Consider the following 72,089-nt stretch of genomic DNA (forward strand, 5'->3'; position numbering starts at 1 on the left):
AAATGTTTCAAAGAGGTCCTCCCAATCGGTTCAAAGGGTGCCTTGCAAAGGCCCTCAAGAACCACTTGTAGATCCCAAGCAGGGAACAAAATTCTAGTCACAGGTCTTAAACGGTCGACACCGTGTATGAACTTGACCACCTCAGGGAATTTAGATAGGCCCATGCCTGACACCCCCAGGTGACAGGCATCAATAGCCACTAAATAACCCCTAAGCGTAGAGAACGCCAGACCAAGGTCCAGGCGGTCCCGCAAGAAAACTAATACCTTTTGGGCTGGAGCCAAGTGAGCCACCACAGGTGGCTCCCGTAGCTCACACCAGTCCAAGAAAGCATTCCACCTTCCATCATATACCACCCTAGTGGAGGGGGCTTTAGCACTCTGAAAAGTAGCTACAACCGCCATTGAGAAGCCTGCGGCTAGCAGGTTCTCCCTCTCACAGGCCAAGACCACAGGTCTCGGGCCTGGGGGTCGGGATGGAAGATATCGTCCCCCGCCTGGCGCAGCAGGTCCCTATGCAAGGGGAGCTGCCAGGGGGACCGGTAGAGCAGTGGGGTGATCAGAGACCTCCACACTCCCCTGGACGGTGCCACGAGAAGAACCTCCAGGTTGGAACTCCTGATCCTCTCCAGTGTGGGAAGGATCAGTTCCAGCGGTTGGAACGCATAGAGACGGCCTTCCGGCCACTCGTGTGCGAACGCATCCACCCCCAGAGGCGAAGGTCCCCTCACTGAGAAGTAGAGGGGGCACTTCGCGTTCTCCTGGGAAGCAAAGAGATCGAACCGAGGTTGACCGAACCTGGAGAAGATCTGTCTCACCACCGCATGGTGGAGAGACCAATCCTCGTAGCGAGGCTCCCCCCTGGACAACAGATCGGCGCCGCCGTTCTGAAGGCCTGGAACATGGGAGGCTCTGAAGGACCTCAGGTGCGGTACGCACCAGAGAGTCATCTCGCGCGCCCGCTGATCCAGCGTGCGCGAGGAGAGGCCGCCTTGTTTGTTGAGAAAGTACAAGGCTGCCATGTCGTCCGTCCTGACCAGGACACGACAACCCCGGAGAAACGGTTCGAAATACTTGTGAGCCAAGTAGATCGCCATTAACTCCAGATAACTGATGTGGTACTCCAACGTGGCCGGGGCCCACAGACCCCTGGCTGAGCGCCCCTCGTGGGTGGCGTCCCAGCCCGAGCGGCTGGCGTCTGTGGTGATCACCTTGCGTGACACACCACGCCTATGGAGACTCCACTCATTAACAACGCCTGGTCCCGCCATGGGACTAGCGCATCCATGCAGGCCTGGCTGACCACCACTTCCCTGCACCCTTGCAGGGGAGGAATCCTGAGCGTCAGTGTCCACCGCCAGAACGGTCTCATATGAGACCTGCCCAGGCGAAGAAGTTGCACCGCTGAAGCCATCAGCCCTGCCAACTTCATACACTCCTTGTAACTGACCACTTGGTCCAATTGAAAGGAGCAAAGACACGTCAGGAACCTGTCCACCCCCTCCAGAGAGAGGCGGGCAGACATCGTGGTCGAATCCAGAGGTATCCCCAAGAAGGAGATCTGCTGGGAGGGCGTCAACATACTTGCCAAAAGACGTTGAAAACCCAAGGCCTTCAGGTGGGCCAACACCAAGTTGGTGTGATATCCCTAATCCAGAAGGGATGCAGCCCCCCCCCCCCCCTTTTTCCGAACCAGGAAAAATTTGAGTCCAGAAACCAAGCTGGTTCAGGTCTCGCAAGAGCTCTACTACAGCACCATTGCATAGTACCGAGCTTATTTCCTCACTCAGAGCCCCTGCTTACCAGCGCGGGCTCGAGTGTAAATACCCCAGCTGGAAGCGGGGGTGGTTCAAGAAATGCAATCTAAGGCCACGTGTTACTGACGTAACACCCATTGCTCGGATTGCACAGTCTCCAATGTTTATCAGAATACCATCAAGGGTATTAAATAAACAAGGGTTCCGTTCGGAACCTAACCGTTTCACACAATGTGCTAACGTGCTGTGAAACGAGGGAGAAACCGTTAGGTTGCACGGGGGAGAAGGAACGTTGGGGATTAGCACTTCCGTATCCGGGAAGCTCCCCTCCTTATCCGGTGACGGCCGCGCCAACGGACGTGACGTCAACATGTTGAACGGTGGTGGAAAGAGAAACAGAAAGAGCATTCTGCGATATACGGTTTGTTACGTAAAAACATTTACCCCAGCACGGGGAAGAACGTGTAAACGTTTAAACCAGATCTGAGGCCTTTAATAGTTCCTTGCAGGGAAAATTAGGCCAACTCATAATCCCACACACCGATAGTGAAACACTTCCTGTCCTGCACTAGAATCGACACCACAGTGCCGTTTAGTGTAGGCAGAGGAAAAATGCACATAGGAGAAACCGCACCACTGTGAACCGCAGTTAACATGGGTGGGAACCTCAGCATGTCTGCAACCCATTCTGATTGTAACCTGTCTGCATGACTGCATGACTGGGAAATCTGTTATCGTGAGTGAGTAGAGAGCCCTGCATGGGCTTCATACACTGAGTGGTTGCAAGCGATAAGAGGTTGTCCGTGCAAGTGTAAGAGTGAGCAGGCCACGCTTGCTCAAAACATTTTTTTTTTTTTTTTTTTTTTTTTTAAGACTTTGGGGACAAGGGAGGCAGTAACCATTTTCATTATCCCTGCATGGAATAAGGAAAATAAATATTAGCGCCTGGGGGAAGGAGGTCCCTGTGTAGTCAGGGACCCCTGTACCCACAGTCCAAGGTCATTTACGCCACCTCATCCCACAGGTTCTGTGGGAGGAGTCCGGCTCGGCGTCCCTGAAGAGTGTTAAGATGCTGTACACAACACTCCATACTCCTGTTCTGAACTGAACTCGGCACGACAGTGCCGCTCAGTGGAGACAGAGGAGAATAGCACAGAAGAGAAGCTTTGTTATTGTGACTAATAGCAAAACAGTGGAGCCCATTGCAAACCAGGGAAAAACCTTTTAATTGTCACCAGTCTGCAGGACTGGGACAATAAGTAATCCTTTGAGTGAATAAAGAACCCTGCATGGGTCTCTATACACTAACTGGCTGTAAGCAGAGAGGAGGGTCCTTGTGCTAGGGACTGAGAGGTAGGTAAACAAAAGTTTTGTTTCGACTACCATACTCTTACTGATGACATGGGAAAAAACTACTGGGCAACAGAGATTTTCATTCTCCCCTGCGTGGGACAGAACTCAAACGTCTGCATTCGGGGGGAGGAGGACCGTGTGCCGTCACGGAACCCAGACCCCGTGGAGGGCTAGGCCCTCAACCCTATGTCATCTAACACACCCACTTCCCACAAGCCTTGTGGGGAGAGCTGTGTTCAGTGCGCTTGGGCGCAAGTAAGTGGTCTCCTTGAGCCCCACCATGTGGAAAAAACCACAGTCCGGGTGCCGCAGACCCAGGCCCCCTTCCACTGGCACAGTGGAGGGGAGAGCGGGATGTACTGGGGCGCCGCCGACCCATTCCCCTCCTTCTGCATGGAGGAGGGGAGAGAGGGGGTAGAGGCGGAGGTGGGCGGAAGGATGCAGGGTCCTCGTGGAACCGAGGACCTGCAAGACTCACTTGTAGGAGGAATACTGGGCCTTCAACTGAGCCTTCAACCAAATTCCATCCCTCCTCATCCTCACTCTCAATTCATCCCCGCCTTTAACAGCGTTGTTCGGAGGCGTGCCACCAGAACATAAGCGTGCCAGGAAGATCCGGGCTCAGCCAGCATGGCCGAGAACGAAAAATCCAAGGGGAAGGAGGAGGAAGTCGCCGTCAGTCACCCCCAGCGTGGGGGCAGCCAGGCGGACCAGTAGGTTCTCTCCCCTGAATAAACGGTGCCAGCCATACCAGGGAGAGAGGGCGGGAACCGGCGTCGCCGCTCGCCGCCCCCGGCGTGGGAGCGGCCAGGCGGGGTCCCTCGAAGTTGCAGACGCCAGCCGTAGGGCACCAGCGGCGCGCTGGAGCCCCCAATAGGCGTCGTGGCTGCAGGCGGGAACCGGAGCCGCCGCTAGCCGCCCCCGGCGTGGAAGCGGCCGGGCGGGGTCCCTCGAAGTCGCAGACGCCAGCCGTAGGGCACCAGCGGCGCGCTGGAGCCCCCAATAGGCGTCGTGGCTGCAGGCGGGAACCGGAGCCGCCGCTAGTCGCCCCCGGCGTGGGAGCGGCCGGGCGGACTAGCAGGCTCTCCTCCCTGGAACGGCAGAGCCGAACCGGCGGGAGAGAGGGCGAGGGCCGGCGTGTGGTCCCGTGAAGCTGCAGAACGCCAGCCGTAGGGCCCCAGCGGTGCGCTGGAGCCCCCGATAGGCGTAGTGGCTGCAGGTTGCGGCCCGGGGCGGGAAGCAGCGCTGTGGCGTACAGCGCCGCGAGCCCCGGAGGCAGAAACAACGTGGCGTCGTGGCTGCAGGCGGGAAAAACCACGCCGCTAGCCGCCCCCGGCGTGGGAGCGGCCGGGCGGGCTAGCAGGTTCTCCTCCCTGGGACGGCGGCCAGCCGAACCGGCGGGAGAGAGGGCGAGAACCAGCAAGTAATCCCGTGACGTTGCAGCCGTCCGCCGTAGGGCACCAGCGGCGCGCTGGAGCCCCCTATAGGCGTAGTGGCTGCAGGCTGCGGCCCGGGGCGAGAAGCAGCGCTGTGGCGTACAGCGTCGCGAGCCCCGGAGGCAGCAAAGTCCGGTGGAGGGAAAAAACCAGGCAGGCCACAAGGCTAGTGGAGGCTAAGTGAAGGAAGCACAAACAGCGGGCACCGCTGCGTGCCCACAAACCTGCCAGGAGAGGCCCGTAGCCCTGGTCGGCGAGACCAGGGCGGCGGGGACAATACGAGAAACACCGGACAAACAGTGGAAAATCCTAGCCAGCTAGAAGTAGAGACAATAGCGACACCCAAGCTAGGGCGCGCTAGCAATCAGTGCCCTGGGTGAGGGCCTTCTAGCATGAGGCTACCAAACAAAGGAACGAGCAAGCAAGGCCACTTGCTAACACTCGAAGGACTCACCACATGAAGCAGCCTGCGGGATCATCGAAGGAAATTCCGAGGGTGGGTGTCCTCACCAGCGATAAGTCTCCAGCATCCAAGCACACTTCCAGGGGAACAAGGATAGCAGCATGCTAGCCGAGGGCCGTGGAACATCGATAGCTTGAAGCTAGGCTAAGCTACAAGAGGCTATCGGACAATAACAAGCTCAGAGAAGAAGCTGGAAACTTACAGCGAGGAAACAGGTGAGAACGCCGAAACTGTTGAAGAACTGAAGAATAATACGTACAGGAGATATTCTATAAAGGCCAGTGGCCGACTTCCTAGCCGTCGCTTTAGGCTAAAAACTTTACAGAATTAAATTATATGGCTGAGTTCGCGACACTCTAGTTGCAGGTTAGCAGAGGTGCGGAAGAGGAAGTCATGATAGCCCAGGGGGCTTATATACACTCGGGGGCGGTGCCCTCGTTTGTGATTGACAGCCCTTCCGACAAATGACATTTTTCGTACGGGAGTAGATGAGTTTTACTCTGTTGCACCGCCAGATGGCGCTGTTATCCCATAGGGGGACCTTGTCTGGAGGTATGACAATAAACTATGGTTTAGTGATGAGTCATCACTTTTCACAGTCAGGGCAGTTTTTCAGAAAGGAATGTTTTTTGTGCAAAACACATAGTTTGACCCCTCACATGCTAATTAAAGCATATTTATTTTTTGTATTATTGTACTGTATAGTAAAGTCTATGAGAGCCCAACTTTGATTGGCCCCCACAAGTTTCCAAAGACAAATCTACAATGCCCCTATAGCCAAAAATGTTCCATATGGCATGTTCTAACTGTGTGCCAAATATCATGCTTCTTTCATAAAGTGCACGATTTTTGCCTGAAATGCTCGGACTAGTAAAACCAACGCTGGTGAATGCTAACCTGGTGAAATGCTAACCTGCCGACGCTGGTGAATGTTAACCTGGTGAATGTTAACCTGCAGTGGGGAACATAGAACCTGGCAAACATAGGGAGGACCCCTTATTGGGAAGATGTTGCCAATTTTCGTAAGCAAGTTTCATCTTGGCCTTTGGCGTTGTCCATTTTTTTAGGGCACAAAGGCCAAATGCCAGGGCAGGAAGGCCATCAAATAAAACAAGATGTATAGTTCATTTAAATAATTAATTGAATTTACATTTACTGTAATCAAAATATTGTCTTAGGAATGTGACAAATACTAAAAAATATTATAGAACTCAAGTCTCCATGTCGTGAGCAATCAATACACAAAATGGCATTTTGGGGGTGAACTACTCCTTTAATAATCTACTGGGAAGTTGTTCCAGAGTCAGGCGGTACATGAACTAAAAGCAGACACTGTAGGTTTTGCTCTTGGAATAACAGGAGAGATGTGCCTGAGGGAAAATAAGTCAATATTAATATATTCATGCTCCTGAAAAGTTAACATATATCTGATATAACGAGGTACACACACCAGAGGTGATGGAGCTTGAGTGGTTCAGGAAGTAATTCAAAGCAAACTGATGCACTGAGCTTATTGTGCATACATATTCATGCAGTCCATGCATGTACAGTATGTTCTCACCACACCCTGTTGCCTGTTTCTCTTCTTCAACACTCCATCACAGGAGGGACAACAACATTACTCGAGGTTTGCGATGAATCCTCTTCCCTGCTTTCTTTTCAGCAGTATTACTAACTAATGTCTTTCTCTCTCTGCTGTACGCAATCATCTTCATCATCATAATCACCATGCGGATGCTGACTGCCTGTCTGTTTCTCTGTGCTGTGATTGGTCTGACTGAAGCCGAACTAGGTGAGTGTGTGTGTGCTGTGTGTGTGCTGTGTGTGTGTGTGTGTGTGTGTGTGTGTGTGTGTGTGTGTGTGTGTGTGTGTGTGTGTGTGTGTGTGTGTGTGTGTGTGTGTGTGTGTGTGTGTTTGTGTGCGTGTGCGCGTGCGCGCGTGTGTGAGAGTGAGTGAGTGAGTGAGTGAGTGAGTGAGTGAGTGTGTGTGTGTGTGTGTGTGTGTGTGTGTGTGTGTGTGTGTGTGTGTGTGTGTGTGTGTGAGTGAGTGAGTGAGTGAGTGAGTCTATGATTGTGTTTCTGAGGTTTGTTTCTGAGGTGTTCACTATAAGCAGGTCATCAAACTGTCCAAACTGTCCATGCACGCACAAGCCAATCGTTACAGCTCAAGTGATGCCAAATTGTATGCTTTAAATGTTCTTATTTGGTGTGTAGCAGCAATAGTAAATCATAATAGAACAATAAAAAGAAAAATATAGAATAGCAGCACTAATCAAAAGTAACAAAGAAATAACACAGTGTCTGCTGTACATTGGTCACAGCACAGGTTTTGTGCACATCGCTTCCTACTTCTCAATGTTATCCATGTGTGGCTGTGCCCACTGCAAAGTATGTATTTATATCTACACATGTGCCTCTACATGTGCCCTACTAATATGTGTAAAGTATGTGTTTTTACATCGCGTGCATATTTTTTGTGTGTGCTTATACTTTTCGGGATGCGGAGAAGATGTCCAAATGGATTGGTCCTATTTCAATCAGCGCTGTTTCCGTTTCGTCAGAGGTGGAGGGGATTGGGCTACCACAGAGGTATTATTGGAATGAACAGTTGTTGAAATACAGAATAGTGTGTGTTTGCAGGTGTGATGCGAAGCCTGCAGAGCTAGTTCAGGCAACTCAAAGGAGCGCCAATTCCTGATCAGCTGATCAGATCACATATGCTCACAGCTCTGTTTCTATGATCCCTTATAGGGTTTGTTGAATCTTGATTGTTGAAATACATGTTGTTTTTGTTTGTCTGTCCATCTATTGATCCATTTATCTGATTATTATTATTATTTTATTTGTTGTATTCCCTTGTCTTCTCTTTACCTTTTGCAGAAATTCTGTTTGTCCAAGGGTGGAAACCTAGCATCAATGCACAGTAAAGATGAGCACACATTCATTCAGGACCTAGTAAGAAAAGCAACTGGCATGGATGCTTCAACGTGGGTTGGAGGCCATGATGCAGCAAAGGTATACTGTATCATATGAACCACCAATACACTCTGACTTTATCTTATACAAACAGTCACGCTACACTGACACTGCACCTGCGTGTCAATATACAGACCATAACAGGGTTACTCACATATTTTTCAGCACAAGAACCCCAAAAACTAAACTTACAAAAGGGCATTTTGAACAATAAAGGCAGTTCCTGTACTGTGTGGGTTTGCTGAAAACAAATACATGAAATAGGCTTAATTGAAATAGAGGGTTTGCATCATATGCCACTCAGGATCAGCACCATGGACTAATGTAGCGGAGTCGAAAATACTTGGCCACAATCACAACTCAAATAGAAAATCATGTTACTTCATGTAATGTGTAAGAAATGTTTAATGCTGAGTCATTGCTGACATGTATCTGTCTGTCAGCAGGCGTACGCCTTTGGGACGACGACAACTGTGAAGAGAGAAAACCATTTGTCTGTGCTAAAACCGTCTAACTTGACAAGAGATTGAGTGACCCTTAGGTCCTTTTAGATAATAGAAGGAACAGGGATGGAATGAGAGGTTGATTTAAGCTTCACTTTAACATAACAAGTTCCAGTGCCTTTGTTTGAACCAATAAAATGCAAAATAAATCATTACTGAAACCCGTCGGTGTCTGTGTGATTCACTGTGTATTGTACCTAAAGTTCTGATGAATAATTGTTGTATACTGAAATTCACCTATGACACAACTGCTCTATGCAGCATATTAGGTATTGATATAATAACAGAGGCCCCAATTTAATTATGCCCATACTGATTTCATTTGAAGTATACATCATTGGCCAAACCTGTAGCCTCTGCGGAGACCAGAGTCATGATGGATGGATAGAAGGAAGAGATATAGATCCAAATAAAAATATTATCAAATATTTAATATAGTATTCAAGTTTTGAATATCTTGGTCCGATTACAATATGTGTACAGCAAGGTTTGTTTAAATGTACATTAAAATGACACGTAAGTGCAACTGAAACTTCACCAAAACTCACTTCCAGTCATGGCTTACATGTTAAACAATGTCAAACATCACCCTGAATGAATCATCATTTAGAATGAGGACAACGATGATGATGACGATTACAATTTACAATTTAGGCATATAGCAGACGCTTTTAATCCAGAGCGACTTAATACAGTAAGCAAGATAATAAGATAATATGTCAAACAACAAGGTATAAAAGGTAGGTAGACCACGCACCTAATCAGTAAAAAAAAACTTTTGTAAAACCTAAAAATGCTATCTAGCCTTCAACTCTACAACTACTGCCCTTCAATTCCACTCTCTCCAATCCTTTCCCGAACCTTTTTGAGTTCAGTCTAATGCAGGAGCATTTCATTTACTTCACATGCATAACAACTTATAGCCTATCTAAGTGCTGGTCATAAAGCATTTTAAGCAGAACAGCACATTTTCACTACCAGGCAACACATTACTTAACAGACCGGTCTATCATTGCATTTGCAATGCATCATAATGCATTTAAAAGGCTTGCACTTTTTAAATGTTTAATGTTGAAAAAAGAACTTATTACAAAGACGCTTTAATTGACGTTGTAGATATTTTAACTTTACTTTTACTGTCCATTGTCCCTCTTTGACACACTCAAACCCTTATCCCTTCTCCAGTTGGTTTGGCCCAATTTGGCCCTAATCAGTGGTTGGCTACAGGTGTGCTTCTATGGAAGCCTATATAACGACCTGAACCCCGTTTGGCCACTTTTAGGATCCATCCAGAGCAGGGCCAAGGTGAGAGCGAGAACAGAGAATTGCTTGTGATTTGTTTGTGATCGCTTTCTTGAATTCATAACTTTGACGATTGTAGATTGCTGTTTCTGTTTATGCCCATACACCACCCAACAAGTGTGCACCCTTGATGGGCATGTGCCATTGTACAGCACAGAACACTAACATTAACAGTGACAGTGACAGTGTGTGGTCAATCATACAGTCACAACTCTTCCAAAATACAAATCCAATGTTCATTTTGACAGCAAATTTGTATTTAATCTTTTGAATAACATTACATTTAGTTTGTCATATTGTGGTCATCTGAAATGTTTTACTTTTAGTCTAGTATTACTTGAGTAAATATTACGATTTTAGTCTACTAAATCGACAGTTTATTCAGTCAACTAAAATGTATTTTTGGCAGGCCTAGATACTAGACTTTGCTGTGTGCTGAAAATGGCGAAAAAGGCGTTTTGAGCTTGTAGATTTTCGGGATGTGACATCCACACGCAACCAAGCTTAAAAATAAAATGACTTCTCCTCTATAGAGGAAGATCCAGCAGAACTGAGACAAGTCCCTTTTGTTGGCAAAATTGTCATAGCTTAATTATGTATTTTTATTTAGTTTGTCTGTCCTGGACTTTGAACATGATGTTTTCTTCTGGTTTCCTCAGATGATGGTGTACATTGTTCTCAGTGCACTCTTTGTTACCCTGGCTGGAGCTGAAGCCAACGCACCGGCTGAGGGTAAGAAAACCTATAGTACAACTATCAGAAGCAAACATTTGACACTATTAAGTCACCCATTTAGGACGGGAACCCCTTTTGGGGTTGTTGTTGCTAGCCTACAGTATGTACAGTGTTCCCAAACTTTTGAGGTCGAAACCCAAGAGAGATTGGTCGTTTGCAACGAGACCCAAACTAGTGAAAACTGTAGCCCTGAATACATGACGGTAATGTATTCAGGGCTATGAAAACTGTAGCCCCTCTCAGGACCTTACCTTTTTTTTTGCATTGGGGAAGACGGTAACCAGGGTCCCTTATTGCCGGTCCGTTCACTCTCCCTGATACGCGCGGGTACCACTGTCTGGTCACGGACAAATATAATCTCTCAAGTGTTGCTGAGATTCTTCAACGCTGCAGTAGGCTTTCGCGGAAATGTGTGAGAATCTGCGCTAATCAACGTTGCCATTAAGTATTTTTCATCTATTTTTGAAAATGTAGCTTCTTTTCCTCACTTCCCATGTCCCGCGTTAGGGAGCGCTCGGATATGTTAACTGGGAGGCGGGAGTGCACATATCTATATAAAATATATATTTTTTAAAGCATGGTGTGGCCCCTTTCAAGCATAGTTTACTTCCATCTACTTCTTCCTGTCCACCTATAGTACCAGACCTGACCTGCTACACCTTCAATGGAAGATACTATCGGGGAACACTATCCACGACGACCCGTGGGAGAACCTGCCAGGCCTGGTCGGCCCAGACACCTCACAGTCACCGCCCCTGGCACCGCAGATGCAAACAACCAGCAGACAAGTAAAAAGAACCAACCAAACATCTATAGCAGGGGTCTTCAACAGGGGGTCTGGGTCCCCTGGGTAGGGGGTCCTCAGAGTCACTACAGGGGGGGTTCCTACAAATCTTCCCATCCTTTTTACAACTTGAACCCTAGGCGTTGTGCTTGAGCGTTGAGCTTGTAGATCGGCTATTTTCGGCAAAGAGGTTTGGTGTAGAGGGGAAAAAGAGCAGACCAAGTACAGAGTGAAAGGCCAAGTTTATTATAAGTATTGACAGTTCAAGTGATTAAATACCTGAAAACACAAATTGACATGAATCCAAAATACACTGATGATTGCGTTGAAACTATATGGAATCTCTGAAAAGGTTGTGGGGGTCCCTGCTTCATCTCTTTCTCAACTAAGAGGTCCTTGGACTGAAAACGTTGAAGACCCCTGATCTAGTATCTATTAGGGTTATCATGATACACGATATTGAGCTCATGATATCGATATGATTGAATATCTATCTACATTTATCAATCAACATTGCCCGTAATGAAAGAATTGTTACAAAATGCTTTACACAAAAACAATAAGTGGAATTATACAAGTTTAATAAAATATAAACATTGCATAAGTATGAATTCCACAAACCTCATAGTCATATTGTTGTCATCTGAACTTAAAGGAGGACTTTGCCACTTTTCAACCCATCTTCATATAGGTCCTCACTAATGTTCATAATAAAATAGCACAAATTTTTTACTACTCGGTCCAAGTCTCTTAGGAGAGCTGTAGGAAGTTCAGAAATCCATCGTCTTGTGACATCATCATTTTCAAAATAAAAATAAAAATTAATATTTTTGAAAAAAAATATTTTAATTTTTATTATCACGAGAACAATGGCTTCCACTTTAACATTGCAACTTTTCAGGAGTAGAAAGCCTGCATTTTCTATTAGCTTGGATTCCCAATCGATGTCACAAGACGATGGGTTTCTGACCTGCTCACAACCCTCCTCTGAGGAAAAAAAAAGAAAAAAAAAAGCTATTTTTTTTTTTAGTGAGGACCGACCAATTATATGAAGATAGGTTGAAAAGTGGTGAAGTACTCCTTTAACCAAGTAAAAAGTGTAGCCTAGTTATTAACAGCTCAAACAAAATATCTATAGGCCTAATACCACAGAGGGTCACGTAAATATATTTGGCTTCAATGCTACTGTATATTAGATTAGATGTACTTTAATTTCTCACCAAAGCCCTTGAATATGATGGAATCAGCAGCGGCTCCAGAGAATTGTGACTGGGGGGGCTATGGGGGAGCTGGCTTTTTTAGAGCAGGGGCTAATGAATTTTGGCAACAGACAATGAACGGTACTAATATGACAAACGAGATTCTCTCACTTAGAGTATTGGATAACTGAACAGACCAAATCATTGGCAGTTTTCAGCTCCAAATCTGAGTACTGTGGGTGATCAAATAGGGTTTTTGTGAGGCCGAAGATGTTTTCCAGCATAAAAAGTAAAATTTTATAGTATGGTTTAAATAGGAGTCAGTCAATTGTCTTTCACATATTCATATATATTTAATGTATGTATTCCATAAATATTTTTCATCACAATTGGGTGGGGGGGCTTAGGGGGTGCTAAGCCTTCACCAGGGGGGGCTAAAGCCCCCTCTAGCCCCCCCTGGAGCCGCCAATCATGGAATATATAAATAACTCCTGTAACTTTTCATCAGCAAAAAAAAAAACATCACGCTATATGACGTCACGGCGACACATATTGCTAGGTTTTAATATCGCAGGGAGATGTATCGTGACACCCCTAGACTCTATCTGCCAGTCTGTTGGTCTGTCTCTAACTACCTACACATTTTTGCCAGTGGCCTGGAGGAAAACTACTGCCGTAATCCAGACGGTGTGAAGGCGATGCCATGGTGCTACACCACTGACCTAAAGAAACGCTGGGAGTACTGCCATGTCAAGCCATGTGCTGTTGCTCCAGGTAGCTTTGACCACACAAGTTCACAACAATTATTGTATTATTACTTTTAGGAATATTCTGCTGAGGATAAACAACAAACACTTAGTCTAGTTTTAGTTGGCTTAAAATATAAGATTTATAAAAGACTGAATCGACAGTTGATTTTGTTGCCAAAAATGTATTTTGGTAGGCCTTTATGGTGTCGTAATGCCTGGTTCTACACTTGGTTGCATACTGAAAATACACCCAAGCGCAACCAAACATAAAATGACTTGTCTTTTAGTTCTACTGGATCTCTTCTCCAAAAACCTTTTGGGACACAAACTATTTCTGGATAATGCTAGAGGACCGAATGTGGAGTGAACGGATGAACAGAGATTTGGGGTATTGGAATTTTGCTAGTGATTTGTTCCTCATGAGTAGAAGTAAAGCATAATGTGTAAGCAGGTCCCATGCTTATAGGGCAAACAAGGCATGACATTAGTAAGATTTGTTTAAGCACCGTTTTAGGCCTACTCTCTATCCATTTACTTCCTCCTGTCCACCTGCCATCGTACCAGAGCTCGACTGCTACACTTTCGACGGCAGACACTACCGGGGAACACTAGACGAGACGACCAGCGGGTACACGTGCCGTGACTGGGGAAGGAAAGGAAGCCGCACCAAAAAATATTACCCATACAGGTAAGAAGAACCAGTCAACCAGCCAAACGCATATCTACAGCATGTACAGTATCCATCTATCCAGCTGTCTGTCTTCCTTGCCCGTCTGTTAGCCTGTGTATACTACTTACCTACTGTAACTCCTTGCATATTGTATTTGTCAGTGGCCTGGAAAGAAACTTCTGTCGTAATCCAGACGGTGAGAAGAGGCCGTGGTGCTACTCCACTGCCCCAGGGAAAAGCTGGGAGTTCTGCGACGTCCCCGAATGTCCTTTATCTTCAGGTAGCTTTGATCACTTTAAAGGGGAATGCCACTCATAAGTAGGGATGTCCCGATCAAGTTTTCTTTTTGCTTCCGATCACATATTTTTGCTCCCGATCCGGTCCCGATCTTTCCCGATCTGATCTTTCGGCAATGCATTAAGAAAAAAGAAAAGAAAAAACACATTCACGATGTCCCTTAAGGTTGTTTTTTTATTTAAATTATTATTATTATTACCCTTATTATTATTATTAATTTTTTTAATAAAAGAAAATCCCAATCTTCTCCCAATTCCGATCCTTTTCACCCCGATTCGATCTGATTCCTGATAGGGACATCCCTACTCATAAGAATTGCTGTGTGTTGTGTAATTATAATCAAAATCTACAAAGGACAAAAGATTTTAGTGGAGTAAAAGTAAAAAAGTTGCCTCTGAGATGTAGTGGACTAGAAGTAAAAGTACTGAAAATTGGAAATACTCCAGTAAGGTAATAAAAAATCACACTTGTGTGAAGTGAGCGGTACTGCTGCTGATGATGGTCACGTATTGGAGTGGCTAGCAACGCTCAAGAAATACCTTAAGTTACTTTACAACACTGCCCTTTGGTCTATTATAGTAGTATAAGATTTGTTTAAGCGCTGTTTACTCTCTCCATCTACTTCTTCCTATCCTGTCCCCACCTGCCATCGTACCAGAGATGAACTGCTACACTTCCGATGGCCGATACTATCGGGGGGATGTTGCCCGTACGTTCGCTGGGGAAACCTGTCAGCGTTGGTCGAAACAGAAAAGAGAAAATTACCCAGACAAGTAAGAACCAGCCATTAGCCAATAGATGTTTGGCCTCAACATCCATGTTTGGCCCAAACATCTATGTAGAGTATCTATCATCGATCTAGCTTAGGGGTGGGCGATACGGGGAAAAAACATTATCACGATTCTCTTCATGCAGTATCACGATACACGGTCGATATTATCACAATACTGTTTTATGCGAGTTTTTAGGTTTATTACGATTATTAGACCCACACAGATATTCTATTGATAATCTATTCATTTTTATGCTGCAGATGGAAAGATAGATAGCCAAATCTATGATTTTTTTTTTTTAATGATAACATATTTTGATTTTTGATTAAACAATTAATTTTCTTTTCTCAAAATATTTACTAGTTGGTGTGATGATGGTTCAGGTCATTCAAATGGGTCCCAGAAATGTTTTATGGTTTCCCTTAACATTTTCTTGAGTGTTGTGAGCTTGTAGATCGGCTATTTTCAAAACCACTTGGCTAATGTTTGCTGCCCGGGGGAGGGGCTGTGGAAGCAAGGGGACAGATCTTCAAGCTATTGACACGTTGAGCCGCGACACATTGTTAGCTTGTAGATCTGTTCTTTTTGGCGAATTACACCACCGTACCACCGAAGTATAAATTAAGCAATATATAGAGCTGCGACTCATAGAACGTGCACTCGCTGTATCCAGAGCCTTGACTGTTTGTATCACGAGCCATACGATATTCTGAAAAGGCATATCGTGGCAAAGCTGTATCGTCGATCCGATGATTATCGCCATATCGCCCACCCCTAATCTAGCTGTCTGTCTGTTGCTCTGTCTACCTACTTATTTTTGTCAGAGGCCTGGACGAAAATTACTGCCGAAATCCAGATGGCGCGGCGAGGCCATGGTGCTACACCACCGACGGGCGGAAACGCTGGGAGTACTGTGACGTCGACACATGTGATGCTGCTCCAGGTACAGTAGCGTTGGCCACTTAAGTTCGACGTCAATTAGTTTAGTGATTACTGAAGGACATCTATCCAGAAATTAACCTAAATGTAATATAGTGAAAATGTTATGACCTTTCTCATTAAATAGTTCAGATTATGCTCCACACATACTATAGTTGGTGTGCTTGGCTGCTGCTAAGGGCGACACACTATTCTCGGTCTGAGGCTTTTTGTTAACCTTTGAACAAAAGAAAAGTGGTGCTTCACACACTGTTGTCACTGTTGCTTCACATGACATCACAATATATAACAAAATGACACACTTAGAGTCCTCATGTATTGATTTTCACTGCTTATCAGTGCATATTGGAATTCTGTGCTGCAGTTAACTCTGTCGAGTCTTTACCTCACTCTCCAACATCAGTGGCGTCAGTTCAGAAAAAGCTAAGGTATGGCAACATGACGGGTGCAAGACACCAGTCATGTTGCCATACCTTAGCAACAGGCATGATACATTTATTTTAAGAAGTGCATTTTACGGGTTCTTGGGCTGGATATGGCAGCCTGGACGGTTGTTAAAGTGCAGCTAAACTTGGCATGTTGGTAAACGTGCCTCAATTAACAATAATGCATTGCACCTGTGCAGCCGACCTACGGAACCTGGGAATATACCATCTTGTCAAGATGGGGAGAATAAAAGCGTGGAGAATATAATTATAATACCTTGTTAAAGTAACCATTTTGTTAAATTGGGCATTTGTAGTTATTTTACTGTAATTTAACAACATAATAACCAGCACAGATGCATTCATGGATTTATATTTAAAAGTAACTTTTATTTTCCCCCTGGACCAGGGTATGGCAGCTGCATACCCCTGCCATACCCAATTGACGCCCCTGTCCAACATACTACAGGCTGAGAAAAAAATAGCCATGGCGAAGTAGCCAAACTACATTCTAAGAAACCGCAAATGAACCACAGCAGGAGAGGTGTATAAATATTGCTGCTTAGAGATACTGGTTACCCCGTTGCTTTTGAGTATTTTTATTACTGTAAATTTGTACAAACGGGAAATATGTCCTCTGCATTTACCCATCCTAACTATTTGTAGCAGTGAACGCTATAATTCAGTGCCCAGAGTACAGAGAGAGGACCTCTCTACCAATACACTGCTCTGTTTACTCTCTCCATCCATCTGCTTCTCCCTGTCCTGTCCACCTGCCGTCGTCCCAGATGTGACCTGCTACACTGGCGACGGCAGAGACTTTCGGGGGATGGTTGCCAAGACGATCTCTGGGAAAACCTGCCAGCACTGGTCGGGCCAGACACCTCACAAACACAACCGCACGCCAGAGAACCACCCAGACAAGTAAGACCCAGCCAAACATCTATATCTATATATAGTATCTATCTACGGTATCTATCCATCTATCTTTATTTCCGTTTGCCTGACTGTTTGGTCTGTCTATATACTAACTACTGTGCCTACATATCTTTGTCAGAGGCCTGGAAAGGAACAACTACTGCCGTAATCCAGATGGTGAACCGAGTCCGTGGTGCTTCACCACTGATCCAAAGAAACGGTGGGAGTTCTGCCAGATCCCTGCATGTCATGCTCTAGGTAACTTTGAGGACTTGCGTTCTTGACAATTACTTTCTTAATTGGATATTTCTGCTGAGGATGAATAGCAAACCCTCCTCTATGTAATTCACTGTACTGTTTGCAGAGAAACCGACCACGAGTTTAGCTATAATTCTCTTGATTATAGATTCTAGTTCTGTTACTGGGCATCAGTGGTAGCAGTATCCCTGCCTCTGGGACAGACAACTGTTATTCCACTCATACTGTATAGAACACATACTAGTTTCACTAAAACATTTCCTGACAACCGGTTTCCACTTAAACCAGTAAGACGCCTAAGTGCGACAAGCTACCTCGTGCCATTTTGGCCATGCTGGCCAGCGATGTATATCGGACCAGTTACCCATATATGGATACCCCTGGTACCCATATATGGAGATCCACGTACTGTATATGGAGATATGCTGTGAGATCCCAAACAAGCTTACTCAGTTATTTGTTATGTGAAAGTCCTATGACGTGTATGACATCTGACATCATACATACAATCCCTTTTATGCCCACATATGGTGATCCCTGTATGTAGAACCAGCCACACAGATATGGGCTGTCTTGGCCATCTGTCTTGGCCATATATGGATTCTGTGGTATGTGGCTGATGTGGCCTCCATATATGGGCACTCCCATTAGGGTTTTCCGATTAATCGATTTTTAATCGAAATCGGGATTTTTTCCTTTGGACGATTTAAAAAATAAGAAATCGTAAAATCGATTTTCACTTTAATTAGGGTAATTCTTACTCATTGGAGCCTTGCACGGGGCAAAAAGTGCACAGCCCGGTCCTCCTAAAGCAGGACGACAAGGTCCGACACCAAATTAATACTACTTTATCTCTGATGTGTAATTTCTTTGATGCACGTGCAGCGCACGTCAGACTGGGCAGGGCTCACCACATTAGATTTTGCTATTTGGCTATATAAAAAAAATTAAAAATAAAACAATAATAAAAAAAATCATGTCCTTGCATTTTTTAAATGAAAACAACATAGTTGAAACAATGTATTATTCTTTTACCAAAAAATCGAAATCGGAATCGAAAATCGACTTTTCTGAGAAATAAATCGAGATTTTATTTTATGGGCTTAATATTGATGACATCAGGGATCTCCATACATGGGCATAAAAGGGATTCTGTTAGTGTGGTTCCCATGACATTACAGTGATGTCAGAGCAGCAAACCCATAGACCGTAAAAAAGCGTACAGGGTCGGACGGAGACATGATGTGCCGTTTCTCATACTAAACTGCAACCTTCAGTTGCAAATTTCACACCAGACACAATTTTACATTACATAAACCTACTCCATATACAGTAGCAGATCGATCTACAAGCTTAGTTTTGGGCCTCATGCAGCAACACTCTCTTCAATATCTCTTTATTAGGGGGCTAAGAAGGTGGTGCTTAGGTACCCTATTGTATTTGTAAATGTTATCCTTATGCCACTTTTTGCAGTTTCGGCTTAACCGTGTTTTTAACTTGGCAGATGGTGTGTGTTTGTGTGTGTGGGAAGAGACATTAGTCTTCATGAAAAGCGGGAGTAGACAAAGTAACACACAAACCATTCGACGACTAACCTACACAAATCTATCTATGCAGAGATTTGTTCTGTGTGGCACGTACCGGGCACGTTGGGGCATTAACGAAAAAGTCGACAGGTCGACTTCATTACACAAGTCGAAAGAAAGTCGAAAGTTGAGGAAAAAAAATCCTTTGTATTTCTTTCTATCGTTATTTTTGCTCCATATGTGCGTCTGTACAGCATTCAAACAGTAGGATTGCTTATTGTCAAGGACGGAATGATCCAATATTACAGTGGTACATTACATTTGGTATAACATGGTTCTATTGTGAAAATGGCAGATCTACATGCTCACAACGCCTCGCATCGTGAGGCGTTGTGAGCATGTAGAGCATGAATCATCTGGAGACCCCCCCCCCCCCCCCCAAAATAATTGGGGGTTGTGTCTGATGTGATGACGTCATCAAACGATAAAGTTGACTTCAATTCAACTTTTTAATGAGTCTAGTCGACTTGCAAAAATCACAAGCCGTTAATGCCCTAGGGTGCGCACACGCTGCAGGCAACGTTGGTCCCTAGGTTGAACAGATACCACTGCACACATTCAGATTGGACAATAAACATTATGAAGGAAATGTAGTGAACATTGACAGTAGCAACAGTAGCAATGCTAATTCACATTAGTCATTGGATAGTTCAAATTATGCTTCACACCCACACACACTATTAGCTCATGTATTGTTTATTGATTCTCAGATCAACAGTCCAATATGAAAGTGGTGTTAACCGGGGACCTGTTATAGGGCATTAACGACTTGTGATTTTTGCAAGTCGACTCGACTCAATAAAAAGTTCAGTTGAAGTCGACTTTATTGTTTGATGTCGTCACATCACACGACCCCCCAATTATTTTGGGGGTCCCCAGATGATTAACTTAATGTGCAACATTGTTTTCTCACTCAACTGTAAACAAACCAACATAAAGTTTAAGTATATAAAGGGTATCTTCACATTTCTAAAGTGCCAATTCAAGGACCTTTTAATACCTCCAAAATGACAAATTAAACATTGTCCAAATTGTCAAATATATAGAGGCAGGCGTTGTGAGCATGTAGATCGGCTATTTTCACAATAGAAAGTGTTATTTTTTTTCCAACTTCGACTTTCTCTGATGGGAGTTGACTTGTGTAATGAAGTCGACTTTTTCGTTAATGCCCTAACCTGTTATAGGGCTTCTCTACCAACACACTGCTCTTTGTGTTTACCCTCTCCATCCATCTGCTTCTCCCCGTTCCGTCCACCTGCCATCGTCCCAGAGCTCATCTGCTACACTGGCGACGGCAAAGACTTTCGGGGGAAGGTTTCCAGGACGGTCACTGGGAGAAACTGCCAGAGCTGGTCGGCCAAGACACCTCACAATCACCCCTTCATACTAAAAGACATACTAAAATAGTAAGAAGACCCAGCCAAACATCTATATCTGCAATATCTCTGTCTGTCTGTCTGTCTGTCTGTCTGTCTGTCTGTCTGTCTGTCTGCCTACAGTAACTACCTATGTATTTTTGTCAGCGGCTTGGACGAAAACTATTGCCGTAATCCAGATGGTGAACCGAGTCCGTGGTGCTACACCACCACCACCAAACGGTGGGAGTTCTGCCAGATCCCTGCATGTCATGCTCTAGGTAACTTTGAGGACTTGCGTTCTTGACAATTACTTTCTTAATTGGATATTTCTGCTGAGGATGAATAGCAAACCCTCCTCTATGTAATTCACTGTACTGTTTGCAGAGAAACCGACCACGAGTTTAGCTATAATTCTCTTGATTATAGATTCTAGTTCTGTTACTGGGCATCAGTGGTAGCAGTATCCCTGCCTCTGGGACAGACAACTGTTATTCCACTCATACTGTATAGAACACATACTAGTTTCACTAAAACATTTCCTGACAACCGGTTTCCACCATAAACCAGTAAGACGCCTAAGTGCGACAAGCTACCTCGTGCCATTTTGGCCATGCTGGCCAGCGATGTATATCGGACCAGTTACCCATATATGGATACCCCTGGTACCCATATATGGAGATCCACATACTGTATATGGAGAACCCTCTTTGAGCTCTGCCCAATCCACAATTGTGAAGGTAACTGAGCACTTCAAGTTCATGGCAAATGATTTTCTTGATAACATTTTCTGTTTCTGTTGAGGTTTAATAACAAACCCTTGTCTCTCGGTGATTCACTGTACGGTTAGCAGAGAAACTGACCATGAGTTTTACTAGATGTCTAGCGTTCCCAGTTTACCCCACCTGAAAATGTGACAGAGGGACCCCTCGGGACCCCCCCCCCCCCCAGAAGTATGTATTGCCTTTAGTCCGAAAATATGGAATTGGTGTGTGCCAGTTTCTTCTCACAGGTCAACAATGGAGGTCAAGCCTCTGTTATTGTCTCCTGAGAAACAAAGTTATATTTGTGGTTTAGAAGTGAAGTATAAGGTATAGAAACAGGGACGTGCTGGCCATTGGGAAAAGCGGGACAACTCCCGAACGGCCGGTTCATTCCCGGCCGGTCCAGGCCGGCCATTAGGAAAAAATAAATAAATAATAAAATGTCGGCCTTCGTTCCATTTTGGGGGCTGGGCGGCCAACAAAGTAAATCGTCACTGTCGGGCAGAAACCTCGTATCTCCAAGTTTCAAATGTATAATTATTTTCGCAAAGCAAAGCCCTGCTTCATCATACAAGGCCGTTGCACAAAAGTAGTGAAAACAGCAGATCTACAAGCACACAACGCCTCGCAACGCGAGGCGTTGTGTGCTTGTAGATCGGCTGTTTTCACTAGTTTAAATCATTTTTAAAATGATAAATACGAAACAAATGGTTTTGGACATACAAGGTTTCCACCCGACAACGACGAAATATAACTAATGTAATTGGCCCACTGGCTTGTCACAAATCTAGTAGTAGCAGCGGCGCTATAGAGAGAGATCTCTCTCTATAGCGCGCAATGAGGGCCTCTCCAACTCGTTTTCCCGGGCTTAATCAGGGGCCCAGCACGTCCCTGTATAGAAACATTTAATGCTAAAGTAAAATATAATGACCCCAAACTGTACTTGAAGAGGAAAACCACCCATCTTCAATATTGAACATGTCATGAATATACCTTAGAGGTGTGACGGCACACCGGTGTACTTCTCAATACAAACCCCAAAATCAATCCTCCAGTTCTAGGCAACACAGAAGGGGGGGGAGTCACCCGCCCAAAAGTGCCCCCAGTGCCCCCACTGCCCCCAGTGCTGACCGAAGCGGAGATCATTGTGAACAAACACAACCAGCTGAGAAGAGGTGTGCAGCCTACTGCCAGTAACATGCTGAAGATGGTAAGACACAACAGGGGAATGAGATTTAATTTGACGACATCTTTAATCACAACGCTCGTATCATGTAAAACACCACAAGCCATTTGGGCACCGGCGCGCAAATGAGGACGCATCAGGCATCAAGCATGCAGGCCTTGATTATTTAGGCGGAGCAAATGCATATTAGTTATTATGATGATGATCGGCTAGGGCTAGGCCCTATTTTTTTTTTTTTGCTTTTTTGCTTTTTTTTTGTTGCTTTTTTCTACACTGTGCCCTACGCTGTGCGTGTGCCTATAGCGCCGGGCTTGTGTAAAATGATACAGCTGCATAAATACTGTCAACAGTATGGGAAACGCACCGAACGGATACACATGTTAAGGTGTAGAAGAGACGACAGTCACGACACATATTTTTTTAAGGTATTTACCCAGGGCAGATACCGCCAGATATAGCCTGCACCTTTGACCCAAGCCTTTATTAATGACCAATTAAGGTAATTAACTACCAAACACTCCTACATGCCATGTAATAGCTGAGCTATTAGGTGCACTATAGTTTAAATATTTGGCAGCCAAGGACATACCCACAGACTGGAGGGCTTAAAGGAGTAGTTCACCCCCAAAGCCCCGTTTTCACTGAGCAAAACTTATGGGAGTTTTTTTCAAAAATGACGGCAATTTTGAAATTCACGCCATGTGAAAACGGCCACTTATTTTGTGTCCCGGCATTTTTGGGGGCCGAAATTTGACGGGAAAATACCTAGTAATTTTCGATTAAAGTACCGTGAGAATACAAATTTCCCTTCTGTGAAAACGCATACAGTTATTTTTGACGGTTTTTTGACAAGCAGGTGCGTAAGGAGCCAATGATAACAGTTAAAGCATTGTATTTGGGATTGAAAACGACAGTAGAAATATAATACAGCTTCACCTTGCATTAGGGATATAATTATTTAGGCTATAGAGTCCTTGCATTAGGGATATAATTATTTAGGCTATAGAAGAGTAAGAGTATAGTCGCATTGTGACCATGGCTGGCTGCCTGCAAAAGTGCAATGATTTTTTAACGGCAGCTCCTTTTGGAACCTCTTCCTCCGCTATCTGCGGAGGGACTGGAGAGGTTCCGAAAGAAAGAAGCTGTTCTCAACAAAAGGTGCATCATTAGTTTATCGTCGTTGTCGTGTGATGATTAGCCTAAAAGTCTTTTGAGCAGCGAGCGAGTCCACAGACCACAGCTAATCTAACTAAAGCCCACAGGTGCAACACGCTGCATTAGATGAGATCCTTTCTGAACGGACGTTATGTGTTGTTGTTGCTGCTGAGCATGAAGAATATTTTGTTTTAGTAAATCCATTTGTAGCGTTCAGAGTGAGAGTGAAGAGACAGGACAGCCACCGCAGTGAACGCACCGAACTGGGGAGTGTATTTTTTATTTTATTTTCAGGTCTTTTTTTTTTTAGGTCTTTCAGTCCAAGTGTTGCCATGTCTGCTAATTATAAGCGACTCTGGGCTTCATTTCCGTAAAGTTGCTTGTATATTATGATAGTTGCTGGTTTCGTTTTATTTGTTGTGAGCTTGTAGATCGGTAATTTTCAATTAGCTGATGTGGCGATGCGTGTAGTTTTAAAGTGCTCGTGTGGCCTAGATAATATCACTTTTTGGGAATTATTTTCGTACACCTGGTTGCTTAGTTCTCTCGCAAAGTCTGGCAACACGGACTCATACCGCGACAACGATTTAGTGAAAACGAGGTATTTTATGGCTATGCCAGAATCTTTGCTCATGTGAAAACACCCAAAAAACTAAACTCCCGGCAAGTTGAAAATCATTATGCTAATTATTTTGCAGGAAAAATTCCGGAACTGTAGTGAAAACATGCCTCAAATTACTTTTTTTCTATTGATTACACGCGCCATGGAGAAATGTACCCCCATTGATTACGGATGGGGAGTCCCCATTTGTGTCCTTTGTGTATGCGCTCCTTTATGTAGATTTGAAGAAAGTGTGTGTGTGTGTGATATCCTGTGTCCTGTTCTAAGGAGTGGAGTGTTGAAGCTGCCGCAAACGCTAAGAAATGGGCCGACATGTGTACCTTGAAGCACAGCCCCTCCGCTAAAAGGACCATCAGCAGTAAGAGCCTCTTTAATTGTGGGCTCGCCTATAAGGCGAGCACACTTTAGATATTGTCATTATTTATCTATCAGTCAGTCAGTCAGTCAGACAGTAGACGGGAACTTCGGTTCCTTTCTACTCCTACATACTTAGTGAGAAAATGAAAATAAAAACATCAATGTGTTCAGTTTACAGTGGCGAAGTGCGCTATTATTTTTTATAGCAATCGGCCAAATGGTGGCGCTGTAGGAAGCCTTCGAAAGTGCGAACTTTGAACAGGTATAGCTCATGCTGTGTTTGAGTTACAGTCATGAAACCTGTATACACTTATGCGTCTCCTCATGCCGAACAACTTTTACCCTCTAACTTTTGACCTCTGACCTTTAGATCCCTCACAATTCGGAATTATATGAAAAACAGTAAAAATCTATCTCCTCCTGGGATTTTCGCGTCAAGTGCACAAAACTTTTTTCACATGAACTTTGGACCAATACGGTCAAACTAATCTCGGCGGATTTCTTTTAAAGTGAAATATAATTTTTTAATAATTCAATTAATATTGCGGTTTCATGCAAATTATTCTTCGGCCTCTAAATCATACATGCAAAGTTACACGTTCATGGCATTTGGCAAAGATGTGGAGGGTTAGTCAAAGTATCACTGAAACCAATTTTATTCCAATCGGCCAAAGGGGGGCGCTATACGAAGCGTCTGAAAATTCAAACTTCAAACTGGCATAAGTCATGACTCGTTTTGTTTGAAGACATGCAACTTGTTACACGTGTGCTTTGACTCAAGCGGAAGACATCTGTGTCGTTGTTAATTAAGCTCCGCCCTTCAATTTTCCGCCATTTTGAGCAGTTTGTAAAACGCGTAAACCCGCTTTTATTCTGGAATTTTCGCGTCACGTGCACAAAACTTTTTTTACGTGAACTTTGGACCGATATCTAAAGATCTGTCAGATCGGATTTCTTTAACATTGAAACATGCTTTTTTAAATAATTCAAACAATATTGCATTTTTATGCAAATTATTCTTCTGCCTCTAAAACATACATGCAAAGTCACATTTTCATGACAAAATAGTGCAGAGGGTTAGTTCAAATATCACTGAAACCAATCTTACCCCAAATGGCCAAAGGGGGGCGCTATATAATTTTGAGCAGTTTGTAAAACGCTTAAACCCATTTTTATTCTAGGATTTTTTTTGCAATTTGCATGAAACATTCTACACGCAATCTAAGGACCTTTATCTAACATGCCTATGAAGTGCACACAAAAAAAATATAAAATAATAATAATAAATATAGCTGCAAGCAGCGATAAAGTGTCCAAAGCCAAAAACACCTCAAATCATGAACACAGCCTGGGATGTGCGTGAAATCTTGCAAGCACATTCCCAATAGGTCAAGGAACAGATACCAACCTTCTCACATTGGCCTGTTATAGCGCCACCAGCGGGTCAACTTTTGCACAACACATTTTTGGAACAAAATGGACCAATCTTTGACGTCAGTAACGTCAAAGAGAGCACTGCCTGCGATCTTGACATTTTGTGCTTTTATAGCCATTGTTTTCCGGCTTGAAGCGAGCCCACAATTGTTTCGAAGGAACAATATTTTTCTAGTTTAATTTATTATCCATCGTGCAAGTTGTAATGGTGTTGCCAAACAAAATATTAGGGTTTCCATATTATGTGTGTGTGGGTGTGGGTGTGGGTGGGTGGGTGTGGTTTGGAAACTAAAAGACGCGTTCCTTGTTGAACTGATGATGAGGGACAAATACCTTGTTCCTTATGTTTGGGGAATCAATCAATGACACACTCTTACAAGTTCAAACAACTATAGGCCTACATACTATAAGGCAGTGGTTCCCAAACCTTTCAGCTCAATACCCAAAGAGAAATTAGACCTTTGCCCACAGGTCTCAAAAAGGTGAAAATGGCAGATCTACAACCTCACAACGTGTCACTTTGTCTTGCAGATCGCCTTTTTTTCAAAATCATTGTTTATTATTTTTAATATTAAATTTATTCATGGATTTTTTTAATGCTTTGACTTGTGACCCATTAAAATGAGCCCATGACCCACAAATGGGTCCTGACCCACTGTTTGGGAAACAGTGCTATATACTAGGGATGCGAAGATATACCGGTACGGATCGTAATCGCGATACAGACGTCCGCGATACGAGTGAATCGGTTCATTCAGTGTGTACCGGTACAATAGACGGCTGAAATCGTGATGGATCGTACCGTGAGTGTCTGGATCGGTAAATTCCGCGATTGTATCGGTTCTTCCATATAGTATTTCATTCTATCCTGTGTTTCCGAGGCGCCATCGCCATGAATGCACCATCATCAGCGTTCAGCCCCCTCCCCAAAAGCCAGTCTTTAACGCGAGCTGCGACTCGGACAACATCTGCGCTCTGCATGCAGGGCTTGCAGGCAACCAGGGAGACAGACAGTGCAGCGAAATGCGAGTGAATCAACACGGACGAACTAGCAGCCCCGCGGGTTAAAAAGATGCAAGATTAGTAGTACAGTAGCCTACTTAGCTTTATAACATCCAAGTCCGCTGCGCTGATTGTTGTCACAGAGTAGCACAGGCTGAGTGACATGTAATCAACAGCCGCTTCTTAGCGAAACTCCGACGGACAATTGATTGAGATCATCTTCTGCGCTATTTAACTGCACACACACCACAACAATGTTGCTGGGTGTTGTAGGACTACTGCTTGCGTTTAAAACAAAGTATTTGTCACTGTTCTACAACTTTCCTGTTGATGCAAGCAACTCTCTCACTTTCTCTGCTGCTAGTTCTGCTCTGGGAAAGAAGCCTAATTTACACATCGCAGTACAAGGGTGTCGCACCTAAAATAGCAGACCCTCAAGCTCACAATGCGTTGTGGATGCGACGCGCTGTGAGCTTGTTGGTCTGTTTTAAAACATTTTGGCTATAAAAAATGCATAATCCTGGATTAAATATAATATAATATATATTATATTATATTATATTATATTATATTATATAATGTAATATAATATAATAATACAAACCAGGGAGGGACTTTATTGTTTTTCAGGTCAAGGACCCCTTAGCTCAGACAGAGATCAAGCAGGGACTCTCGCTGTAGGCTAGGCATTATAGCCTACTGTATCACACAAATATTTGGCAGGCCCCCTGTAATAACCCTGGATTGGGGACCCTGACCCCCAGTTGAAGACATATAGTATACTAATAATGACATAGGCCTTCTATATGATTAGTTATCAAACAATTCTACAATAGCCAGCAGCTTTGTGTTCTTCCAGAATACTATATGTTGGGTTGTTAGACAGAGCCTAGTACTACAGTGAAACAATAAATTGCCTTGAATTTAATTTCATACATTTTTAGTCGCTATGTTTTGTACATTTTGGGATGTGGGCTTGAATCGTGGTGAATCGTGAATCGTATCGCATCGTATCGGGAACAGGGGTGTATCGTGATGTATCGTATCGGCAGGATTTCAATGTATCGCAATTATATCGTATCGCTGGCAGTGTATCGAGGTGCGTATCGTATCGCCTCAGTGGTCGAGATTCGCATCCCTACTATATACGGTAATGCAGGTTGGGAACAATGTTTTAAAAAATGTAATTGGGGTTGTCAAAGGTGCCTTCAAATACGGAGTCGTCCTATATTTAAAAAAAATCACACGTGCGTGTGTGCGTGTGTGCGTGTGTGCGTGTGTGTGTGTACCGATTTTTGTGACATTTGAAGAAAATATGTAGGAAAAGGAGCAAAAAGTGTGTTTTGGAGAAAATTCAAGATGGCGGAAAATCTATCATGGCGCAAATGGGCGTGGCCTATATGGGGAGATGCGTCATGACCCAAGGAATCCAGGGAAAAAATATTTTTAATTTTCCGACCTACGGTTCAAGAGTTACAGGCCAAAACGTAAAGTGGGGTGTTATGGCGCCACCATGCGGCCAAATGACACAATAATTTTTTATTTAATCCTTGAAATCATTATGAACCTCCTCTCCAAGTCTTGAAACTCTAGCCCCTATGGTTTGCGAGAGACAAATAATTGAATGTGAGTTTTTGCGATTCCCATTATAAGTCAATGGGGAAAATTAATTCACTAATAAATTAATATCAATTAAACTATAGAACCTTTCTCTTAGAAAAGTAATAGCCCACGATTCCCGAGTAAGCCGGTCGATTTGACATATGGCGCGAGTGTGTGGTGGCAAAACTGTGGGACTAGTGGCGTGCCGAAGTTTAGGAAGTTCAGGCTACATACACACAGACACACACACACACACAGACACACGGCCACGTATAGGGAGCCTGTGCTTCACACAGCTCCAAAAACTAAAAGACGTGTCCCTTGTCTAGGGCGTGTGAATCTGACATCAAAATGATTTGATTTCTAATTAGACTCTCTCTCTCTAGCCAGTGGTTGTGGGGAGAACCTGTTCTTTTCCAGTGCTGAAAGCACTTGGGACACGGCTATCCAGAACTGGTATGATGAGGTGAATGACTGGGAGTATGGCAAGGGAGCTGTCGGAAGAGCAGCGACTGGACACTTCACACAGGTGTGTATACTGTATATACTAGATCTTACCCGTTCGAAGATATGTGCTCCGAAATATGTGCAGAGTGTGGGTTATGGGGAAAGTAACTAACTGGTGCGTGCGTGAGAATATGTGGGAGCACCTTAATGTTAGGAGCAGAGCAGCCCATGGAGGAGTGTATATTTATGATGAATTGAAGTAGGGGGATGTATGCGCTTGCTCCACATAGTTTTTCCATACCCGTTGGAAGATGGGACACACATCAAACGCACCCGGTGCATGTGTGACCCGTGCATGCATGCAACCCACGGGAGAGAGGGCGAGAGACTAGGGTTGCCACCCGTTCCGTATAATACGGAATCGTTCCGTATTGGACAATTAAAAGATGCGTTCCGTATTGAACCAATACAGAACGCGGTTTGTTCCGTATTTAACCAAATGCCCCATAAAGGTCTGTCACACAAACCTCAACACAGAATTTAACAATAATGAATGAAATAAAACACAGGAAAAGACAGCAAAAGGAGGGAGAGGGTGAGGCGGCTCGCCTCGCAGTCGCTCTCTCCTCTCCTCTCCTCTCCTCTCCTCTCGCTAGCCCGGCCGGCCCCTGTCTGCATTATGCACTGCATGTCGCTGTCAATCACCGTTGCCTAGTTACAGTCAGCGCACACCGCGCGCTTTAAAAAAGGACAGACGCCTACAAAGGTACAGACGCGAGTGGGAAGAAACAAACCCGTGGCTTGACAGCGTCAGTGAAGGTTGCTTGCCAAGCAACCTAGCCTACAGTAGCCTTGCGTAGCCAGGCTTACTCATCTCCGAAGAGAAAAGAGCCTACAGTGTGTGGAGAAAAATAACATGCAGTTGCCAGGTCTGATAATATAAGCCATGTTGGGCTAGGTTGGAAGAAATTCCATGCAGTGTTGCCAAATCTGACTATTATAAGTATTTTGGGCTCTTATTTCTGTAAAGTTGCTCGGGTGAAGCCTATAGTGAAGCCTATTCAGCCTAAAGTAAAACATTTGTAATCTTCGTTGCTAATAAAGCACTTTAAACTTTAAGTATATGACTTAATGGTTTCTTGACTACCTTCTCTTTACTGACCACCAAGTGACCCAATACAAGAGCCAGGTTCAAATCATTCATTGCTTTATTTCATACAAAATTAACTTATTCATATTTTAGAAACAATTGGCCACTTCAAACTGCAAAACAATATAGGTTATACCATGTTGTGTGTTATAGTTATAACTATTATATGCATTTCATGGGTTTGGGACTGCATTTTTTCGCCGGCCGGCGGCTGTGCCACGCGCACGGAACGCACGCACCGCGTGCCCGGAAGAGGTGTTCCTTATTTCAATTTCTGAAAGGTGGCAACCCTACGAGAGACACCATTCATGCATATTCATATAGGTTTTGGTTTGTGTGTGTGCGCCTCGTCACTGCAACATTCCTAACTCTGAGAGAGAGGTGTGTGTGTGTGTTGGGCTACAGATCCCATGGCCTGGAGGAACGGACCGTAACCCTGACAACAGGCTGTAGAGTTGAACAGAAGTGGTGAAGAAACGCTAATAAATAGCTTGAATTTGGGAAAAATGAAATTCGGGCTCCATTACCGTCTGTATAAGGCTAATGGCAAATGCCATGTGAAAGTTGGGATCAGTTGCTGAAGCGAGTGAATAGATAAAGGTGGAAATGCATTGTGTGACTGACGACTGACTGACCTCTCTAACTATATGTTAGATATTTTTTTTTTTTGCGTGATTATTTGAATACTTTATTAACACGTTTATTAGTGTGATTGCCTTTTGGGGAAACTGTTTGAGAAGCACTGGTTTAAACAGTGATGTTGTGTTGTGTTGCACAGATTGTGTGGTACCGCTCCAACCAGATAGGATGTGCCATGGCCCACTGCCCTGGCAAAAAGTGGGAATACTACTACGTTTGTCATTACTGTCCACCGTAAGTGCTACTGTCCCAACATCCTGCTCTGTCTGGGGTGTCACAAGGGGGGGAGGGGGGGGAGACGACTGAGTAACCACACTCTAAAAACTGCTGGGTCAAAAACAACTCAACTTGGGTCATTTTTGATCCAACTCACGGGTCAAATAGGGACCAATGCCAGGTTTGGTTATTTTAACTCAAGAAATTTGGTTATGAATATTGACCCATAAATTGGGTCAAATAAATAACCAAATTATTTGTTTAAAATGACCCAAGATTGTAGTCAATATGACCCAAGTTTTGGGGTTGAGTGGGCTAAATGAATACAACCTACATATGCATGGTCTTTAGAATGACAATGTCAATATTATCTGTCATTAACATAACATCAGAAATGTTTCAGGGTTTCTTCTCAGATGATTTGTTCGAAGATTGGTAATATCAACATAAAAGTGCATACAATATATTATGCAACAATGTTGATAATACTATAGTCAGAATAGTTTAGAGAAGATACACAAAAATAATCTCAGAATTACTATGAGTTCTTCTCTTTCAGACAAGCTGTTGGGGAGGGAGCTCAACCCTAAGCTAGCAGCCAAGCACTTACGGTTAGGGTTTAGGCTCAAATATTGACAAATCAAATTCAGACATATGACAGACAGCTTGCCGAGACAGACACATGGATATGACATATTTAGCATTTTTAGCTCCCAACAGCTTAGAAAATGTCTCTGGAAACCTAGAAAAATGCTTTTCCCAGCATGCTTTGCAAACAGGTTTATGGTGCCTGTCCCCTGATTGGCCCAAAGCTAGACAACTGACCCAAGTATAGGGGTTACCACTAACCCCAAAAACGGGTCACCCCCAGATAAATATTACCTAACTCGAACAACCCTGGAATTGGGTCAAAATAATATCCCAATAACTCAAGGAAGGGTTGTGGCTCTGAGAAATGACCCAGAAATGTGACCTAACACAAATGACCCATGATTTGGGTCAAGAAATGACCCATGAGTTTTTAGTGTGCAGGGCCCAAGGTGGAGGGGCCAGGAATTATCTTATACTTTAGCTATTGAAAAATAGCAGATATACAAGCTCACAGCGCTGCACCGCGCTGCGAGCTTGTAGATCTGCTATTTTTGAAAAGTCTGGAAAATGTGTGAAAATCTTTGAATATTTGCATTTTTTAAGCGAACATTTGTTACTCAAATGTTGCTTCTGGGTGGTCCCTGGAACTAAATATTTTGAGATGGGGGGTCCATGGCCAAATACATATCATTTTGGGTGTCCTTCACATGAAAAGGTTTGAGCAACACTGACAGAGAAACATTTGAAATATTCAAAGTCTTACACAAATTTTCAGGATTTTTCAAAAATAGCAGATCTACAAGCTCGCAGCGTGCGCTGTGAGCTTGTATACGGTATCTTATATCTGCTATTTTTCACTAGTTAAAGTACCCAGGGCCCAGAATTTGGTGTGACACCCCTGTTCTGTTAACTACTGTGTGTGTCACTACTGTAGTCTAACATGGCCAGACTAATATTAGCCTATAGCGCAGCTAGACTACAAGTAGAGTATATTTGAATAGTTTTTGTAACCACCCCCAGAATATTTTTTGAATGGCTGAGCACCAGACCATGTCCATGTAGTGTGATATTGTCTGGCTATGCAAGGCTAGATAATATCACTGCGTAGATATTAGTCTCTGTCTGTGTGGAACCTGCATTTCCAAAGAGCAGATTAAAAAAACATTGCCTCTGGTGATAAACCCGCCCCATATTTGCATACTGGGCCCTGATTGGCCCCTCACTACTTCGGAGTGAGTGAAAGCCAATCACAACTGAGCGGTGCCAGACCAAATCTGCTGATGGCAATTCTTATTTATTTTATTTTTTTGCAACGTCTGATTCGTCTGGCCTCCAGGCTATCACTACTGTAACTGTAGGCAACAACACCATGATTCTCAAAACCAGATTGAAACTAAACATGCTCTAATCTGAAAATGTAGCCTGGAAAACACAAATAGCCCTCGGCAGATTTGGTCTGTTCCCACTCGGATTTCCCTGCCCCTGGATTTGTGGAGCACCAATCAGGGCCCAGTATGCAAATATGGGTGGGTTTATCACCAGAGGTAGGTGTTTTTTATCCGCCCCTTGGAAATGCAGGTTCCACACAGATTCCAGACTAATATCTACTCATTGATATTAGTCTGGCCATGCATGCCAGGCTACTGAAAATGCACACTGTCCGCCCATCTGATCACTTAAAGGAGTAGTTCACCACTTTTCAACCTGTCTTCATATAATAGGTCCTCACTAATGTTCATAATAAAATAGCACAATTTTTTTCTATTCAGTCTGGGTCTCATAGGAGAGCTGTCAAATCCTTCCTACCGGTGACGACATCGTTTGACAAAAAAAAAATTAAATGATATTTTTGAAAAAAAAAAAAAAAGATTTTTATTATCACGAGAACAATGGCTTCCACTTTAACGTTGCAACTTTTCAGGAATAGAAAGCCTGCAGTTTCTATTAGCTTGCATTTCCCATTGATGATGTCACCGGTAGGAAGGATTTGACCCACTCACAGCTCTCCTATGAAACCCAAACTGAGTAGAAAAAAATTGTGATATTTTATCATGAACATTAGTGAGGACCTATTATATGAAGATAGGTTCAAAAGTGGTGGAGTTCCCCTTTAAACGTTCATGGCCATTCGGCTGCAGTTCTAAGAGTCCCAAGGAAATGCAAGGAAAATGGATTATTGTCTCATCAGAAATGTGTTGTTCAATATTTGTTTAATATTTGTTCTCCCACGTTGCAGTGGTAACTTCCGGTCCAGCCTGACCCGACCCTACACGTCTGGACCGTCTTGTGATGACTGTCGAAATGCCTGTGAGGACAAGCTATGCAGTAAGTACTCATACTGTATATATAAATATACACAGATGGTGTAAGTCAGGGGTGGGCAACTTTGATGATGGCGAGGGAGGGCCACTATATTGCCACCTTCACTCCAGAGGGCCACATTGCATATTGCAACGTTCTACTTTGTCACTCTAGTATCTCATACAAAAGAAGCAAAAATAGCAGATCTACATGCTCAAAACGCATCGCGCTGCGATGCATTTTGAGCTTGGCTATTTTTTAGCTTCTTTTGAATTGGAATCCTGAATTATTGTTATTTTTTAATTGGAATCCTAATTTTAAACGCATTTAGTTATACTGTATGCTCATGTTAACTTTATGAACCTAAATACAAATAAATTGGACATAGAAAAAATACATTTTAATACTACTATACTAAAGCAATAAGCCACAAGAGGCGAGTGGTTACCGGGGTAGTATACACCGGCTGAGAGGCGTTGGGAAACACAAGGCGCAGCAGAGTGTTTCCGACCGTGAACGTGTTTTTTTTTTTTTAACATGCCCATTTATTGAATACATGTGTGAGGTTCAAGCATGGGTGTATTATTATTATTTTTTTAATTTATGAAAATGTAAAACGGGTCAAAATGACCCGAACTTAAGGGCCAGACTAGCTCTGGTCCATAGCGTTAGAAGGAGTTCTCCTTAATGCTATATGTCAGTAATGATCCGGTGCGCCCGCAAGAAATGCTGCGCACCTCTCCTTAGTTGTAAAAATAAAAAATACAGTTTCTCTCACCAAAACAGACGGATGTTGGGAGTTGAAAGCCTACTTTCCTTAGGGGGAACACTCGGAGCTCCCCACCTGACGTCTAAAATACACTTTTTGGCCGAAAATTAAATATTACACCGCAAGGTGAAAATCGGGTCAATGGACATTTCTATTGACAAGACCGGTCCTGTAGTAGCTAAAACCTCCGTTGAAATATTTTCTTTTCTGTTCAAAAAGTGTATTTTAGACGTGAGGTGGGGGGCTCCGAGTGCTTGCACTAAGGAAAGTTGGCTTTGAACTCCCAGCTGTCTTTGTTTTTGTAGCGAAACTGTATTTTTTATTTTTGCAACAGACGAGAGGTGCAAAGTCTGCAAACGTTTCCTGCGGGTCGGCCGGGCGCACCGGATCATTACTGACATGGCGTTAAGAAGAACTCCTAACGCTATGGACCAGAGCTATGGCAAGACAAGATGCATTAGAATAGAACTACAGACTGACACAATCTTGATGAGTCAAAGAAGATGGCGCCAGAAGTGGGCGGAGTTAACTCCACAAATTTTACCTGTTTCTTCACTATGCTCAGAAACTATAGCTGTTGCCATAACAAGAATGATGTTCCCCCAACCTTAACAGACTACTTTATTTGTATTTTTATAACAATATTCATATTTTAGATTGTAATTGGAGAAAAGAAAAGATGAGTTTTAAAATGTTTTCTTTTACTGCTTTCTATCGCAGTAAATGACCCTAATCCCAACCCTTACCATTCATAATTCTAATTCCATCTCTTTTCTCTTTTCAGCCAACCCATGTCCATATATCGATAAGTACACCAACTGTCGTGATCTGAAAGAGTCCTTTGGCGGCTGCAATGCATTAGGAGCTAGATTCAGAGATACTAGTTGCCCCGCCGCCTGCAAGTGCACCAATGGCGAGATCATCTAAACGTCTGGACACGCCCACTCCACACGCATCACAAGAGACATGATTTAATCCACATTTGAGAACCATATTCTTGTGCTGCATGTCCAATATAAATGTTTCTCCCCTGTGCTTTTAGAAAATAAAGCCGCATATCGATTGGCATTACCTGACTATTATTTATGTATCTGTTTTTGTATGTTTTAAATGTTCACACACTGCCATTACAGATTTGTGGCTTATCCAGTCTGGAATACATTGGTTTGATCAAGAACGGCATAAAAACAAAACAATGGTTTTGTGACAGCCCCGCGTTGAGAGCTTGTAGATCTGCTATATTTTGCGGTTGAAGTTTCACTAGCATCATAGTAACCTACTTAAGTTATTTCATTGAAAAGTTTCACTAGCATCATAGTAATCTACCTAATAAGTTATTTCATTGCGCAATATCCTTATTCATTCTTTCATCATTTGAAATATTAAATGGGGTTGTTCTTGTGGCCACTGATTAGGGATTAATCTATGTGCTTTGATGAATAAGGGTGTAAGGCTATTTCTTGGACAGTTACTGCAGGGAACTGCAGCTAGCTAATTACTACTTTGTTGGTGTGAAAAGTTGATTGCCGGGCTGAGATTGGCCAAGGCCGTAACATAGGCATCTGTGTTTGGCTTCGGCTGCTATGACGTATATGTTTTGCGTCCGTACACATGGATAAGAAAGTGTATTGCCACCTCAGGCCGGGAACACATTTTTGTGTATTACAGTATGTAGTACAGTAATTTTTGAAAAATATATTTTGTTTTGCAGATATGAAAGCCAAAGGTCTAAGCTATCAAATAGTTTTGGAATTTTCAAATCAGACTTAGGTCTTTAAAGACCCAGTGAAATGAAAAATACATTTTTCACACTTTTAGAGCTTATCCGTGGTAATCATATGGGCATTCCTAACACTAGATGCCAAAAAACGTACTTGGCCACATTCACAACTAAAATACTGACGTGAATCGGTCTGTCTGGGATGACCACAACTGTGAAGAGAGGGAAAACCATTTGTCTCTGCTAAAACTGTCTAACTTGACGAGATGGAGTGACCCTTAGGTCCTTTTAGATAATAAAAGGAACAGGGATGGAATGAGAGGTTGATTTAAGCTTCACTTTAACATAACATATTTAAGTGCCCAACCAATACAAGGCAAAATAAATCGTTACTGAAACATGTCAGTGTCTGTGTGATTCACTGTGTATTGTACCTATACAGATCTGATGAACAATTGTTGTACTGAAATTCACCTATGACATAACTGCACTATGCAGCATAGAAAGTATTATATTATGTGACTCATGATGGATGACTAGAAGTAAGAGAAATAGATCCAAATAAAAATATAAACAAATTTAATGTTTTGAATATCTTGGTCCAATTACCAATTACCATGTGTACAGCAAGGTTTGTTTTAAAATGACACGTCAGTGCAACTGAAACTTCACCAAAACTCATGTGACATCATACAGTCAGCTTCCAATATGGATTACATGTTAAACAATGTCACACGTCACCATGAAAATCATTTCGAATGATGACGACAATGATGATGATGATAGTCACCATCCCACATAGGCCCTGGTGCCTGACGGGGAGTCCCTGGTTCAACTCCCCATTGATTGATTGATTGATTGATTGAATGATTGAATATTTCATTACACAGAAATGCAAAATAGCACAAGCAGAGTCAAACACTTGGTCTAAATTCTCTAAAAGGATAACATCAAAAAGGTCCTTGTAGTCTTGTTTCCATTGGGGTCCTATTGGCTCTCTCCCATGTGACTATCAATGAGGACACGGAAAGATCCTTTATCAGCTATAGGGGGTCCCTAGTCCTGAAAAAAACTTTGACAACCCCTGTTCTATATCATGGCTCTGAAAGCGAATGAGAAAGCTGCACCCAGCACCAGTCCCAGGGACAGGAAGAAGACCATAATGGCTCCCGCTGTCTCTGCCTCATGCTGTGCAACCCTCTTTGGTCCAAAGCACTGGCACAGGCAGTCCATGTATCCATTGGAGAAAGCGAAGAGGATCATGAAGAGGATGTACCAGGAGTCATGGCCAAACCACACAGGCAGGTAGTGACGAGGCTGCACGTTACACAGCATGAACAGAGGTACGAAGACCAACCGCAAACCCACCAGGATGGGCAGCCAGATACTGTCTGCACCAGGCCACATACAGACTGCCGTCAAGCTCCTCCCAATGGTGTCCATCATATGGAAGAGCAGGAAACATGAGGTGGGGATGAAGTAGGTGTCCCAGGCTCCTCCATCAGCTATTGTGGACTTTACGGCCACGGTGATGGCTGGGAACATTCCGATGGTAATGGTGACGTTGAAACACAAAGATATGGCAATCACCCAGATATGTTTGAAGATGGCAAAAACAGAAACAACTCTCTTGTCTTCCTTTTCAGTCATTCTGACCACAACAACTGGCTTCGTCTCGTCACTGGGTGTCTTGGGTTTGTTGCTCTCCCTGTAGTATTTGAAAAACCCTATGCTGGGCAGTGCAAGGTATGAGAAGATAGCCAGTAGAATGACAACGCAGGCTGTGATGAAATAGCCGAAGGCGCTGTCCTGCAGAGCTGACGTAGCGGCCAGAGCACAGATCATGGAGACGGCAGCCACAATGCCGGCCAGCCCGTGCCCACTCGCGATGGCCATGGTGTAAGACATAGGCAGCAACCCTGCCAGTCCATACACGCTGCCCTGGAAAATCGCACCAAAGGAATTGATGCAAATGATTTTGACGATGGTGAGACAGAAGAAGGTTAACGGCGCCATCTCCACCTTCACCAGCACGGCGGTCAACAGGAAGAGCACCAGGATGACTGTCAGACTGCCTGAGACACGCAGCTTCTGAGGAATCCTCTGGTGGAGGAAGGAGTTGAGGCAGCTGAAGATGAGCAGCGGTACAACGGCAGACAGCACCATCACGTTGCAGAAGATTGATTGCAGAGCGTTCTGTGCGTACCTGCCCGCCACAGTCCCATTGCCCGCAGCGATGCCATCGATGGGCGGGTCCTTCAACCTACTGATTAAGTACATTGCTGCTGTTGCGAAATAATTACTGGGCAACATACTTCCCAGGCCCAAGATAAAGAAAATGATCCAGACTCCATGATATTTATCCTTTGGTGCGTTGGTGGCTATCATGACATCTCACATCTGACAGAATAAGAATGAGTGGTGTGTGAGCCTCAGTCACTTTAACTAAGAGAGAATACTTGCAAACTGTGTGCTCCAGTTTTTTGTTTACCTTTGCACCTGAGTGCTACTGTGATGTTTAGGGCTCTCGCCCTTCCTTGGAACTATGATCACTTTAACTCTCATTTGTTTAAGCTAATTTACAAACACACACACACACACACACACACACACACACACACACACACACACACACACACACACACACACACACACACACACACACACACACGCGCTCAAGGACAAGTAGGCAAAGCAAACACTCATTAACACATTAAGACCTCAGGCCTCAACGTCATATGTCCAAACGTGTTACTTTTCAGGATTCAAATTCAAACATAGCAAAAGTATGAGATCTACAAGCTTCATCTGGAACTTTTAATGATTTTGTGTGGTGTAAAGTAACTAAGTAAGTACATGTACTCATGTACTGTACTTAAGTACAATGTTGAGGTATTTACTCTCTTCTCTTCACTTCTTCTTCACACACACACATATATATGTATATACTGTTTATTGCGACCGTAGGTCGCATTTACTACCAAAACCTCCACCGGCTGTCTGTCTGTCTGTCTGTCTGTCTCTCCGTCCGTCCGTCACACGTCACACGTCACACTTTTGCCCTGCTCATATCTCCACAACCGTTGCCCCCATCCATGCCAAATTTTGCACACACACTCCTTACCTGCCAAACTACAACCTCCAAGGACCCCCGGAGCTTCAGGGACCCCCAGGTCCCTGGGGGAACCCCAGGTGTAAAAAATGACCAAATGTGCAAAAATGACCAAATGACCACCCCAACGGGGCTGCTCACGGGGAATTCCTGGGGACCACCCACTCCTGGTGCTCCAGAACGGATGCAAAAGTGGTGGCGCCCCCAGTGGAGGACCCCCTCCACTGCAGCTCACATAAAATGCCGTAACTCTGGCTAGGAGCGTCCGGGAGAGCCGGGGCCGGTACCTATTCGTCCGCCAAGGCAACGCGGAGACCCCACCCCTCATTTCTCACATGGCCCTCTTCTAGCGCCACCTTCAGGCTGATTTTTAAAACACATTTTTGGACACTGCTCCTACAGTTTTTGCCCTAAAATCACGCAAATCGCTACACAGTATGTCTACACTCATCCCATCAACATGAATCTGTCCCATATAGCGCCACCTTCAGGCCGATTTTTAAAAACACATTTTTGGACACTGCTCCTACAGATTTTGCCCTAAAATCACGAAAATCACTACACAGCATGTCTACACTCATGTCATCAACATGGATCAGGAAGATTTTGGAAAAACACATTTTTGCCCTATTTGTGGAGATAAGCGACCTACGGTCGCTTATCTCCCGATTAGGGAGTCTTACTGGTACTGTAACTTCCTTCATTGTCATAATGATGTAATGACTTCCTGTCCAGGCTGGACCATTTCCCCTTCTTCTCCAGTATTGGCTTCAAAAGATAACAGGAACAATACATACTGTACGTGCATTTAAGCCTTAAAGACCTACGTTCACCCGACACCAGGCGTGTCCCCCCTAGATGAGACTATTATCATTTGAATGTATTATGTATAAAGATCATATATGTCTGCTATCCATTCCTATCCACTTGTGGTTTTCCTTTGCACAGAACCAGTTGATTTGTTCATATAAAGAGATTATAATAGTGCCTGAGCAGGCAGCATCTCACAGACAGGCTCTGTTCATCTGATTCATTTCTCTAGGGTTCCGTTTTTACAGCATGCAATGAAATTTAGTTTACACGCATATAGAGTAGTCACACGTGCGTGCAAGTAATAGAATACAGTGACTGGCATTTTCGCATATCGTCGGTGTCGGGCGGAAACCTTGTACCGTATGTCCAAAACCCTTACTTTTTAGGAAATGAAAAAGTAAACATTGTAATGGATCTAATATAGTTATTGCGACCGTCAGGTCGCACTTACTACCAAAACCTCCACCGGCTGTCTGTCTCTCCGTCCGTCACACGTCACACTTTTTCCCTGCTCATATCTCCGCAACCGTTGACCCGATCCATGCCACATTTTGCACACACACTCCTTGCCTGCCAAACTACAACCTCCAAGGACCCCCGGATCGGGGCAACGGTGGCGGAGATATGAGTAGGGCAAAAGTGTGACGTGACGTGACGTGACGTGATGTGACAGACAGACAGACTGACTGACAGATAGCCGGTGGAGGTTTTGATGGTAACTGCAACAAACAATCAGATCACAAACAACCTTTAACAGGTACAGACACATGACCCTAGGGGGCAGCGCAGCACAGCACTGTGCTCACTCACTCCAACTCTTCCAAGACAGTAAACCGTCACTCAGTGTTGGAGAAGTTACTTTCAAAGCGTAACTTGTACAGTTACAAGTAACTCACCATGGCAGTAACTTGATAAAGTTAGGGTTATGCCCCTGTAGAAATGTAACTTATAAAGTTTCAAGTTACATAGAAAAAGTGACTTGAGTAACTTGAGTTACTTTTTTTTCAGCGTTAAATTGAGAATGTAGCCTACATTTGGTGTACATAAAACAAAATACAATATCCTACAAAAAAAGTCACATGCCATCAGAAATATGCCTCTCAACTGAGTTTTATGTTTTATTTCAAAAAGGTTGACATTTTCTTTAGTAAACATCTGTGTTCCTAAAATAAAGTTAAAAAAATAAGAAAATGATGATCTGTTGAGGACATTTGATCGTCAATCTTAACAAAACTTAAATGTAAAATTATAACTTCGATTGTAACTCCTTGTAACTTAACTTGAGCCAAAAATGACCCAAAAAAGTATCTCAGTTACTTGATGAGTTACAGAAATAAGAATGTAACTCAGTTACCAGCAAGTTACAGCAAAATGTAACTTAGTTACGTAACTCAGTTACATGTAACTTTAACTTCCCCAACACTGCCGTCTCTGAATCAGTTGTGGATGCAGAGCTCAGGATGCGTTTCAGTGATGCTGTTGGGATGCAGCCTATTAGGAAGGAGCAGTGGAGGACATGTTGTGGTGTTACAGATAGAAAACCCATTCATTTTCCCCACAGAGATTTCTGAAAATATTGATATGAATTATTTTAAGCCTCCAGACTCCTGGTGAATATATGACCCTAAAACATTTGATTCTTTGTTAAAATATATTTGAATATATACTTTTATTATATACTGTATTTAATAAATACACTTTTTTAATTTTCCATTAAAAATGGTATTCTAACATTAGCCTAAACCAGTGTGACAATAAGACTTTTTTTAATAACAATAACACTATTTCTTTATTATACATGTGTTATAAATTGAAGAATTAGAAAAATTCTCCCAACAATAACCAATAATTGAACAGACATAACATAGTAAACCAAAAGGCTAGGAAGAACTAACACAAGCAATAACAGCAACATCCAAAATCTCCTTTGTGTTGGTTTATGTTAAAGATAAGGTTTGAAACTGACAAATCTGACAATTATTGCAGTTTATTTGAATATGCATGAACACTGTGATATATTGTTTTTTTTAAATGTATACAAATTGGCAGCAGAAATATTATGATTTCCATAAGATTTAAGACTCTCTCACTCAGGGTGTTGACATGTAATAAAAGACAGTCAAACGAGCATGGATAAAACTCCTTATAAACCTTTATGTAAAACACTGTTTCCCAAACTGTGGGTTGAGACCCAATTGTCTGTCGTGGACCGATCTGTGTGGGTCACGAGTAAATATCCACCTCTTTCTTTTCTTTTAAATACTATTTTTTGATATCCAAATATATATATATAAAAAAGGAAAGGCTAAATAATTTCATGAATAAAATTAAAACAACTGAAATAAATTCAATAAATTCCACAAAAGTGACTATTAAGGGAAAGTAAGCTGTACCACTTCCACTGAAGTAGAAACATTGGTCTATTGAATATACTCTATTCCACTGGTTCCCAAACACTGAGTCAGGACCCATTTGTGGGTCACATGGACACATGTTTATGGGTCAAAAGTAAATATCCCTTAATTTTGTCTTTCCTACCATTTCCTTTGGAATTATGTATTTATATTTAAAAGGAGGGAAAACAATATTAAATCTCAATGAATAAAAAAACTAACTGGATGATTTTTCCTAAAAATGTAATGAATACATAAAAAAGAATAGCAAAGAAATTCTGTGTATTAGATTTTTTTAATTGTTTCTTTTTTGTAAGAAGTAGATTAGCTACCGTATTTTCACTAGTGTTCCAGGGAAACATCAAATTTTTCTGTTGGGTCTCGAACTAAAAGGTTTGGGAACCCCTGGTCCAATCAATGTGATTGACAGGAGAGATGATCAGAGGAGCAGAGTTTCTACCACCAGCATTAAGACCAGGACAGAAGAATGGAAAGAGTTTCTCAGTGAAGGTGCAGCCAGTGTAAGAGTAGAGATGAACTCTGGCCTCCACATCATAAAAGGAGACCAGACCCTCCTCATAATCCACAAACACTCCCACTTTCTGGAGCTCCTTTCTTACAGGGAGGAGGACAGCAGGGTCATTATAAGCCAGGTACTCATTTCCATTCTCCAACCCTAGAGTCCAGAAACCATTGTTGGGACTCAGTGTGTTTTCACCTTTCCTGTTGATGGACTCTCTGACCACTCCTAACGTCCATTCAGTCTTCCCTGTAACCTGAACCTCATAGTAAAACCTTCCTGAGGAGAAGCTTTGTTTTCCTAAGACATTGACACCATAAGAGAATCTCTCTGTGTTGTCAGGGAGATTCTTCATTACGTTTCCACAAATCACTTGTTTTCCATCCTCAGACAGGATGAGGTAGGGATGTGCCGTATCAGGATCCAGAGTCACATCCACCTCATATCGCTGGATCCTCCTCAGCTCAGCATCACACAGCTTCTTCTCCATCTCTTGACTGAGTGTCTTCTCCAGCTGAGCCGCAGCTGTCCTCATTGTCCCCTCATGTGAAGACTGATGGACATTGACCTTTGTCCAGTCCTTGGTGGGTGGAGGGGTGTTGATGGATGAGATGTGGCGTCTCTTCTCCAACTGAGTGATTTCCTCTTGCAGATCTTTAATGAAGCCTTCAGCCTGTTTCTCTGTTGTTTTTTGCTTGTCTTCAATCACATCAATGAGCTCAGCCTGGCTCCTCTCAATACAGCTGATCAGAGCAGTGAAGACCTGCACACTGACTGCTCTCTCTCTGCCTGCATCTTTCCTGCTGAGCTCTACTGAGTGTTGGATCTGGTGAATCTTCTCTTGTCTCTCCTGGATCATCTGCTGAACCACGTCTGGTTTCTGATATCTTTTCAGCCGCAGTATCTTCCTAAACTGGTCGGCCAACGCAGAAATGAAAGTATTGACAGAGACTTCTGGTCTGCTTTTGAAGGTTTTGTTGCACAGTGGACACTTACACAAACCAGCAATGTTCCAGTAATGTGTGATGCAGGTTTTACAGTAGTTGTGTCCACATGGAGTGGTGACTGGATCAGTGAACACGTCCAGACAGATAGAACACCGGAACTGATCTTCAGACAGCAGACTGCTTGCAGACGCCATTTTCTACACACAGAGAATAAAAGTAAAGTATCAGTTGTAGTTCTTGAATTCTACTTTTTAAATGGTTTCCTGTGGAAATAAGCTTAGTCTTTTCATGGATCTCCTTTTTTCATTTTAGGACATAATAGACATGATGTTAGGGTGGGTTTTGTGGGTTTGTTTTGATATAGGTCAGGGGTTTTCAAAGTGGGTGACGGGAAACCCTGGGGTGCCGTGACGGCAGTCCAGGGGTGCCGCAAGATAATTTGATAATATTTGGAATCATCATTTTAAACTTGAAGTACAAAGTTATTTTCAGTCAGTTCTAACCAAAATGGCTATTATCTCAACGTTTTCCTTGCAACATAATCACTAAAATATCGTCACTGTCGGGCAGAAACCTCGTATCTCCAAGTTTCAAATGTGTATGTCTTTTGGTAAAGCAAAAGCCCTGCTTCATCATACAAGACTGTCGCACAAAACTAGTGAAAACAGCCGATCTACAAGCTTATTTATTCATAGGGGTATTGGAATAGAGCTTATTTATTCATAGGGTTGTATTGGAATAGAGCACAACAATGTTGAACAATGTTTCATACATCACATGTTATCTTTTACCAACTGAAAGATCGGACTGAGAAATTTCAAGGAATATGAAAACATGCAAAAAGCACACATTTGGATACAGTTTCACATACCTTATAATATTGTCTTTTTAGTGAATAATAAATCCGTATCTGCTGTACTCACCTGTCTTTAGTTGTCGGTTTCTGTTAAAGAAGGTTTTGTAGAGAGAGCAGAGAGCGCTAGCCTGTAAGCGAACTTCACCGTTTACTTTCGACTTCCTCCAGTTTTAAACTTTCCTTCTTGTGCAATAGCTGTCATCCCTGGCATTTAGTAATGTAGGACAATGAAGATTTATGTATTTGTTTTCCTCCACAGAACAGTGTGTGACTTAATAACTTCCACAGAAAAGTGACGTCTCAGTAAGGATTGCCTGATTGAGTCATTGAGAAATGCGCACATACCGTCGTCTCTGGTTGACTTTGTCACATTTCACTCAGGTTTTTTCATCTCACTTACTTCACACGGTCTACTGCCTACTGCCACACACTTATGTCTTGCAATGTAGTTTCAAATACAGCCACGGGGTGGCACTTAGGAGTCAGCAAACATCAGCAGGATATATAATGTCTCATACAAGAAATGTATTTATCTATGTCATGTTATGGAAAGTAAATACAAATGTTAATCAGAAACACATTGGTTTGTTCTTTCCCCACCACAGTCATGCAATTTAGCTAAATTATGTTTTAATTAAGATTAAAGAAAATATTGTGTCTAAAAATGTAAAAAATCTTTCTTATTCTTATGTTCAATCACAATCAGAATTGGTTTCTTACCTATATCAGAGTGTCAACTACATTTGAATAATAATAGTTACCTACTACTTGCACAAATGAAATTCAGTATTTTCAGCCCAACCGATTTGCTGCCCACAAGGAGCGCGTCAGCAATTAGGAGTTAAGAGTCTTGCTCAGGGACACACATCAACATTGCTACCATGGTCTGGAATTGAACCAGGGGCTCAGATTCCCCAAGCGGGCTCCCTAACCATTCAGCTATGGCCGCCCCTTTTTAAGCTTCTGATGATAGAGTTGCTAAAGACTTTTAATTGTGGGCTGTTATTGCTGCACACATCAGTCGGAGCTGCCGCTGAGCAATTCATAATGTTGGACTTTGCAGAAGTAAATTATAATATTACAAAACTAACATTAACCACTTTAATCCTATTTTATACCTTGGCTTTTTGAAAATGGACGATCTACGCTTTACATAGATTGTGCATTACATTCACACCAATCTCGCGAGACAAGAGTCAATGATGGCTATGAAAGGGACGAGTGGGCGGTCCCTTTTCTTGACGATGGCTTGCCAGATTGCATTCACACACACAGAGGCAGGAAACCATGCAAGGCACCAACCTGCTCACCGGTAGCAACTAGGAGTTGAGACTTCAGAGTCTTGCACAAGGATTCTTAACTCTATTACTGCCAGATGTTTTATTTATTTATTGGGTCTGGTGCCATCAAAAAGCGGCTTACCTTTGCGACATTATAGTAGATAGATAGACATTTATTTATTTATTATTTTTTATTATTTTTTTGACAGTGCAACATGCACTTTGGCAGACCAGGCAGCAGAGGGCGGCGTCATGCAAGAATTAATGTGAACAACAAGGAGTGGATTGGTCTCCGTTGATGTTAACGCATAATGGATTTTTAAGACCATCACTGCGGGCGATGTGATTACAGTACACGGCGGCGCGACCCCTCATCAGCTTACGGACATCAACAAGGTAAACGAACGGCCGTATTGGCGCGGCGCGACCTCGAGAATTGGGGCGAACGGGAACGTCCGTAGCGGTATAATAGTTAAACACTATCTCTGGGGGAGCCCAGAATCGAACTGAAAACCTTTCGAGAAACTTCCGTGTTCTATGCCAGTTTCTCTACCCCTGAGCCACCATCACACCTAATAAGATCCTACTCTAGCCTACCTATCTATCTAACATTATATTGATCAATTAATCGATAGCTTAATGGCTGTCTTTGCCATGAACACATAATAGGCAAAACTCAAATTGAAAAACGAATTTACATGATGATCTTCTTCCCGGATTCAAACTGCCTTACCCAAGGATCAAGACATTACAACACATTGATTCTACCACCAAGCCATGGTAACTCTATGGTCATTTGTAAAACAAACACATACATACTTCTGAGTACATTTGCAGAGCATCAGTCTGTCTTATCAAAACTCCTATTTAATAAAATGTAGTCAGCCACCCATATAACACTATAAACATTTTAGTAGGGATGTTAATCGACGCATTATTGGCGAATCGACGCGTCGCGGCCGAAAATCGACGCGTCGATCGACTTTTTTCACTTTTTTTTTCGCTAAGCAGCAGCTGAGAGGAGAGCAGCACAACGGCGCATTACTTTAAACAACACAACGTATGCTGCACCCATCAGAACTTGCATCAAAGCCCTAATAATAATGATAATACATAATTGCTCTTCCTTGTTAGCATGGAGTCTGTTCTCTAGAGACTATAGCGGAGTGACAATAAGTCCATGGAACGTGCGGGAGCGCTGACCGCTCGCTCTCATATATCCCCGGTGTGTCGCATTAACGTTAACGACGAGTAGTGTGGTTTGTGATCATCGCACACAACGGCGACGCTGCCATTAACAAGCGAGCTTTCGTGTCAAGCGTGCATGCAGAGGCAGGAGGTAAACAAAAGCATACAGTCAGGCAAGTCAGCGCGCACTGCTATGACGCGCACATCAGCACGGTCCAGCAGTGTTTCTCAACCAGTAGTCCGCGGACCTGACTAGCGCCGCATGCATGCGAATGCACAACACATGCAGGCATGCACTCGTCTCCGACACAGACACAGACACACACACACACACACACACACACGGTCCTCTCACATATGGAAAACATTAACGCTTATAACGTTTTTGAACGATTAAAACCTTTTTTGGGGGAAAAACTTTTGAAAAATAAAAAAATATATATATTTTTCGACTTTTCGACTCGTACTTTTTGAGTCGCGGTGAGCGTGAGTCGATCGACGCGTCGATTTCCGATTTTTTTTCACATCCCTACATTTTAGTTAGTTTTGCTATTTGATTTATTAAATAAATAAAAAACTAAGTTGAAATAAATAGGGTAGCATAGCTGAATGGTTAGGGAGCACGCCTGGGAAACCAGAGCCTCTGGTTGGCCCTGGTTCGATTCCAGGCCAAGGTAGCAATGTCAATGTGTGTCCGTGAGCACGACTCTTAGCCCCTAATTTCTCACACGCTCCTTGTGGGAAGCAAATCAGCTAGGTTGGGAAAATACTTAATTTCCTGAAGAAATAGGAATAGGCCTATCCACAAGTTTCCCTGGGGGTTTACTGGAGACTATCAGGACCAAACTTCCGGGTTTAACAGCAGACATACAAGCTCACGTCATGTCGCAGATGCAACCCGTTGTGAGCTTGTAAATTGGCGGCGGAACCTCGATGCATACGTTTGCGCAATGCACTATGGGGCGTTGGAAACTCGTGGATATAATATATACTGCTCAAAGAAATTAAGGGAACAAAATGTTCACTTAATTCTTTGAGCAGTACTACAGTATATACTATACTCAAATAAATTCAAATAAATTAAGGGAACATTTTGTTCCCTTCATTTCTTTGAGCAGTATATATGTATACAAATTAAGGAAACAAACACATTATTATTATTTTATTTTTTCTCCCTTTTCTCAATTCAAATGAGCTGTCTTGAGAAAACATGCATACACCTAGCATAAACATTAACAGAAAGTATGTAGTCTAGTACTTACCACTGTCCATTTGAAATACAAACAGTAACAAGACAGCAGATCACCACTGCCCCTTAGTGGCGGACAGTTGAAAATCACATGACATGCATGACATCCCTGACATGCCTGATCTGGGCAAATTGCCCCAGGAAATGTGACAAGGTCAACCAGAGATGACGGTAATCACTTGTCCTTTTCTCACACGTGCTGATGTACGCATTGTGTCCATATGTACGTGAATAAAAAACTTCAAAATAAAAGGAATGCAGCTTTAGTCCATGCATGAGGTAAAATTAGAAAATATGTTTATTTTGTAATTTGCCATTAACCCTACAAGGGCGGGTCAGAGTGAACCAAAGGGCCGCATACGGCCCCCGGGCCGCACAATGCCCAGGACCACCCCAACACAACTAAAGTACCATGCATAGTAGTACATAAGAACCGCAGGAATACATAAGCAACGGAGGGTGAGAGAAATCTTGTCCGGTTGATCCGGTCTGTCTCCCAAGCCTCCGTACTCTGCATGATTTAGATCCGTATACGGACCCTTACGGACAACTCCCAACTGGACGGACTGAACGCACAAGATGTATCCATAGCAAGAAGTACCCACGGCCGCCGTTATAAAACATAGGCGCAGTAGTGATGAAAATTACTTTAACTCTGCTCTAACAGCGGTTCTCAAACTGTGTGTCCCAATAATAAATATATATTTTATCAAGAAACGGAAAAAGGTCGTTACACAACCACTTGAAGAGGATGCCTCGACTCCTCACTCATCACGCATCAACAGTCATCACCTGGCACAGACAGCGAGGCACACAAGTCACAAGAAGAGATGATGATGCATCATGCGGCTCATTTATTACTTGGGAATTATGTTCAATATATGAGCGGGTGTGTACGTGTGTTTTGTTATAATTACTCCGGGTCCGCATCCATGTGGTTAAATTTGTACCCTCGCGGAGTTGCATTTACAATTTTACCACGATAACGTTACCGACAGACAGCAGATCCAGACCAGACTACTAGTAAGACATAGTCAGGTCCACTATGTATTTTTGTTGGATTTTTTTGGAGATTAGTAAAACTATACATTTCTGGAATCTTCAGACCATGGGGAATCCAAAAATCTTTGTTTGCATTTGCACAGACACCTGCAAAGCCGCCATTTTGGACGTTCAAAATGGCCGACATAAAATACATAATTTGTGCTATCTTGGCTTCTAGACAACCTAGAAACTTAATTAAACATGACAATCCTATGTTTTCTGGGTCAAGGAATCGACTGAGTAAATGATGGGTGTAAAATGTTCCGGACCCCCACCCCCTTTCTTGGGGTTATCTATTTTGGGACCTCCCAGAACAGTACGCTAGCCAGTTAATTACTTTTTCATAATATTAGAGTTTTGTAGGTTTTAAAACATCCTGAGTTGATTCATTAGACTTTTAAAGCAGCCAGAATAACCGTTCTGACTTTAGGTTGGGGTCTTTCCTCACCTGGGACCCCCTAGACAGACCCATGAGCCTATCACAGTAATCGCTCTGCTCCTGCTCCAGAACAGTGTTAAATTAGATCATAATTGAAGCATAACAGTTGTTGTAGCTGGGCTCTGAAAACAAAAATGAGTAAGCAAAATACCAGAGGTCTTCCTCAGGGGGTCCGGGACCCTTGGGGGGTCCTCATAGTTACTACAGGGGGCCCACCAAATCTTAATGGGAAAGGATTTTCTTTTTTATGTATGTTTTTATGTATCCTGGGTTTATGTATTGTACTTCGATGATTTATTAGTATTCTCAGTATTATTTAAACACATTTTGTGTTAGACAGTTATGGTTGACAGGTGTTACTGCAGGGATTAAGGTATTGCAACTTTTCACTTTGGGTGTGCAGACTAACGTGTCCATTTATTGCACTGCACTCACACTGACAAAACACACACGCGCGCGCGCACACACACACACACACACACACACACACACACACACACACACACACACACACACACACACACACACACACACACACACACACACACACCTCTTTGTTAATCGTCACCCCAAAACCCTCACCCTATCCTCTTAAATTGCTCATGGTCAATTATGCCCAAAGAGATTCACTAAAATACTGTACATGTCCTCCCTAATTTGCAAGACATATGTGTCTCCACCATAGCATTTGCAGGGAGGAGTGCAACCTGCTTTGCAGCCAAATTTGATGGGCTCAAGTACTGCCTTTGGAGCAGGGAGGGCAAGACACCTGACTGGAACATTCCCTCCACTCTCTAAATGCCATCTATTTTCTTCGATTGATCGAAGCTTGGGACAATTTGTCAGGTATGACAAAGTAGGCATCATAATACGATACCTTCATCAAGGGACATGATTTTGTGGAAGTGCAGCCACATATTCAAGCAAGTTCAAGTTATTGGATGTCACAAATGTCAAGGGTTCCTTGGCCTACATGATTTTCCTGGTGCTGGCTGGGGAAGAGAATTTTGTTGGACCTTCCAAAAAGACATGGGTCAATGCCTACTTGAAGCCTGGTGATGATGACCAAGTCATTAACCACTTCAAGGACCTTAACACATTGACCGCCATTTTAACATACCTCCGTACTCCCACCTGCCATTCGTCTCCATAGACTTCCATGTAATTGGGTGTGCACGGATCATGCACACCCATGCCTAGATAATGCACCACGTGTGTCCACATTGCTCACAGCTTTCAAACAAAAAAATCCGAATGGAAATCCGTTCAGGCATTCATGAGATAACAGTCACTATGTTTAACAAAGATGGCTGCCAAAATGGCTGCCATGCTTGAAAGATGGGGTTGCTATGGGGGTTAAACATGCAATTTCGCGATTGCTATCATGCCTACTCCATTTTTGGGGGTCAAATTTTTTTTTTTTTTTTTAATTCTCGGGACTATCGGGCCTGGCGGGGAAAGACATTGGAATAATCTCGGGACTATCGGGCCTGGCAGGGAATGAGTTAAAGGGTTCCATTCCTCCTGAGCTTATTATTGGTGAGCTTCCATCAACATTGCAGTCATTGGAGCATTTTGCATGCCATGTTTACAGTTCAAAAGGTCCAACAACCCTGCGATTACTCAGATGGGAACTATTTCTGTCAAAGAACTGAGGGTGAGATGCTACCTCCAACTCGTGCTGCACTGCTACCACATCCGTGCCAACTATGTCACAATGCAGGATAAATCATACCTGACAAATTGCCCTGAGCTTCCACCAATCAAAGAAAATAGATGGAATTCAGAGAGTGGAGGGTATTTTCCAGTCAGGTGTCTTGCCCTCCCTGCTCCAAATCCAGTACTTGAGCTCATCAAATATGGCTGCAAGGGACGGTGCAGCTGCTCAAGTAACCTGCCTTTCACTCCATGGTGGAGACTGTGTCAACACTATTAGGTTGGACATTGAAGATGACAATGATGAAGACAATAGATCCTGCATGTCTGAAATGACTGCATTGTAGTGAATATTTTTGGGCATAATTGACCATGGGCTCTTTAAGAGGATAGGGTGAGGGTTTTGGGGTGACAATAACAAAGAGGTGTGTATGTGTGTGTGTGTTGTGTTGTCAGTGTGAGTGCAGTGCAATAAATGGACACGTTAGTCTGCACAAGTGAGAAGTTGCAATACTTTCATTATGTCAAATTCTGGGTCTGGCCCTTGCCCTTCCCCTGTTCTACCACACTTTGCTCGCACCCTCCCCTCCTGTGAACCTGATTGTCAATCTGAACTCCTCCCGGCTTCACAGCTGTGAGCTGTTGCCGGATTACTAGTACCTAGTTGTCCTTTTATGGTTCCCCTGGCATCACAGGGATCTCCTTATATGGGCATAAAGGGGATTTGGTTCCCCTGACATCACAGTGATGTCAGAGCGGGATGCCAGAGTGTGAGAGTCAATCAACAAAAACGTGTTACCCGTCCAGACAGACAGATAGATACGGTCAAGATGTGACGGTTCTGATAGTAAACTGTGACCTATGGTCGCAAACTGCGACCTATGGCCGCAATAAACCCAGGATACATAAAAACATTCCAAGTTTCAGTTTCAAATGTGAAAAAAAAAAGATCCCATCAAGATTGGCGGGCCCCCTGTAGTAACTCTGAGGACCCAGCAGGGGTCCCGGACCCCCTGTGGAAGACCCCTGGTATTTGCTACTACTCATTTTTGTTTTCAGAGCCCAGCTACAACAACTTTTATGCTTCAATTATGATCTAATTTAACATTGTTCTGGAGCAGTAGCAGAGCGATTACTGAGACAGACCCCTAGACAGGGGTCTGTCTAGGGGGTCCCAGGTGAGGAAAGACCCCAACCAAAAGTCAGAAAGGTTATTCTGGCTGCTTTAAAAGTCTAATAAATGAACTTGGGATGTTTTAAAACCTACAAAACAACTCTAATATTATGAAAATCGGACATTAACTGGCTAGCGTACTGTTCTGGGAGGTCCCAAAATAGATAACCCCCAGAAAGGGGGTGGGGGTCCAGAACATTTTACATCCATCATTCATTCATTCGATTCCCTGACCCAGAAAACATAGGATTAGCATGTTTAATTACAATTCTAGGTTGTCTAGAAGCCAAGATAGCACAAATTGTGTATTTTATGTCGGCCATTTTGAACGTCCAAAATGGAGGCTTTGCAGGTGTCTGTGCAAATGCAAACAAAGATTTTTGGATTCCCCATGCTCTGAAGATTCCAAAAATGTATAGTTTTACAAATCTCCAAAAAAATCAAACGAATAAACCTTTATTAACATAGCGAACCTGACTAACACCTGAGGGTGGAATGCGACCTCATGGTGACATGCTTCTTGACTATCTGGCCAACCACAGCGTTTCTCTGACGATTCTAGTTGTTATCATTCTGGGGGGAGTTTGTTCATGTTTTTGTGAGGGTATCAACCCTAGGAGACACCGGGAGAACATGCAAACTCCACACAGAAAGGCCAACCCCACCTAGGGTGTGAGCGATAGGGCCTAAACATGGAGATGTGGAGAACACTATATATGGAGATAGTCCAGTCCATCATGTCATATGGGACTACCGTCATAGACAGTAGCCATTGTTAGGCCGGAGTCAATGGCTGTCTGTCTGACTGTCTGTACAGGAAGTGATGTCACATGACATACTTTTTATGCCCATATGAGTCATTCTGTACCACATCTCCATGTTTAGGCCAAACAGGTTCGCTCCATTTCTCCATGTATAGGTCCAAATGACCAACATCGAGCTTGACAAGGAGGATACCGCACATTGTACCTCATCCACCCTTTCTTCTCTCTCCTTTTGGTATCTTTATCCTCCTTCTCCTTTTTTTCTCTTTTATTCTTCTCTTTTTTTCACAGCCGCCCCCATATTTACTTTAGAAAATATATATTAAATTCTAAGAACGTTTCGAGTACCAGTTTGATACAAGAGCGAATAAGTGCTACACTTCTGGAATCCTGTGCGTCGACTTAAAGTCGGATCCAGGCCTAATAACTTTATCTAGCCGCCCCCGTTGCCACCTCCTTTTCTTTTCTGAGACACATTGTACCTCATCCACCCTTTCTTCTCTCTCCTTTTGGTATCTTTATCCTCCTCCTCCTTTTTTTGTCTTTCTTAGTCTTGTGTATCCTTCTCTTTTGGCTACTGTCTATGACGGTAGTCCCATATGACATGATGGACTGGACTATCTCCATATATAGTGTTATCCACATTTCGTGTAGCCGCCCCGCACAGGAAGTGATGTCACAACTCGCTGACATCACACTGACATCACAGAGGTTACGGAAGGAAGGACACTCAAGCGACACGGTTTTTCAGAGTATATGCGACCTTCGGTCGCAATTACCACGTATTTATACCAAACATCACGGCTGGTCAAAAAAGAAATCTGTGGTTCTACATATTTTGGCTAAATGCTTCGGGTTTTACACGTGTGAGAACCACCTTCATGTGGCGCGCGGCCTCAACGGGAGCAGAATTGGAGCAGGGAGCGGGTCGGCACATAAATAACGTGCATGTCTACTATGCATGGCGACGTATTTACCGTACGTAGTTTCTCACATGGAAATGGAAAGTAATAAATAATAATAAATAGTGCAATCAGAAAGGGTAAGGGAAAAACAGACTTTCCAATTTTTTTTATAAACGATAACGAAACAATAAACAATCCAAAGCAAATGGCAGATAAATTTAATAAATACTTCTCGAATGTGGGATACAATCTGGCAAAAGAGATCGTGGAGCCAACACATACGAAAGGTACAGATAATCTAATTGAACATAATTATAATTCCATATACATTAGTGAGGTTAATGAAACAGAAATACTTGAATTAGTACATCAGCTTAAGGATAAAAAATCGTCTGATTGGACTGAAATTAATATATCACTAGAAAATATTGTTCCTTCGAAACAATTGTGGGCTCGCTTCAAGCCAGAAAACAATGGCTATAAAAGTACAAAATGTCAAGATCGCAGGCAGTGCTCTCTTTGACGTTACTGACGTCAAAGATAAGTCCATTTTGTTCAAAAAATGTGTTGTGCAAAAGTTGACCCGCTGGTGGCGCTATAACATGCCAATGTAAGAAGGGTGGTATCTGTTCCTTGAACTATTGGGAATGTGCTTGCAAGATTTCACGCACATTGCAGGCTGTGTTCATGATTTGAGGTGTTTTTGGCTTTGGCCACTTTATCGCTGCTTGCAGCTATATTTATTATTATTATTATTATTTTGTGTGTGTGCACTTCATAGGCATATTAGATAAAGGTATTTAGATTGTGTGTAGAATGTTTCATGCAAATTGCAAAAAAAATCCTAACGGGTTTAAGTAAATCTACTTAGTTACTTTACACCACTGTGTACACAGTAAAATCCTTACTCTCTCATAGAGTTAAATGAACACTGAGGATGTTACTGTGTAGCAGTAACTATTTGTTGTCTTTAGTCTGCTGTTCTGCGTTGGTTTAATCTTGATTGGTTTTGGGAGGGCAGTGGTGGCCATTGTTCCAGGGCTCGTATCCAGTTTGAAATCACATTCTTTGTTCTGAATGTGTAAATGTTATTTATAGTAAAGGCCGGAAAGCAGTTCATATAGATTGTACACCGTGACAGAGACATGCTGGGCCCCTGATTCAGCCCGGGAAAAAGAGTTGGAGAGGCCCTCATTGTGCACTGTGCAGAGAGAGAGATCTCTCTATAGCGCTGCTGCTACTTTGCCATTTCAGATCATGACAAGTGATGCCAATAACATGAGTTATATTTCATCGTTGTCGGGTGGAAACCTTGTATGTCCAAAACCGTTTGTTTTGGATTGTTTTTATTTATTTGTTGGCCGCCCAGCCCCCAAAATGGAACGAAGGCCTGCACATACTGATACAATAGCATGCCTAAGATCTTAAAAATAAATTGCAGACCTCCCTAAAAACCTTGGTGGATGATCCTTTATCTCCAACCCAGAACTCAAGTCCTCCCTGTGTATTGTATTAGCCTTGGTGGCAGAGAAAGTTACACAAAGTTGCACACTTATCCAAATGTATGCCAGCTAGTCCTAGACCACAGATTTACATCTAGGACCAAAATGGAAATAAGCTATGTTTTCTGGTCGATAAAAAGTTAATCAATCAAATATTAAAGGGCCACTTCACCTCTGGGACAACCCTATCTTATTGTATTGTTGTTTGGGACACGATCAACACAATCTTGAGTTATTTTTTGTGTTCAATCTGTGTTTTTAGATATTTTAGTATTTCAGCATGACTAGTGATGCATTTTTCATCATCAGTGATGCGTTTTGCCTCATAGGATTGTGTCCCAAACAACAATAAAATAAGATCTGGTTGTCTCAGAGGCGAAGTGGCCCTTTAAAGTAAATGACCATGTTACAGCTAGAAAATAAGTCCCCTCTGATGTGAATTTCTACATGTGGCTGGTAAAAGACCATGCTGTGAATATGATGGACTGCTAATATGTCAGTGACATAATGTCTAACAAGTCAACAGGCACCACTGAAACACAAGGCTCCTTGAACAAACAATGAATACGTGCGAAAGACTGAATGTCTTGACTTACCCTCCACGTTCCCAGGCCCAACACAGGCATCTTTGCTCCTGTGTTGAGCGTGACAGACGGTGCTTGTAAAAACTGGGATTTAAAGATGCCAGAGAGAGAGAGAGAGAGAGAGAGAGAGAGAGAGAGAGAGGATTGCCAACTACTTATGTAGTCAATAGTGGTCAACAGAATAGTGGGACGGGTCTGTGTGTGATTGATTAGTCATAGTCAGTCTCTCCTGCCATAAAGCCGGCAACCAGGGAGGGACATGACTCGGCACTTTTTAGGGTCGTATATCTCAGTTATTGAATCTGTAGAGGCATTGTTTGAATCATGGTTATATAATGCTGACTTTTATTAATTTTGTAAGACTAGCCCTTACCCGTTCAAAGATATGAGCTCCAAAATGATGTGCAGTGTGTGGGTTATGGGATGTGCACTGTGCATACAGTATATGAGGGATGGAAAGTAACTTTAACTGGTGCTTGCATGATAATATGTAGGAGCATCAATGTAAGAAATACCCATTTCGTTTACCGTAAGTGAACTGTAACAAGAAGTGGAAACTGTACACAACTATAGGCCTAGTAGTGTTTTTTGTTGTTTGTTTGTTTTTTGGAGCTGTGTGAAACACAGGCTCCCTATACGTGGCTGTGTGGGTCTGTCTGTCTGTCTGTGTGTGTGTCTGTGTGTATGTAGCCTGAACTTCCTAAACTTCGGCACGCTACTAGTCCCACAGTTTTGCCACCACACACTCGCGCCATATGTCAAATCGACCGGCTTACTCGGGAATCGTGGGCTAGTAACTTGCTAAGAGAAAGGTTCAATAGTTTAATTGATATTAATTTATTAGTGAATTAATTTTCCCCATTGACTTATAATGGGAATCGCAAAAACTCACATTCAATTATTTGTCTCTCGCAAACCATAGGGGCTAGAGTTTCAAGACTTGGAGAGGAGGTTCATAATGATTTCAAGGATTAAATAAAAAATAATTGTGTCATTTGGCCACATGGTGGCGCCATAACACCCCACTTTACGTTTTGGCCTGTAACTCTTGAACCGTAGGTCGGAAAATTAAAAATATTTTTTCCCTGGATTCCTTGGGTCACGACGCATCTCCCCATATAGGCCACGCCCATTTGCGCCATGTTAGATTTTCCGCCATCTTGAATTTTCTCCAAAACACACTTTTTGCTCCTTTTCCTACATATTTTCTTCAAATGTCACAAAAATCGGTACACATGATCCACACACACACACACACACACACACACACACACACACACACACACACACACAGCTCCACTTCACACGGGTGTGATTTTTGTTTTCAGGGGAGCCCCTTGGCCTAGCGGTCCAGACGAATACCACCGCGGGTTCGAGTCCCGATCCCGACGGCCTTTGCTGCATGTCACTCCCCATCTCTCTCCCTGTTTACTGTCAACCTACTGTACTATCAATAAAGGCAAAAAAAAGGTTCAATAGCCTGCATGAAAATGTAAAATTAAACACACAAGAAACAAAGTTGAGGTTTGATTCATTTTAGCCTATATTTATCTCATAAATATGCTACTATACTTACATTATTATGAATACATTCTTTTTGATTAAAGGAATGCTTGTCCCCCACATGAAGCTCAGACCCATGGCTGATGGCTCAAGCCTCCCACAGAACACTGAGCAGCAGTGGTGTTTATCCTTTTATCCTGACCTTGTATCAGTGAACTGTAGCCTACTGTGTCCTGTACATTTTCCTACGCAAACCTCTAATAAAGTCTTCAATCAATCAATCAAATCAAGTTGGCTCCAGCTGACACACATCACAGTCACAGAGTGATGGAAATGTAAAATCATATTCCATATTGATGAACAGTTTTCCCCAACCATAATAAAGTACTCCACACAATGAATGAGACCACACCGGAGAATATGCGTTTTTTGGTGAAGTTTAGTCAGAGTTCAAAGTACTGTACAAGTACAGTAGAGCAAAATCACCCATCGTAGCTCTGAGTACAAAGCATAATGATTCACAGATATATGGAGTTTACAGAATACATTAGTCACATTCTGATTGGACAATTAAACATAACATGGATGGGATGTTGTTGTGACTGAGTCTCCTGGACTCAGAAGCCAAGGATGTAGAATGTTTTGGCTTTCCATTATCCCGTGTCCTGGACACTTTGACATTTCGCTGGTCAATCTTTCTGTCCCTGGAGTGGGGCAGATTCTCGTCTCGTGCATTAGTTATCAGATCAAAACATCATGGCATTGACTTTTAACACTGAGAATGATATCTATACCATGTTAAACAACAATAACATATTTTACTATCACAGAGGCTGGCATGTTTATTGTTTACCTCGGATAATGTTGTGAATTTTGGTCTAGACTCCTGGTCCGCATATAACCATAGGCCTACACTACACGTGATCATTAAATAGCTCTGCAAACTGCACAATCCCAATAACGTTTAATCCATGACTACTTTAACATTTACTTACAAATATAAACTATTACATAATAAAACAGAGTGGAAAAGATCTGGAAATACGTACAGCTTCCGTCAATATTGTTCAATCAACTGAGGACGTCCGGTCGTGGACAAGGTGAACGAATGGAATGGGGCTTTTAAGAGCAGGTGACATCATTTTGTAGGCAGAGGAGAACTCTGCCCTCAGAGCATTTTCTGTCCCTCGCTATTTGAACAGATCCGAGACAAAAATAACGACTAAAGTATAATTCTAACACTTTCCTTTCAACAACAAAGAGAAGAAAAATGTGTAAATAGTAAAAATAGTAAAAAGATTCACGGAAACATGGGGGCAGAAATTCTCCTCTGCCTACAAAATGTGTCTTACTTAACAGCCCCATGGACTAGTAGGCCTACTTAAGATTGTTTGTCAGCAGAGGTAATACTAATGAAGAGAAACTGTTTCATGCTGTGTTCATTGTGGGATTATTTTTTCAACGTGTTTTCTTTTGCATGAAATGTTGATTAATGGTGACCTCTACAGGCGATCAGGGTGAACGAGCATGAGAAACAATTCTGTGTGCAGTGGTGGAAAGTTAGCCTATTATTTTCACAGAATAAAAGGTTTCATGCATGATTCCTAGATGGGCTTTGATATTATTAATTATTGATATAAATATTTTTGGAGATTCTTTAGTTTAGTGGCACCAGTAAACCACGCCCACTGTGAAGAATCTGAAAATGAAAGTTCTCCACCCTATTCAACTTTCTGTTATGAAGATGTATTGTGGTGTGTTGAAGGACTGCACACGTTGCCTTTACCACGTCGGGAAAGGAAGGTATAGCCCACAGCACAACCTTTTAGACCTACTTTTGCTCAAAAGACGACTAAAATCTCACAATGGCAAAAATCAACCCTCGTCTGAAGAGTGTGTTCACTTCCTACAATTTACTTTTTTCGGTGAGTAAATGTTTGGTTCTCCAAAACCTATATGGAAATACGGTAAATACCCAGTGTAGGAAGTGCTCACATTTCATAATCTATTTCAACTAGGTGCGCACCAAGCTATTTCCATAGGCCTATTCAGTGTTGTTGGGCAGTAGGCAAACTTATTACTTAGTAGACCTAAGACTGTTATGTAATGTTATTACTTTGCCAAAACATTAGGCTATTATACCATTATCCTACTACGTTAAAAAAATGTTTAAAATGTCAAGAGAGATTGCTTCTTTATTTTATAGCCTTTGTGGTTGATTGTTGAATTTTATTATTATTATTATTACTTTTTCCTTTTTCCCCCAAGGAACTGGCTAAACAACACTTTACTATTTGTTTTCTTTTCTCTCTCTCTCTCTTTTTTGCAGGTGGGGGGGGGGGCAAACGTTATATGTAGGATATATTACTCTTGATTCCAAGTAATAAATAATATAAATATTACTAATTTTTTAAGGAGTAATATGTAATGAGTATTAACATATTACTCTCCTAATACAGGCCAACACTGTCCATATTTAGCCTATAGGTGTGCAGTCTGTGCACTGTGTGCAGTCTGACTCTGCAGTCAAGCTGGTTAACTACCGTATATGGGCATGCTTTTGGCCACTATAGGGCTGAATATATTATATTGAAACTAGATATCATCTGGGATGTTGCCATAAGTAGCATACTAAGATAATATTGTCTGTGCCCGGTTTTAATCACTCATTTTATAGTAAATTGAAAATAGTGAAAACAGGTGATTTACAAGGGGGAAAAAAGAAGAATAGGCTAATCATCACTTCACTTCATCAGTAATGCATTATGCCTACAATAACTAATATAAGTGGTTAAAGGCAAATCATTGAACAGCTAGTCACGTCCGTTCTGAAAATGGCATCACCTTACAGTAATACTGCCTTTTAGAGCGGCAAAGCCTAGCCCTAGGCCTATATCTTGTTATACTTTTAAAACTGGGAAAGCAAACTGAACTGCATCGAACTAACTCTAGTAGGCTACAACCAATCCCCTGAGTCAACACAACAGCTCACTGGCCGAACATAGAGCATATAAAAACAGGCCTCTTGCGTGTACACTGTAGATGTGTATCGACCTGAAGTTGCCTGAGGACAACAAATAATGATATTGAGATATTGTCCTCTCATGTTTCAGATTGTTGGTGTACTTCTCCTGGTTTTGGGCATGTGGAATGACACCTGGAGACATAAGGACTCAGAGGTAATACACACAGGCAGGGATGGGACGATATGAAAATGTCATGTCACGATTATTGTGACCAAAGAAATTGTGATTTACGATATTATCGCGATAATCAAAATATCCCCATTCCAACATCCATTATCCTGGGGCAGAACATTTACCAAAAATCTACAAGCTCACAACGCATCTACAAGATCTACAAGCTCACAACGCGAGCTTGTAGATCTTGGGCAATTCTTTGGCAAAGAGATTTGGTAGTGAGTGAAAAAAAGACGATCAAGTACGATATTTCCTGGTCCATTTTTACCAATTATAGCGGTTTAAATGGTACTGGATATGCAGCTCGGCAAATAAAAGGTGAATTGATCCCAGTGCATGACGGAGGATAATTTCACGATCAATTTTATTCTCCACAATACGATTATTATTTTTTAAAAAATCACGATAAACGATAATAACGACATCCCATCCCTACACACAGCTCCCTTTTCCACCAAAAGGACTTTGGTTCTAGAACTGGTTCCGTTCTAGATTCGTGGAACCTCTGTGCTTTCACGGAACCGGCGGCCAAATCTTTTGGTTCCAGTTCCGTGTCAACTTTTAGGGTTCTGAACCAATTAATTTTCAGTGGAAACACTCTGAACTGGTTCTATAATAGGCATGAAAAAGAACTGAACCGGTTCAACCCCGGTGAGAAGCATTGGGGGCCACAGTGGCCCGCATTCATCAAACATAATAAAAGAAAAGGGTAATTCCAACCCCTTCAATGCAATTCTCTGCATTTATCAATTTGTAGTCGGTTAGTGGCCGGTGTTCATTGTCAACTCTCAGACCGGAAATGTTTTTCAGTGTAGGCTTGTGAAACATGCTGTTCACTTAAAATTCTATTTTGACCACACCACATACAACCCGAACATAATTAGGTATTTCCACATATTCTCAATTTATTATCTGGGTTAACGGGTAACAATCATTGAAAGCAATTTAAGATCAAGCTATTAAAAACAATGTAACACATTTACAATGTTTACAATGTTATATAGAGGAAGCTGGCTAACCATGCAACTTCCCTATTTCTAAACCTTCACTTCCCCATTTTCATATTGTTACATGTCAAGGGGGCAATGATATACAGGTACAAGCCAGTGGTAAACAGTGGAACTGGGGAACTGAAGTTGGTTGCCCCTGACTAGCTTACATGCTTATGCAACTATATGTAATTGGCTGTATTGCCTCGGAGCCGTGCTACCAAGTTTGGTGACTCCATGATCTTTCCTCTTGCTCCACCCTTGGCTAAACTTGCACACATGGCAGATTGCTATGAAACGTTTTGGGTGCATTTGACTGCATGTCTGCATTCATGCTCAGTTGGAAGATAAACCTACATATTTGAGTCCCATAGCTATCCTGGCCATAATAGCGTCACACCCAGCCCAAAATATCAACATTTGATGCAAGATATCTCATAACCGAATCTATCGAAACGATTCTGAGATGAACCCTGCGGTTTGTGGTGGCCCGTTGCTTTTTCTCTAGCACAACACCAATTTCTAGTTGCTAATGGGGCTTTTTATTACTATTACTGGTCTTTGACATAATAGAGGATAGGCATGGTCAGCATCTTGTGTGGTGGAAAAACTGGTACGGGTATTTAAGCAACTTTATACCAGCCAACTTTGTACAACTTAAAATGTCACTATCTCATTCTATTTAGAACGGGTACACATTATTGTGTATCATTATTTTATGCTTTAACTACTGAAAAATAGCAGATATACAAGCTCACAGCGCGGCACCGAGTGCAGCGCTGCAAGCTTGTAGATCTGCTATTTTTGAAAAATCGTGAAAATTAGAATTTTGACCCGATTCTATAAGTGTCTTTTGAATCCTTCTAAGATTTTTTTGAAAAACCTATGTTTCTATGTCAGCAATCTGGCTCACCATCGTCAAAGAAAAAGGTCCCTTTCACTTAACTGGAGCTCAGTTATTAGTCTGTTCTTGAGAGACTACTATGTCAGTGGTGCTCAAACTCTTTCGTGTGAAGGACCCCCAAAATGATATTTATTTGGCCACGGACCCCCATCTCAAAATATTTAGTTCCAGGGACCACCCAGAAGCAAAATTTGAGTTTCAAACGTTCGCTTTGAAAATACATATATTCAAAAATGTGCACACATTTTCACAACTTTTTCAAAAATAGCAGATCTACAAGCACTCGGTGCCACGCTGCAAGCTTGTATATCTGCTATTTTTCACTGGTTAAAGCATTCAATAATTCTAGGCCTAAATGGGTTATATATCTCTATATCTCTGTATGAAGTGGGCCGTCTACAAGTTGTCTCTCTCTCTCTCTCTTTCTGTAGTTGGTCCGTGAAGTATGCCTCCTCTTCCTGTACATGATGGGTACTCTCACCTTGACCTTCTCTCTTCTGGGAGCCTATGGTGCTCACAACGAGAACAAGGTGGCCCTCGTCATGGTGAGTCCAAGCTGTTTCATACACAAGCACACAGGCAGGGGCGTCAATTGGGTATGGCAGGGGTATGCAGCTGCCATACCCTGGGTCCAGGGGGGAAAATAAAAGTTACTTTTAAATATAAATCCATGAATGTCTCTTTGTCTGTCTGGTCTAGTTATTATGTTGTTAAATTACAGTAAAATAACTACAAATGCAAAATGTTACAAAATGGTCACTTTAACAAGGTATTATAATTATATTCTCCACACTTTTATTCTCCCCATCTTGATAAAATGGTATATTCCCAAGTTCTGCAGGTCAGCTGCACAGGTGCAGTGCATTATTGTTAATTGTGGCACGTTTACTAACATGCCAAGTTTAGCTGCACTTGAACAACCATTCCAGGCTGCCATATTCAGCCCAAGAAACCGTAGAAACGGGGGAAAAAATAGAATGTACTTCTTAAAATAAATGTATCATGCCTGTTGCTATGCTAAGGTATAGCAACATGAATGGTGTCTTGCACGCGCGCCGTTGCCATACCTTAGCTTTTTCTGAACTGATGCCACTGCACACAGGCACACATATTCAGAGTTCAGACGCATGCATGCACGATGAGAATCCTGACTGCAGTCTGTTGACTAGTGATTTGAGGGACAATTAATCGTCATGTAAAATGTCATAATCGTGACAGCCCTACTAGCAACAGAGTGCAGTAGACCTTTCTGTCTAAAACAGAGTCTGTAGACCTACTCTGTACGGCAGCATGTAGGCCAACAGAAACATAGTTGTAGTGGTGCTATTGAAGAGCAAAAAAAAGTAATGTAAATATGGTAATCAAAAAGTATACATAAGTGAACTCAACTGCAACTTTGCACAATACCAGTCTAATCTTATATTTTTCTTTACATCAATGTGCTGTGAAAACCAAAGCAAACTGTCCTAAAATGACACTGTGGGCTCTATTTTCATTCCCCTTACCTCTAAACCTTTTTGACATTTTTTACTATTGTGAAAAAATCATTTTTTTTTATATTTCAAATTGCCGATCTACAAGCTCACAACGTGTCGATGTAGATCGGCTATTTGAAGTACTTTAAAATGTTTTTCAAAATAGTAAAAAGAAAAAAAGAAAAGAAAAGAAGTTTAGGGACAAGTGGTAAGGCATGGACGAAAATATAGCTGTGTATCTACGACCCCACTTTAGAACAAATTCTTCATTTGTTGATTGAGGGTTTGCAGCAGCAAACATACGGACGTTTCGGCCCAGTAGGCCTTCCTCAGTTACACGCTGAGGAAGGCCCACTGCTGCTGAGTATAAACCTTCAATAAACAAATGAAGAATTTGTTCTAAAGTGAGTGCTGGTGTCCTTGTTCTAAAGTTCATTGTTTGCCTGAACTGTGCACCATAGTCTAGTACAGGCCAGGGTTCCCCAATAGGCGGCCTGTGGGCCATTTGTGGCCCGCGGGAGGCTACTGTCTGGTCCCCACCGACCACAGTAATAATGGTGGTATAAGAGCAGCAACAACACTAGTATATCGCCGTTGTCGGGTGGAAACCTTGTATGTCCAAAACCGTTTGTTTTGTATCTATCGTCTAAAAAATGTACTAAACTAGTGAAAACAGCCGATCTACAAGCACACAACGCCTCGCATCGCGAGGCGTTGTGTGCTTGTAGATCTGCTGTTTTCACTAGTTTTGTCACTTTTGTGCGATGGTCTTGTATGATGAAGCAGGGCTTTGCTTTACCAAAAAACATACACATTTGAAACTTGGAGATACAAGGTTTCTGCTCGACAGTGACGATATCTGAACTGTCGCTGGAGTAGAGGGAACCCCACCGTCGCTCCCTGCAATGTTGTGGCCCTCGGCTTGGTAACCTAGACATAATTCGGCCCTTGGGGAAAACTAATTGGGGAACCCTGGTCTATTGTTGAACTACTTTTTGAAGTATCTCCAACCCCTCCACCTCCATCCCTTTCTCCATCCAGTTCTTGGTGTGTATGATCACTGGAAGCATCGTAACGCTGAGTACTGGAGTCTCCGCTGCTGTTGCTCGTCCTCAGGTGTGATGTTCTCATGATTAACAAGTAGCAACGCCAATGTTTCACGCTTACACTTAATGTAGAGTTAATCACTTAAAACTCTCATTTATAATTGGTTATACAGTGTCACTTGCCGGAAATAACAGATTTGCAAGCAATTCTTCATACAACAAAGTATAAATTACATATACGTTTAACAGCCAACCGATCTGAATACAACAAATCTGATCTAAGGTACTGTCGTGGAATTCCGATCAATGTGGTGCAGTAGATTAGAGTTTATCATGATTGATTATGTGTGACGTTATAGAGTAGATCATGTATTCATTGATTATATTAATATCTAGGTCAGTATGATGATACTAATACTTGATAGGAGTCGAGAGGTCTTTAGTAGGCCTCAGTACTATTGTTTTGGTAAAGCCTATCTTGTTATGGTACAGCTTGTTCCAGAGGCCTTGAAGCCACACATTATAACTCTAGTGTCGGACCATTCTTCTTGGCAGAACTCTTTTACCACTGTCCAGAGTGTTAAAATTGTACTTCTGTCCATGATATCATGTTATATAAACTTGACCACACCACCACCTAATATAATTGTCTTGTCTGCTAATTTTCTCATGATTATTGATTGATCTGAATTCCACCACAGTGGCAATTAGGAGACCAGACAATATTCCAGGTGGTGATGGTTATGCTTTATGTAAATGATCATGGGGAGAAGTACAATAACACTCATGTCAGTGGTACAGTAGTTCTGCCAGGAGGCACAAGTCAGAGATCACAGTTATACTGTAGCTGCGTCAAGGACGAGATGAACCATAACAAGATAGGCTGTACCAAAACAACAGCTATCAGGCCTAATGGAGACATTTACACTCTTACAAGGTACCAAATATCATAATGTATTGTAGAAGTATTATAAGTGATGGTAACATATAAATATTATATATATATATATGTATATATGCAGCTATATAATTTCTTCCTTAGTACTTAATTGTGTTTCTGTCAGGATCGTTTTAATGATATCTTAAAACAACTATCGTTTCCTGTCGTAGAAGTGTTAGAACTAACGCGATGCTGTGTGTGTGTGTGTGTGTGTGTGTGTGTGTGTGTGTGTGTGTGTGTGTGTGTGTGTGTGTGTGTGTGTGTGTGTGTGTGTGCGCGTGTGTGCGTGCGTGCGTGCGTGCGTGCGTGTGTGTGTGTGCTTGTGTAGATTGTGGAGCAGATGAAAGACGTGTTGAAAATATCTGGGCCAAACAAGGATTTTGTGTACTCCGTGCAGAAGACGGTAAGACAGACTTTACACACATGCATGCATGCATAGGGGCTATCATCGGCTTCCCAGCTCTAAAGCCAGGGAACAAAATGGCACCGTGGTTCAGTGCACAACAAGGACATTGTGTTGACATTATATGTCTCCAATTCTTGAAAAGATGCTAAAGGAAGATGAGATTTTTCCTGGGCAAATTTGCCAGGGACCAGAAACTCCAGGCTAAAATCCTATAGAGCAGACTGCTGGAGTTGTTTAGTATAGCTGCACTCTAGGACAGTGGTTCTCAACCTTTTCAGGCCGCCACCCCCAAAATAATCATATTTGAATTGGGGACCCCCCCCCCCCCCACCACCACCACCCTGACAAGCACTAAGAGTTGAGGAATTACATTTTGTACAACAGTTCTATTGTGAAAATGGCTGATCTACATGCTCACAAGGCGTTGTGAGCATGTAGATTGGCTATTTTCACAATTTCTGCCTCTAATATTTGACAATTTGGTTAGGTATTAAAAAGTCCTAAATTGTTGCTTTAGAAATGTGTAGATACCCTCTGTCTATACACTTAAACTTCATGTTGGTTTGTTTACTGTTGAGTGAGAAAACAATTCACATTAATTAAGCTAATCATCTGGGGACCCCCCAAAATAATTTGGCCCACAGGTTGAGAACCACTGCTCTAGGAGAATAAAAACTAAAGTCAGGGCCTATGCCGTATCCAATAGAGGTCAATTCCCAAACTTAGCCCGTGACCCAAAAGAAAACAGCAGATCTGTCACAACGCGGTGCTAACAGCTATTTTCACTACTTCTTAAACATTTGTTTTCTAATTTATGTGATTTCTTAGATATTTATTTTATTTATTCATGAAATTATTAGAAAAGGCATTTTTTTTATTATTGTGAAAAATTTAGCTTTTTTGGGAATGTATTTTGAAAATGTTTTGAAATAATAATAATTAAAAACAAAATGTAGGAAAACAAAATTTAAGGGACCAATATAAATGTGTCCAAAATCCACAAATGGGTCCCGACCCAATGCTTGGGAACCACTGACATAGATGTTTATGTTGATCGCATGACGGAGCCTTCTTGTTTCTTTTTCTTTTTGCAGAGAAGACGCTGTAGGCGTGCAGCACATTTCCTTTATAAAAGGCACCTAGTGTGAATAGGACCTAAAAACACCATCACCTATTCTGGGGCCAATTCACCAGAAATATATATTAGGAAAGCAGCTCATTGGGCTGGGGTACTTTAAAAAGAAAAGAAGGTTGGGGCCATTTTTAGTATGCAGTGTTTTCCGTGTTGAATAACATGTTTCCTTGAAATGCTGTGAAATGGTGTGCAACGGCCTTGGAGGTTTGCATGTTTTGTTCGTTTTGTGGATGTGTCAGCTGTCAGAGAGGTGTTACCCAATCAGCAGAGAGTCACCACTAGCCCCGGGATCCAGGCATTTCAAAGAGAAAAGCCTGGGCTAGCGCCCAACAAAAGACATATATGTGTATTTTGGTTGTTACTATGTAGCACTGTGCAATGACACTTTCATAAACATTTATCCACAAGTTTCCGCGTGAGTTTACTGGAGACCATCGGGACCAAACTTCCGGGTTTAACAGCAGACATACAAGCTCACGTCGCGTCGCAGATGCAACCCGTTGTGAGCTTGTAAATCGGCGCCGGAAGCTCGGTACAGACGTCTGCGCAATGCACTATGGGGCGTTGGAAACTCGTGGATACTCTACTCTTCTCCTATATTTAATGATCAATGTCACAACGTTATATCACAAAAGGGGATCTGCAATGATGATAATACTCAAAAATAATTAGCTCATGTAACAAAAGTCTCAATGGTAAGAAGTGGATTATCCTTCACCTGAAATGTTTGCCTTTCAGCAAAGAATGCTGGGCTTCTCTGCTGCCACATAGTTGCAAGACTTGAGTAACACAAACAGGTGGTTCAACGCAACACTGTTTCCGTTTAAATAAACGGAAACGGTGCCTCGTGTGAAACCGATGTTTCCACAACAATTCACCATCTGACATTTCCTGTTCTCAGTAAATGAGTCTTAAACCAGTAAACCACATGCATGCACACACACATGCACACGCACGCACGCACACACACACACACACACACACACACACACACGCACGCACACACGCACGCACACACACACACACGCACACACGCACACAGGCACACAGGCACACACGCATGCAGGCATGAATTCAAAGCCAGACTACTATTAACTTAAGAATATCTCAAGGATGAAAAAGTATTCACAGGTCTCAGATCTTTACACTCGTAAGCCATCTGTCAAGTAATTGATTACAAAATACTATTGTTGAAGTAGCATTGAATGGTTTCAGGTCAAAATACATTTCTGACGTTGTGCGACATCATGAATCATTCAGACCTCTCAAGTCGTCTGGGACAGGTCTGCAGCGTTCAGTAACCATCCAACTGATACAGAAGCACAAATACATGCACAAACAGCCTGTACATATAAAAGTATCAGAGCCGCCAGCTAAGAGTAGAAATGTGGCTTCCACCACTCTGACAACTGCTACCACAACTTGTTATTCTTTCAGATCAGTTTCACACGCGTGTCCTGCTTTCTTTTAATCATATTTGGGTCAAATAAAAAAAGAGTGTCTTGACGGAAACAATTTCTACAACAAACACGTGAACCACAAGCACATACAGTAAACAGCATTCACTCAGGGTTAAACTTTTAATTTAATGTCATGTTTTTTGATGTCCCTCATAAATGTCTCAATGTCTGAAAGGGTTTTATTTGTCAGCGGTGTCTTTGTTAACCCATTTAGAACGGGTACACATTATTGTGTATCATTATTTTATGCTTTAACTATTGAAAAATAGCAGATATACAAGCTCACAGCGCGGCACCGAGTGCCGCGCTGCGAGCTTGTAGATCTGCTATTTTTGAAAAATCGTGAAAATTAGAATTTTGACCCGATTCTATAAGTGTCTTTTGAATCCTTCTATGTCAGCAATCTGGCCAGCCATCGTCAAAGAAAAGGTCCTTTTCTCTTAAATGGAGCTCAGTTAGTTTGTTCTTGAGAGACTACTATGTCAGTGGTTCTCAAACATTTTCATGTGAAGGACCCCCAAAATTGTATTTATATGGCCACGGACCCGCATCTCAAAATATTTAGTTCCAGGGACCACCCAGAAGCAAAATTTGAGTTACAAACGTTCGCTTTGAAAATACATATATTCAAAGATTTGCACACATTTTCACAACTTTTTCCAAAATAGCAGATCTACAAGCTCGCAGCGCGGCACTCGGTGCCGCGCTGTGAGCTTGTATATCTGCTATTTTTCACTGGTTAAAGCATTCTATAATTCTAGGCTTAACTAATGCAGAGAGAGGGCACACACTTTGTCCACCGTCTGCAGCCAGAAATGACAAAGTGCCCTAAGGTCCCCCGCCTATCTGTTTGTCTTCCTTTAGCTCCACTGCTGTGGTCTGTTCTCCTACAAGGACTGGGGGAATCAAATCCCAGACTCCTGCCTGTGTAAAGCTCAGGAGATGGAGGGGCGGTTATGCACAACCGCCACGGTGAGTACGCGTCTACACACACAACAAACATATCATGCATACGACTGTAGGCCTACATGTAGTGGGTTTCATTGTAACTTTACGAGGTGATATACCACCAAAATGTGGAAAGCCTTACCGAAGGCCATAAAGGAGTGTGGATCACTAGCATCCTTTAAAATTGCCCTGAAAAACCACTTACAGGCAGCAGCCGTTCGCAACTGGTAAAAAAAACTAACCTAGCCCAACCCTACCCTCCCCTGCCCCTTCTTTGTATATACTTAGACTTACTGTTTTCCTTTTTTTGTTCTCTCATTTTATTTTTCTTTACATATCTACTGCATAGTACTGTGTTCTATTCGTCTGTCATTCAATGTCATATGAGATACTTTAATGGTTTCCTGTGGAAATAAGCTTAGTCTTTTCATGGATCTCCTTTTAGTAGACCTTGTACCAGTGAACTGTACCGTCATGAAACTGTACCTTTTCCTATGCAAACTTCTAATAAAGTCTTCAATCAATCAATCAATCAATCAATCAATCAATCAAAACAAGCTAGTGTTTGACTTCATATTAGTTCATATGAGCAGTAATCACTATGGTTCTGTGCATGCATGCGTTGCACTGATTCCCACATGAACTGCAAACATACTCTGATGCTTATTTATGCATTTGTCTATGCATGCAGCACACATTTTTATGTGAGTCCACAAATGACTACCTACTGGGAGTAAAAAAAAATAACAGTGTTAGACAAATAAATCTGAAAACACAAATTGACATGAATCCAAAATACAATGATAACTGTGCTGTCAGACAATGAAACTATGGAATCTATGAAAAGCTTGTGGGGGTGCCTGCTTCATCTCTCTCTCAACTAAGGGTTCCTTGACCTGAAAACGTTGAAGACCCCTGCCTTAGGTGTTCATTAACCACTTGAACCGTCAATACTTAATTGACCTTTCACTCTGTACTTGGTCTGCTCTTTTTCCCTCTCTGCACCAAACCTCTTTGCCAAAAATAGCCGATCTATACAAGCTCACAACGCCTCGTGCTGCGAGGCATTGTGAGCTTGTAGATCTGATAATTTTGGCTAAACCTCTCAGAATATGGACGCTAAGTGGTTAATATAAAAAAGGAGAAAAAAAGGTTTCTATCGCACAAAGATTTGGAGGACCCCCTGTAGTAACTCTGAGGACCCCATAGGGGTCCCGGACCCCCTG

The 72,089-nt window shown here is 42.5% G+C and overlaps 3 protein-coding genes across 3 annotated transcripts in view; 1 reads left to right on the plus strand and 2 right to left on the minus strand.

The window, feature by feature from the left end:
- Nucleotides 1–37,520: 37,520 nt before the first annotated feature.
- On the minus strand, nucleotides 37,521–38,819 carry LOC308309269 (equilibrative nucleoside transporter 1-like; the record flags this gene model as incomplete). The annotated part of the gene is made up of 1 exon (XM_080754796.1): nucleotides 37,521–38,819. The coding sequence occupies one exon, from the start codon at nucleotides 38,817–38,819 to the stop codon at nucleotides 37,521–37,523; it is 1,299 nt and encodes a 432-aa protein (XP_080610922.1).
- Nucleotides 38,820–43,135: 4,316 nt separating this feature from the next.
- LOC308308769 (E3 ubiquitin-protein ligase TRIM39-like) lies at nucleotides 43,136–44,410 on the minus strand (the record flags this gene model as incomplete). Its single annotated transcript, XM_080754222.1, has 2 exons — nucleotides 43,136–43,900; nucleotides 44,021–44,410. 2 exons carry the CDS (start codon nucleotides 44,408–44,410, stop codon nucleotides 43,136–43,138), a joined length of 1,155 nt encoding a protein of 384 aa, XP_080610348.1.
- Nucleotides 44,411–60,148: 15,738 nt separating this feature from the next.
- LOC308309117 (tetraspanin-8-like) overlaps nucleotides 60,149–72,089 on the plus strand; it is a 14,922-nt gene continuing 2,981 nt past the window's right edge. Inside the window, exons 1-6 of the mRNA XM_080754590.1 lie at nucleotides 60,149–60,285; nucleotides 61,474–61,539; nucleotides 63,885–63,998; nucleotides 65,970–66,044; nucleotides 67,243–67,317; nucleotides 70,780–70,887. Of these exons, the coding sequence (XP_080610716.1) occupies nucleotides 60,226–60,285; nucleotides 61,474–61,539; nucleotides 63,885–63,998; nucleotides 65,970–66,044; nucleotides 67,243–67,317; nucleotides 70,780–70,887 (498 nt within the window). The 5' untranslated portion in view covers nucleotides 60,149–60,225. The remainder of the gene's footprint in view (nucleotides 60,286–61,473; nucleotides 61,540–63,884; nucleotides 63,999–65,969; nucleotides 66,045–67,242; nucleotides 67,318–70,779; nucleotides 70,888–72,089) is intronic.

The sequence above is a fragment of the Nannobrachium achirus genome (assembly GCF_963921795.1).
Source record: "Nannobrachium achirus genome assembly, chromosome: 23".
NCBI lineage: Eukaryota > Metazoa > Chordata > Actinopteri > Myctophiformes > Myctophidae > Nannobrachium > Nannobrachium achirus.